Raw genomic sequence first — 72,089 nt, forward strand, 5'->3', positions numbered from 1 at the left:
ACAAGGAGTTGATTGCTTGAAACTCTTGGGATTATTTTTTATGAACTCTACCTGGCACAAAGCAGGCAAATGAATCACGGTCTATATGTTAAGATGTGTTGGAAGATGCCTGCCTCCCTGGCATCCCAATGAACTTCTCAGAGCAAAGAATCTATTTTTCAGCCTTGGAAATATCCTGAAGATAACCATGAAGGTTTTTTCCTATTTATTGAGAACTGAATTGCCAGATTAGGTACATCTAACTGAAAAATTATAGACATCAAGACCTTTTCTGATATGTATACATGCCTCTTGCCTATTGTAAGTGAGTAGTCTTCCCCAAAACAATAATACCATGGTTCTCAGCAGAGGTTGGGTGATTTTTGCCTTCCAGGGGACATTTGACAATGTCTGGAGACATTTCTGTTTGTCACAAATGGAAAGGTAGTACTGGTATCCAGAATACTGCTAAGCGTCCTACAATGGACAGATCAGCCCCCTAACAAATGATTATCTGGCCCAAAATGTCAATAGCACTATTATTGAAGAACTCTGGACTGATAAAATCACCATTTCCTCCAATGTTTGAAATACTTACTTTTGAAATTTTTTTTTTTATGTCATTTAGAAACAACCAGAGGCTCACAACGTCTGAGGGGTTGTCATGCTGTTGAATAGAGATGTGACCAGCTGTGCTTTCCTTCCATTCGGGATTGATCAAATGAAAATAGGTCTGAGATGCAAGAAGCCTAGTTTGAACTGGGGTATAACCTCCTATTAGTAAGGAAATATAATACTGTTAACTTTGGCATTGGAATTTTAAGATAGACTAGAATTACTTTCCTTGTATTGTTTCACACTGATGGTGTCCTATCTTCTCATATCCCAAGTTGGCTATGATCAGATAACTAAGTTAGATGGCAAGAGAGCCTGGCTTGGATTCCATGAACTTTTACTAACTGAAACTGCTTGTTAACCCTACCATCTTTAATGCTTTGGCTTTCCAACAAAGTGCCATTTTACATCATAACAAAATTCTAGATAAATACATTTTTTTTCTTTTTCTTTTTTTGCTTTCAAATAATTCTTGATTGGCTTCCTCCCAGCATATGACTTCAACATCTCTCTTATTGCCACACTTTGGATATCCACGGCAGTCTACAGAAGGCTGCTAAACACAAGAAGAAAGTGATATAAATATGTTTGGTGCATGGCAAATAGTTGTGAAACTTTCTGTAATTACGTTTTGATTATTATAATATTTATAGTTAGAAGCAACAGGTACAGAAGGGGGTACAATTAGATAGATTTTCTTAGAAATTTGGGCCTAAAACCATCCAAGTGGAAAGTTTCCATTGTTTTCCTGGTCTCGTTGATCAGTCCCCTTTATTCTCACAATTTGAGATCTTCCTTCACTCTTACAGAGCTTATTTTATGATGAAATCTAACTTTCCAGGGCCTAATACACTTTACTCTTAAGTATTCTGTTTTTGTAATCAGAGCCTCATCAGCGTTTTTATCAATTGCTACTTCAGAGGCTCCAAACACTTATGACCTAATAAGTCTACCCAGGAATTAAAAAGACATATACTCTTACCTTCTCATGTATAATTATTATGTTTTCTTTACATGAGTTATCTCATTAGTAAGAGCATTAAATTTAGGGGAATATGGAGGCTAATTTCACAGGCTAAAAACACCTTTCACTTTATGAAAGTGTTCAACTTCAATATGAAGACACTCTTTCTATTAGTGGATATTTAAATTGTAAAATTTTAATGGAAGAAATTTGAAAAAAATTACATCAACATTTAAGACAGACATGCCTTTGTTCAACAATGCTGTTATTAGGAATCTATGTAAATATATTGCTGAAAAAGTAGACACAATGGGCCTACAAGGTTAGGCATTATTTATAACTGGAATTAAGCTAAATGTATATCAATTAGGAACTAGTACAACAAATTTTAACACATCCATCCAATGGAATTCCAGATGAGTATCAAAAAATACGAGATTGATTTGTATGTATTGGAATTGAATCATATTGAATCACATCATATTAAATGGAAAAGAGACTGCCTAAATAATATGGTCTCATTCATGTAAAAACTGCACACGTATATACCACAGAGAAGATAAAGAATGGAAAGATATTCCTCTAAATGGGAATAGTTGTCATTTCTTGGAAGAGAAGCAGGAATTTTGTCAGATTTTTATTCTCTACTGTATTTATTTCTGTATTGGTGAAGTTTTTATAATGAGTATGAAGTCATTTTATAATAAGAAAATAATCAAAATAGCTCAATTTTGAAAAAAATTAAACATCACAGAGACACAGAAAATTACCATGCTTAGTAGTTTGCATTATTTACTTGCATTAATTTGCTCCACAACTGTTTGAGGGCACTTGCTACGCATCAGTCACTGTGCTCGTCACCAATGATATGCTACTTTTCAAATAGGACCTTTGTGTAGTTCCTACACAGTTGCTACACTGTAGTGTAGTACTACACTCATATTTGGAGTGTAGTGGGATAAACAGATATTGATAAAATAACTATATGAATAAATACTAATTATAATTTAGAGCAGGTATATGGAGGTGAGCTTCCTGGTACTATGAGAGTATATAACAGGGGAACCTGACCTGGATTATGAGCTTAGAGATGTCTCTCTCTAAAGAATGAGACTTGATCTAAATATAAAGGATAAGTAGGAATTAAATGGGTAAAAAGCGGGAAAGAGCATTTCAGGTAAGGTAAACTGCATATCAAGAGACTTTCTGGTAGGAGATACATCAGTGCATACAAGTGATTGAGAGACAACCTGTGTGGTTGGACCTCGAAGAACAAAGGGACCTTGGAGAGAGACATGGCTGGTAGGGGTCAAATACTACAGGGCCTTTAGTGCATATTAAGGATTTTGAGACTCTGATGAGCATAGTGGGGGGCCACCTGTTTCAGAACATAGAGCAGAAAATTGGTGTATGGATTACTATTTTGGAAAGATCACTCTGGCTCCAGCATAGAAAATGATGGCAGAATTGCAAGAAAGGATTCATGGAAACCAGTCAGGACCTGTTGAAGCACTCACCCTGCACCCCTACCACCTCATATAATGGTGGCACACACAGTGGCCACTTTCCTTAACACGTTGGAAGTACGTGAGTGGTAAACAGCTTTAGAGTCACTTCCAAGAGAGAGTTTTTTAAAAATCTTCCAGAAATGAATGGAGTTTGATATCTGTAGAAGGAACACTTTTAACAATACTTTGAAAATATGCAGCCATTTGAGTACATTTATAACTGAAATGTAACTTCAGAAATATATAATTGGAATTTGAGTGTGTTTCTGAAAGCTACAATTTTTCAAAAGAATGGAGTGACCAATAAAGAACCCAGAGTGAAGAGGAGGCTAAAAGCAAGATTTTTGTCAGTGTGTTTCTCATTGACCTGGGAGAGGTCTTGTTTCCTGATCATTTGCATCCTAGTCTACTTGGAAGACATATCTCTACAGAAGAGATAGATAGGTTCATTCAACCCCTTTTGTTCTGATTCCATGGTCACTAACCAGCCTTCTGATTATCATTTATCTTCCCACATAGTATCCTACAGGACAAGAACCTGCTGCTCAGCTGAAATGAGCCATTCTGGTATGATTTACAGTTGTATTTAACATTTGACATTATTAAATGGACGTAGTTGTCTCTTGCAGTTTTAATTTCAAAACGAGTCCCTCTGGCCTCAAGAGACTGATCAGTTTTGAACAGATATGGCAAAGTTGAGGATCTGGGCTTACAAAGTTGAGGGCCAGATTCTGGAGTTTGGAGAAATCAGATATTTTCCCTATAAACTCTTCTTGATTGACAAGCAATCATCCCTTGAAATTCATTCCTCTAGCAATAACATTCTAACAAACCAGTAATCACAGAAGCATAAAATCTATATGAGTGGTGTTTACAGTCCCTGAAACCCAGTCACTTGTCTTGACTGAAAGTCACAGTTGGAATTCTGCTGGTAGCTGGTTGCTACCAAATATAGAAACAATTCGTGATAATGGCTAAGAGCACAGTCTGTGGAGGTAGATCCTTCTACGGCTGAATCCAGCTCTGCCTCTTACTAGCTGTGGGACAGTGGGCAAGTCACTTAATCATTGGAGTCTGGGTGTCTTCCACTATAAACTGGGGATAATTTTGACCTCCAATACATGCCAACCAAGATTAAGTGAAATAAAATATCCAAAGTTCATAACACAGTGCTTGACAGAGCAGGTTTTCCATAAAGGATAGCTACTATTATTGCTGTTATTTTTATTTACTTTGCCCCTCAAAGCTCTGAAATCTTACCTCCAAGCATCTCTAGAGAGATTCTAGCTCCCATGCCTCCAAATATCTCTGCACATGATACTGTACTTTGCCAGCCCCAATAATATTTTACTTCTCTTTTTCATTATTTTCTTCACTCAGCCATATTTTCCATGGTGTAAAACAGAGACATTTTCCCACACTTGTACTCTTGTCACATATTTGAGTATCTAAATCTTGGAGAATATGCCTGTGACACAAAATGTGTGTTTGATATTGATGAGGACATCATTGGTAGAAAGAATTTAATGAGTATATCTTACAATTCTACTCAGATAAGCAATAAGAAAAGGCCCCAGTGCATTACCAAAATAAGTGGAAAGTAAAATCCCTACCAAACTCTGGGATGTTTTCTCTTTGATCTGCCACATGTCATCCATGCCTGCCTGGAGCTGAGCACCAGCTATCTGGCAGGCAATACTCTGCTCATGAAGAAGAACAGGTGCAGTGCCTTATCCCACAGAGAGGGCAAAGATTAATGAAATGTGTGTGTAAATTCTAGGAATGTGAGAGGCAACAGTCAACCTTTTAATAATACCTTAATTAACACTGATATAATGCATTAACTAACCCTCAGCAGCACATTTTGACTCATTTGTTAATCTTGTTCTTAACAGCAGCTGTTCAACTGTATCAAAAAGCATTGCTCCTTTATTGCACGTTAAAGAGCCCAGAGCCACATAAAGCAGCCTACGATGCAATCCAGCTACTTGGCTGAGAGGAGATGGTCAGTGAAGACAAAAAGAACATGAAATATTGCAAGCGTAAGTAAATTTTAAGTCATTACTGACATCTTGGGTCATAGCAGGCTTCCTAATAGTCCAGCACAGCAAATTTTATATGGAACTTCCCTAACAATCCGTGACATTTTACACCTTCTATATGTTTATTATTATGCTGTTTTGTAGCCTAGAACAACTTTCTCATCGTTCAGAAGCTTTGAAGAAGAAATGTAGGTCACATTTCACTAGACCCCCATATTTGTCCATTCTTGTTAGATCACCTTTGTTCCTGCTTGTTACCCATTTGCTTTTGTTCTTGCATTGGTCACACTATTTTATAAATGTTTGTTTAAATGTATCTGAAAATCCCACTAGACTTTGAGCCTTGGGGCTGAGGCTGTGTGTTATTTATTTCTGTATCTCCAGAGTCTAGCACAGTGGTTGATATCTGGTAAGCTTTCAGTAGAAGTCTGTGGTCTTAATAAATAAATGAAAAATCAATTCATAAAATGCACATAAGTTGTTAAGAGATTTTTTTTAAATCAGAATTGTTCTTTTATGTCCTTTAGATTCAACAATCTACAAAAATAATGAAAATCGTATTTCTAAGAATAATCACCTTTTATAATATCTATGATATAAAAATAGATATTACAGTAGTCCCCCTGTATCTGCAGTTTCATTTTCTGCAGTTTCAGTTACCTGCGGTCAACCATGGTCCGAAAATATTAAATGGAAAATTCCAGAAATAAACAATTCATAAGTTTTAAATTGCATGCCGTTCTGAGTTGTGTCATGAAATCTCAAGGGTCCTGCTCCATCCCACATAGGACAACTCATCCCTTCGTCCAGCGGATCCCTGCTGTATACGCCACCCGCCATCAGTCACTTAGTAGCCATCTTGGTTATCAGGTTGACTGTTGTGATATTGTGGTGCTTGTGTTGAAGGAACCCTTATTTTACTTAATAATGGCCCCAAAGCACAAGAGTAGTGATGCTGGCAATTCGGATACACCAAAGAGAAGCCGAAAACTGCTTCCTTTAAGTAAAAAGGTGAAAGTTCTCAACTAAATAAGGAAAGAAAAGAATCCTATGTTGAGGTTACCAAGATCTATGGTAACTTCTATTACAGTATATTTTTATAATTGTTCTATTTTATTATTAGTTATTGTTGTTGATCTCTTACTGTGCCTAATTTATAAATTAAACTTTATCATACGTATGTATGTATGAGAAAAAACATAGTATATATAGGGTTCGGTACTATCCATGGTTTCACGCATCCACTGGGGGTCTTGAAAGGTATTCCCCACAGATAAGGTGGGACTGATGGACTACTGAAACTGTAGCTTTGTCTACATAGTCGGGGACTAAGAAGATTTCTTGAGATTGCTTGAGATTTCATTCCACTCTGTTTACCAAGACGTTGGTACCAAGACATACCAAGACAAATCATTCTGACTGTCCAGTGGCTAAAAATTCTGCTAAATGCCATAATTATGCAACAGTTAAAAAGGATGGCTAGATGTTAGGAAGCAGAGAAATTGCTTCCTCGGCAAATTTTCCAGTACTCTATGCCTTTAAAAATTCTGCTCTTTTTCTGCATCACCCGCTCCTATCACTTGTCTGCTGGCTTAACTGCTTTCCACTTTTCAAATTCTGCTTCACTGTATCTTTGAGGAAGACTCCTATCTGTAGCATTTGTACCTACACTCATCCAAGTAAGTATTTTGTGCGTTAATTGATTGTTCAAGAATGTATTTGTCACTAATCTGTTCACTTTTGGATGACCGAGACCAAGTCTTTTCATCTTTGTATCCCTTCTTTCTGTCAGAATATCTAACACATAGTAGGTCCTCAACAATATTTGACAGATATATGTTATTTATTGTAAACAGCTGCTTTGGGTTATGGCTATGTTTAGTTTCCATGATGATTGCATTTTAGTAGAAGCATTTTCTTGTCAGTGATAATAAATTTATCTTTAAACACAACTGAGTATGTGAGGAAAGCTTCCAAAGCTTGGCTTGTGTTCTTGTGCTCCATCTTTCCTGTGTCGTTCCTAAATTAAACTCACAAGAAGTTTAGTGCTCCCAGCACTATATCACTCAGTAGCTTACTTGATTTACTGGAATAACCCAATGCAATGTTCGTGTCTTTAAAGGATGGATCACCCAAATACACAGACACTCTTAGGAAATAACCTAACAGAGGCTTTAACATCAGTTCTAGAAACTCTTTCACCGTGAGGTAGCATTTTGTAGCACAACATAGCTACATCAGGTATGTGGAGATTTAAAAAAAAAACAATTCCTTGGCCATTTACAAGTTTCTGTTGTTCATTTTCTTCATACGAACAGTTATGGTACTTGGTAAATCATAAGCCCTGTGATGTTTGGTGTTGCTTATGGAGGTTCGGTTTGCTAAGACACCATATAAATTTTATTTATTTCCTTATTCATTTGGATTGCTCCCACTAGGTGAATAGTGCTCTACATAATTATAGTTACAGTAATTTTGGGCAATTGAGTCAATGATTATTGAAACTCTCTCCCTAACTCTCTTCCTAGAATAAGAGTTCCTTGAGGATGTAGACTTTGTCTTATTCATCTTTGTATTTCCATTCTCTTAATGCATAGTACCGGACATGCATTAAATATTTATTAAACGCTTGTCATTGGGAGGTATTGTTGAATTCAGATATACTTATATGCTTTTTTACTACTATACACATGTGCACACACAAAAGATAAACACACATACACATCATTTTGGGCCTAAAGACAATTTTTAAAGCCTAATTTTTATGAATTTTCTCTCTTTGTCCTATCGTTAATTACTAACTCTTTATTTACACATTGTATATTACATTTTCCATTTTATGAATTGTGACTAGTAGACACTTCCATTCTTCAGTGGGTTCCATACATATTAAAATTAGAAACTATTTTGATATCTCAATGGCATAAAAGACATCATTAATAATTCCTCCTGCAAAGCGCAATTACACAGTGGGAAAGAGCATGGTTACTAATGTCAGACTGACAGAGATAGCAGGTTCTTCTGATGAATGGAATGGGATGTGAAAGAAAGCATTTTAGTGGTGGTTAGAATGAAGGTGCCATTTACAGAGATGGAAGGACCATAGGAAGGCCAGTATTTATAGGAAACCAATTCTTTGAGCAGGTTAGGTTTGAGATGCCCCATGGACATCCAAGTTAGAGATGTTGAGTAGGCGGTTGGATATATTTCTCTGAAATTCAGAGGAGAGGTTTCTCACTAAAGGTAAAAATAGGGGTACACCAAAAAAAGTTGGTATTCCAAACCCAAAGATGGAATTAAACATTCCATAAATATTGGAACTTATTATTACTATAGTTAGCATCATCATCGTTATCGTCATCACCATCACCGTCACTATAATTATGATCATTATGTTAACACTGTTTTCCTCTGTGAGGGCCTCAGAATCACAGCTCTCTTTGGAGATATGGTCTAGTATAGAGATTGTGGTGTTTAAAAAATTGCTTTGTCTCTTTACATAACTAAGGAAAAGCAGACACGCAAGTGGACTGGGGGTAGAGAATGCACTCATTTTATAAAATGTAGCCGGAAGAGCAAAGAAGATTTTGAGGTTGATTAAAACATTGTCAGGCCTAAAGGTCTTTTGAACCCATTTGCAAACCTGATCAAGAATAGTTGGAATAAATTAAAGCTAAGAGACAAAACAAACCCTTTCATGTCCCAGGGAGAGATGGTTTGAGTAATTAAGGGCAGGTCTGCACTTTTATTTCAGTAGCATAATATTTGCATTGCATATTAGAACTGTGTTAATCTGACAATTGGTTTCTCTGCTCACAATTCCCTTTCTTAGTCACTGATACTGAAAATGATTCAGAAACTTCATGTCATAACAATCTCTCAGCAAAATTCAGCCAATTTAGGCACCATTCAAAATAAATCCGTTCACCAGGTCAGTTTCTATTAGAAGTAGATATACTTGCAGACAATCAGTAGCCTGCAAGTTCAAATCTGTTTATGGATTAGAAATTCAAGTGACCATCTCTGAAGTGGGATTTAACTAGTCTTTTCAGCAACACTTCTTTTAGTTTTAAAAAATAATTCTATGATATATACTACTATTATTAATAGTACTACATTAACTTCCAATTATTTGTACCCACGATGCCAAGTACCCTACTAAACACTATGAGAATTTAATTTTATTTAATCCTGACAATAACCTTACAAGAAAGCCATTGCCCAGTTTTACAGATGAGGAAACTAAACATAAGAGAGTTTAGGACAGCGTTTCTCAAAGCAGATTCAGACCAGTAGGTCTGGAGTGAGGCCTGAGATTTTTTATTTCTAAAAAACTCCCAGACTTGGCCTTGGAGATTAAGGGACTTCACCAAAAATGTTCTTCTGGTCCAAAGCTGCTGCCTAAAATCTACTTATTTTTAACCTAGTTGTATTTTGTTGTAAAGAGTATTCCTTTGCTACAGCTGAACTCCTTTCCCCAAAGTCCGTGGCGACCCAGCCCTCTGAGGGGGGAGAAGCCTACTTCACATCTTCTGTACGTGAGTCTGTGAGTGAGCCCTAACGCTTGGACTCTGTACATCTCCCATAACTGCTCCTTCCTTCTGGCTGCCCAACCATATTATGGTCCAAGTTCTGCCTTTAGAACCCACCTATTCCCTTGAGCTTAATGAACACCATAAAATTGGTGCTTCTTGGCCCAGACTCTAAGGATCAAATCTGGGGCTTCACTAGGTTGCCTATGTAATTGTTCACTCTTCCTTCCCATCCTCTACTCTCGCCTTTTCAGATGAATTATCGTGCAGAAGGTGTGGAGGAGCAGAAAGCCCACTGCTCCGTCTGTGCTCTCACCTCCTAGCCCAGCCCCTGCGATGCCTTTCTCACTTGTGTTCTCACTCATGCCATTTGTTATTCTTGGAATAACCTTTTACTTTAAGTCTACCTTCTCTCCTCTTTTTCAAGGTTTTCTAAAATCTCACCTCCAGCAGCAAAGTCTTCCAGAAATGAAGCCCGTGATAATCTTCTTCCCAAGGCTGAGGAGTAACTTTCACATTTTCCATCCTACAAACTACAAACATAGACATATTCCTTAATGAAAATGTCTACATAATTAGTTTGTCTTTCCATGAAATTTTTCCTTCTACAGCTGGGTATGTTGTAGATTCATGATTTTAGAGCTAGAAGGTGACTTAGGTTTTATGTAGTAAAAGAACAGCATTCTGCAACTAGAGAATTAAGCAGAGAAAGCACAGATAAAAAAAATTACTGGATACCAATACCATTGTGAGAATTAGGCAAGATAAAGAAAGTTACGTGCCTAGCAGTTCAAGTACTTGTTAAAGGATGAAAGAAAATAGTAAAACAAAATTTTAATAGCACAGTTCATTAGTAAAATTGCTGAGAACAAAAATAGTTCAGTACTAATTCAGTACTCTTTCCACTCAACCACACTGGAATTAAAGCATTTAAAATTCTCAGACTATGACAATAATGGTATAAAAGTAAGTGGCTGGGTTTTTAGGACTCAACATAATAAGACATTTGAATCTTTCTCTGGCCTCTATGGCTAAGATGTACCTGTCTGGCGATATTGGTTAAGGAAATACGATCAGAGAGCAATCCTAGCTTTTTAAAATTCAGGGGAAGGACGGGGCAAGATGGACCTGAACGTGGGGCCCTGAAGTAGCCTAACTGAGACAACAGTAGAGATTCTTCAGCACGCACAGTGCAACTGCAGCCGTAAGTTCACCTTCTTCAGTGGCATTAGATTCGTCCTCTGAGGCTGGTCATCAACTTCCCGAGGGAGAAAGGAGGGAAAAGAGACAGGAAATAGTGTTCTGCACTGTATTCCAGACTTGGTTTTATGCAAGACAAAGTGCCCAATTCTCTGTGTGGTGCCGCCATCTTTAATTACAGGCATCTGAAATTGGGTGCCTGTAAAACAGAGCTTCTCTTCTAATCATTCTCTACCTCCTTTGTTCTCTTAAAATTATTGATTCTGTCTCCCAAACCGGGGGATTTCATATCATACTTGATGCTCACCTCTGCTATACCCCCTTCTCCCCATTTAAGTAATATATAGAGTGTCAGCTATATCTAAAGATTTTTTAGATCCATTTTACCCTGTCTATCCCAAATGCCACTGCGTTAAATCTAGTCGCTCATCATCTCTCACTTGAAAAACTGCAATTATAACTGAATGCTCTGGATGCTATTCCATTTTCCAAATGACAAAATGTTGTCATAAATTTCTCTTCCTTAACACAAGGCTGATCACAGCACCCTTTGGTCAATATTTGCTACTGGCTCTTTGTCTTTTGGACTAGTCTTCACTTCTCTGATTAGCAGGGAAGGGCCTCTACAACGGCACAGCACAAAAATCTGTCCTTGATACTGTTACCTAACCATCAGCCAACCACACTGAGCTCAGTCCCAAATGCTAGGAACCAAGATGTACAGATTATTTTTGTTTGATTGTTTTTCAGTCTTTATTATACACAAGATCTGTAGTTTTCCTTTAATCAGAAAATACTATAGCCTTGAACCGTAAAAACAATGAATCAGAGTCTTTGAATTCAATAGTTTACTTGAGTAGCTATTGGGTGGCACTCACTTTCTAAAAGGAGATATGGTGCACATTAGTAGCTTGAGGGAGGTGGAATAACAAAGCATTTAGTTTATGCTTTTAATCTCTATTAAGTGTTCTCATTGTCTTTTGTGGAATGCATACTTTTGTGGGTTAGAAAATATTTTAATTTTAATTGTCTATCCAGTAGGATTGTAACTGGGAACAGGAAATTTCTGTGTGTGCTACTTAAAAATAAAAGGAAATTTCTTAGCTTTAGTGAATTATTTGACTTTAAAAATTGCTAGATAAAAGATCACAGGAAAGAATAATTTCTTGGCCTGCTTCTATGAGAACCTCTTTGGGTGAATACATTTGCAGAGACGTATGAAAGCATTCATTAAAAGTGAATCATGGTGTACTTTCTTCAAATAATTTTCCATTCAAGTGACACTTAATTCATAGTTTATACATTCGGGGCCAGTAACTACACAATCCACATTCCATGAGGAGTACCAACAGTTTATAAGATGCTCCAGATTTCCTGAAAGTAGAGGATATTATGTCTACACAGAAGATAGAAAGAAGAGTGAAATTGAGAGATTTTCAGCATTCCTTTGATGTCTTTTAAACAAAGATACTAATGAACATTGACTCATTTTTACTCCGTGTGATCTTATGGAAGAAAAATTTTGTTTGGGTCTTGGGATCTTAGACATGCAATGAACCTAGATTTCATTCCAACATTCTTTTCATTTTTGTAGTGGAAATATTTTTATTCTTCAGATCTCAGCCTCATTAAATTTCCAAGCTACGAAGACACATAAATAGCATTCAGTGCATTTGTGCATGTGATGATCTCTGTAATTTCAAGAGGCCTTCACCAATTTATCACTCTACAGCATCCAAAGTGGAAAATTCATCTCCTGTAAATCATCTACCTGCTAATGCTGGATACCATGGAGAATAGCTATCTTCAATATGTTTTTAAATGGAGAAAACATATTTTCCTAAAAGAAATAACCTATGACTCAATTATTCTGTAAAATTATTTGTTTGGTGTGAGGTGTCATCTTACCTCCCTTAGCATACCATGGAAAGTAGATTCTTTATGGCTCTTTAGTTTTTCTCTTAAACTAGACTTTCCATCATTCAGATATTTTTCTGAGATTGAAAGTTAAGTATTTTGGCAGATGTGTTTAAGTCTTTCAGGCTACTAGAAGGGTAGGAAGAGGTTGGGGGAGCTAACCAGGAAAAGGTTCTACATGGAGGTATCCAATTGAATTACAATAATTGCATTTAATTACGACTCCTTCAAGAACATCTCAGATAAAATGAGAATTATAGATCTGAACAGATGAAGATGGACAAGAGAATGGTAAATATAATAAGTGGATATTCTCACGGCATAAAATACGGTTCCAAAATATTTAAAGAGAATTTATCCTTAGCATTTCTGAACAGATTTTCTGCGTAGTAGGTGAGAGGTTTTGTTTTCCATCACCTCTTCCAAAATCCCATTAAGAACTTTAAAAAAGGAGAATTATGGAGAGGAGGTAAGGAAGGCTATTTCCCTCTCTCTTTGAAACCTCCCACCCCGGGCCGGCACCGTGGCTTAGCGGTTGAGTGTGCCCGCTCCGCTGCTGGTGGCCCAGGTTCGGATCCCAGCGCTCACCGATACACCACTTCTCCGGCCATGCTGAGGCCGCGTCCCACATACAGCAACTAGAAGGATGTGCAGCTATGACGTACAACTATCTACTGGGGCTTTGAGGAAAAAAAAAAAAAAAAAAGGAGGAGGATTGGCAGTGGATGTTAGCTCAGAGCAGGTCTTCCTCAGCAAAAAGAGGAGGATTAGCATGGATGTTAGCTCAGGACTGATCTTCCTCAAAAAATAATAATAATAATAATAAAAATAAAAAAATAAAACAAAAAGAAACACACATTTAAAAAAAAAAAAAAAGAAAGAAACCTCCCACCCCAAACTTGACAGGAATGATGAATACCTAAACTCCTCTTACTTCCTTTTCTTCCAGTCTGCAAGGGAATTCAGTGCCTTGCTGATCTTTCCTGGAGGGAACAATGAGAAGAGTCTCCAGCCTTCTCCGTCTGGTCATTTGTACATGCTTCTGAAGGCTCACACAGAAGAGCCAGAGATGTCATGGTATATTAATTACAGTGAGGTAGGGAGAGAAATGTTTCTAGTGGTTCTCCAAATAAAGCTCAGAAATCCCAATAAGACTAAATAAAATAAACTCTTGGCTCTATGGATATCAGCAAATGACTTATACTGAAAAGGAAGTAATCTAGTGGATATACCAATATTTGAATCTTCCCCATTACTGAGTCAAGAACAATCTCCATCCTAAATATTATGTTGAAAAAAACAGTAACCATGATGATTATACTATAATGTTACACAATATATAAATATGAACTCTATTAGATTCCATGAGATTCCAGAGGTCCCTAACAGTGATGAGAGACAGGAAATCGTGAAAACTACTGCTGTTGATCTGATCAAGAAGTTGCAGCTGCATGACTTCGAAGTCCTTTGGGTTAGAGACCAAACTGTCATAACATGTCAGGCTCTCAGGATCTGGTTTCCCCCAGCAAGAGCCATTTGGTCATCAGATGCATGTTCCAATTTGCCGCCAGAACCATTCTGAATTGAAATAGGAGTTTTTGTTTTTGTTTTTTGCTTTCTGGTTTTTTTTTTTTTTTTTTCCCTCACTAAACCTTGGTTCAGTCCCTTCTTTAAAAGCCAGATAAACCTGGATTTAAATATCAGATCTGGAACTCACTTATCTGCTTACCTGGCCTTGGGAAATTTACTTGCTCTTACTGAGTTATAGTTTCCTCATCTGTCATGGTCAGATGCCAACTCCTTTCTTGGATTTGTAGGGAAGAATAAATATCATGCCTGAATAGTAACAATAACAGCAATTCTGCACCAAGTTATCTTTGCTGTATCTAGAGCAAGTCTTCTACCTGAAGATGAAAGTTGGGATGTTGTCTAACTTCTTCAATTCTAAGTCATATCTCAGGCCTCATAAATGGGCTTCTGTCTTGGTTTTTATCCTATGAACCTATTTTGTTCACCTGCCTAGGACCTGGATTTGGAGGTCTTACCTGAACTAGAAGACAGTAAACCAGCCACCCTGGTGAGCCCCTTTCCCACCTGCTGGCTTACCTCACTGCTCTAAGACTGTCGCTGGTAACTTATGAGGATTGTGCCTATTTATTGCCATATTTCCTGGGAACTGGACTTTGCCTGTAGTTTGGCCAATTTCCCCAGCACATTCCTTTCCTAGTGGGTAGGTTTAACTTCAGGGCTACTGTCTATGGCAGTAATACTGTATTCTTCTGAGAGAAATTGTACAATGCATGATTGAGTCCCAGGATATGAAAGCATAGGCCCTTGGCAAGATACTAACAGAGTAGATTAACTTCTAGCAATAAGAATATAATAGAATGATAATCATCATTGATGGAAGAATTCTTAGGTGAATTATACTTGCTGCTTCACAAATATCATCTATAAGCTTCAGAATAATCCTGAATGCTGCTTATTATTTCTATTTTACAGATAAAGAAAATTAAGTTCAAATAAATTAAGTCACTTGCCCAAGAATATGTTGTTAGTAGTGGAAAAGTCAAAATTGAATTCAACGAATCCTGACTCAAAAACCTATGCTCTGTTTACCAATGCCTTCTCTATTGTCGTGAATTAGGCCCCATTTTTAATGCTGTTGGAGCAAAATTCCAATGTACTTGATACTTTTGTTTAACATAAAGGAGATATTCTTTTCCAGATACAAATGTCAGTTTGTCCTAATATCTATTGTCATCCACGGAGACTTGCCCCTAATTCCCTAACGTACTTATCATTGGAGGTTTCTTCTTAATGTGGGGATGTACAAATTGTACAATGGTGGAAGTTTTACAGTAGGGTTTCATTTGTCTTGGTGGCCTTTGACATGATTTGGTCAGGTTTTTACCTGTTTTAAATTGATGGAAGCATCTCTCTGTAGCCATGACCTGTATCTCTTTGCACACAACATCAATCCCTTGATTTTATGTCATTCTGGAAAGGTATACTGAAAAATGAAATTAATGGGTAGAAAATTTGAGAGACTCATGATTTTGTTTATAAACCTCCTTCTTCTGAATAAAGTGGAGGAAATGAGGCAATTATCTGGAAAATTACCCTCCGGTTGGGCCTGGGGCTTAAATCATCAACACCACGTCTCTGGTTTGCATGGCTGGCCTTGGATAATAGTTTTATCTGGGCTGCTTTGTGTTTGTTTGGATAGAGGGACATATCACAGAGCACACATCTTAACACTATTATTCATCCCATTATAAATGACACTTACAAATGTGAAGGAGGCGGGGGCCCACTTATGAAGTATTCATGACACACTCCTTTTCCATCATCCCACATCCTCCCACCCTGACATTTCCCGATCCAAATTGTGTGGTAATTCTTCTCCTCATCCTATGTTTTCCACACATTCTTTCAGGTCAATACACAGATGCTTTTACTTCTCTGAGTTTGAAAAAATAAATCATACTCCCACACCCATCTATAAAAGATTATTCAAGGTCATGACAATAACAACTCTTTCTTCCTGTGCAAAAAAGAATAACTTTGCTTTCTTACAATGGATGTTATTTGGTGCTTGCCTTAAAATACTCTTGGGGTAAAAAAAAAATAAAAAGAATAGATTGGAGTTTCCCTTGCCCCTCATGAATTCAAGATGGCCTGCTAATATGACTTAACGCATAGTATATTAAAAGCAAGAACTTTCTAGGCACATTATAACATCTAGACTAGTTGGTTCTTAACCTTGGCTGCACATGAGAATCACCTGAAGCATATTGATATATTTTTTGTTACCTCTGTCCTTGCTCCGCAATGTTCTGATTAAAATAATCTAGTTGGGTCCTCAGCATCAGTATGTTTTTAAATATTTCAAATGTGCAGGCAGTGATGAGAAACAGGGGTTAAGAAGATAGACTTTGTAGTCAGACAGACTGAAGGTTGGATCTTCATTCTCTCATGAGCTATTAAATCTTGGGAATTCATTTAACTTTCCTCACCTTCAATTTCTTCATTTATAGAACGGCTTGACAATACTTACTTAACAAGTTGTTATGGGAATGGAATAATATAATGAACATAACATACTTAGGGAGTGCCTGGTACTTAGTTATTGCTCAGTGCATTTTTTTAGTGTGAGAATTAAATTTCTCAGGAATTTTAGATGTGCTGCTATGGTAATACACTAGCCAGGAGACAAGCATTTTTAGTGACTAATATTTTGCTTAAATTTCGAAATTTGAATGAATCACAAATATCAATAATAATTGCAAACATTTATTAACTACAATAGTAGGTGCCAGGCTCTGTGTTGAATCTTCTATCTAAATTATATTTTCAAGCTGCTCAAATTTTTGAGATGTGCTTTAACCCATTTTTACAAGGGAAGACACAGATTGGGAGAGAATGAAATCTTTTCCCAGATCATCTAGTATGAAGAGTTGGGACTCAAGTTCATGTCTGAATACATCGAAACTCAGACGTTTAGCCATTATTCTAGATTCCCACCAAAACAACAAACCTGTGTAAGATCAATATAAGGTCTCTTTAAACAAAGCACCTTTCTCACTCTCTCCTTGACTACACTCAGAGAATGAAAACCAGGGGAGCTTCGTAAGCAGGCAACCACGCAGTGCAATTGTATAGGGCCCCGTGCTCAGAGGAGCCCTGTGCTCAGAAGGACTCTATGCTTGGGATTTAACTCCATGTAATTGTCATCTTGAAATACTTAATAATTTTATCTTTGAATTTATGTTTTATAAGTGAAACCTAATGGGACGATGGAGGATGCAGTTCTGCTTCTCACCTCCTTTCTGGGATGGGTTCTCAGTTCCCCGTTGTTCCCTGCCTCCTGGTACCTTGAGCTCATCACAGCCTCCCCCTCCACGTTCCCATCCCACTATGGCTCCTTCCCACCTCCCAAGTTGGTGACTTGGTCACTTTGGTTGGGGTGGGGAGGCCTATATTTTACCGTCACTCTCTGCCCCTGGCAGGGGCTGGCTATGGTTGTGTGAGGGTCAAGTTTGGGTGCACATCTCGCAACATCTCTGAGGAAAGCAAAGAGGCAGTCATCCCCAGCCTTACCTGGCAATCCTGTGGCTCATTCAGCAGGTGACTTGGCAGGGACTTCTTTCCCACCCTGTTTCTAGATACCTAGTACCTCCTGATGGAGAAGTTGTAATTTCTTGGGAATCACCCATTGCTTTGGTTTGAGCTGGCAACCCCATGGGATGGAAAAGTTGACCTCTCCAACCGCAGTTGGCTCTGTGTTTTCATTTTACACTGTCCCCTCAAATTATATAGCTAGCCCTGATAAAAATTAATAACAAAATACATAACAGTCCTGCAACGGTGGTATTGAGGGCCTGGTTTGGTGTGTTTGGAAAGGACCAAGGCAGTGTGAGGCCACGATAGCCTGTGGGATCCAGGCTTGGGCAGTGTGCCCAGGGTGCAGAACCATGGGATCTAGAGTTGTAAATGTTCTCAGTATAAATCCTAAGTCTGCCATTTATTACTGTGTGATATTGGGTAAGTAACTCACCATCTCTAAGCCTCAGTTTCCTCTTCTATAAACTTAGCAAAATAATTACACTAATCTCATGAGCTTCACATAGGATTAAATAAGACAATGTGTGTGGATCAATTGTTTAGCAGTGTCTGAGACATAGTAACACTGGGTAAAGGTGATTATTACTATTTTTATTTTCTTCTTGACTCAATGTCTTTCTGGGCTGAGGCAAAGTTTGTTGCAATGAAGTATTTAACAAGGACCCTATAAAGAAGAAAAGATTACTAAGAAGCATGCCCCTTTGTATTTTTCACCCCACTTTCTAGGTCCCACCAATAAAACCCACTTTATTTCCTATTTCCTTGATCGAATTCAAGAGAATTGTAGTTTCTTATAGGGCACTCTCATCAGACATCTTGGAAAATACATTGTGTCTGAAATGAAAAGTTCAGCTTTGCTTTACCCCTTTTCTGTCCCTGAATGCCATGATTGAAGCAGAACAGGAGTAGCATTGAAGTAAGAACTGTCTGCATATCCCCTACCCTCAACACAACTCACACGAACATCCACATATTCTCCTTCCTCTCTCCTCCTCCTCTCTCTCTCCCTCTGGGGACCTCCATTCATATACTCATGCTAATGTTCCTTGAAACATTTAAAATGCACTTCCAAGTGACAGGAAGGGCTGCCATACAGAAGCATCATTTTTTTTTTTTCCATTCTCCAACACATTAATTTGTTGGATTGATTTTCTCGACCAGCAAGGAGGGGGAATATGCACTAAAAAAAGATTGATAGAATAACACAATTGTTTGTGTTTGAAAATGCAATTTTTTCTCAGAAATAAATACACAGGACAGCAAGAGGCCTAGAAAGATCAAGAAGTACATTTCTTGCCTTAATTCATCTCATCTGGGTTAAAACACAGCTTTATGAATAAAAATTACATTAACAGATACTAACCAACAAGTCATCCAGAAAAAATGTAAGTGGAAAATAAACACACAACAAAATTTAATCCCATGGATAATTGAAACTAAAACAACAATGATATTTCTATTTGCATTTATCAATTTAACAGATTTTTCCTACAACTAATTTCATTGGTGAGGGTATAGCAAGGTATATACCCTTATAAATTACTAGTGAGAATGTAAACCATAAACCTTTCTGGACTATAATTTAAAAATTATGTTTCAAGAGTCTCAAAACTGTTAGGATCTTGAGTTCCAATTATTCCACTTCTAGGAATGTTGTCTAAGAAAATGATAGGAAATATGGACAAAGATCTGTATACCAAAATGTTTGTTTGTAGCATCAATTACAGTAGTAAATAATTGACCAAAAGCTAAATGTCAAAATATAGGGGATGGATAAATTACTTATTATTTATAATCTAATAGCCCCCAACATTTATACCCCACCCCTCTCTCTCACTAGATATCGCTGTCTCTTCTAGCTTGATGGTGTTCATCTGAGGAAAATGAAGCAAATGGGAGGAAAGATCCTGTCTTGCTTGTGCAGCCATGATCTGCATTTATCCTTTGGAGTGCATTTGTGGGTGGTCATCATCATCATTGGGGAGCTTGCACCCCTCCTTCCTTTACTGGGGGTGATATCTCCACTAGAGAGGCTCCACTTGACACAGAGTCTCTTGGAGATCTCATTACCCTTCCAGGCAGTACATTTTTTTGTCAATTCTTTTAAAGATGGGTACAGGAAGGCTACCTATTATATAGCCCCCAATTGGTTCATGAGAAATACTCACACATCCCTTGCTCCAGAAATTCTAGGTTCCCACAACTTTCCCAGTGGAGTTCTTTTCCCACCATCACAGTTAGCTATCTAGTCAAAATCTCACAATTTTAGGCCTTTCCAGAAAAGGATTTGGCACCAGTTGCTGTGCTCCCACAGATACTAGGAAACAAAGATCAAGCTGTCTAAGTAGTCTTCTGGAATTCTCTCTCACTTGTCTTGAAGGGAAGTGGAAGCACCTTCTCCTTGCTCCACGAAGAAAGGAGTATGTAACCTCACTCCAAATTGCTTTTCCAAGGAATTTTTTTTTCTCCCAGACTTTTAACCTCCATTCTTTTATATATCCTTGAATGAGTGATAAGCCATGGTTTAAAAAATAGATAAGGTCTACCTCCTTTATAAATTCTACTAAGGTAGTGCAGCACATCTTTTTGAATGTCGGGGTAGTTGGCATCTCTGATCTTGCAAGCTCAGTTCAAAATGAGACTGAAATAGTATTATTTTTACGTTCTTTTAGATTATGCAGCATTAATTGAGGAGATGTACAATAGTGTGAGTGAACACAGGAGATGCATCAGCCCAGAGCTGGGATCAGGGAAGACTCCCAGAGGAAGCAGCCACGCTGAAATCTGAAGTATGAGTATGAGTCAGCAGAGTGAAGGAGATGAGTGGAGTCACCACGAGACAAGCAAAGGGGCCTGCATTAACAGAGAAGATCGTGGGGAAGCAAATGCTGCGGCATCTTTGGAAAACAGTTCAGAAAGCAGTTTCTCATAAAGTTAAATGTACGCTTGTCATACAATCTAGCAATCCCACTCCAAGGTGAAATGGTCACTTATATTCATATAAAAACCTACGTGTGAGTGCTTATAGTGGTTTTATTCATAATTACCCCAAACTGGAAACAATGCCAATGCTCTTTAATGAGCAAATGGATAGACTGTGGTACATCTATACGATGGAAGGCTACTCAGCCATAAACAGGAGCATATTACTAATACATGTTCCAACATGGATGAATCTCAAAATCATTACGCTGAGTAAAATATCCAGACTCAAAAGGCTCCTTGCTGTAGGATTCTATTTATATGTTTTTCTGGAAAAAAGAAAACTTATAAGGACAGAAAACTGATCATAGGTTACCAGGGACTGGAGGCAGGGACAGAGGTTGGCTACAAAGAGTCGTGCGGGAATTTTGGAGAGTGATGGAGATGTTCTCTATATTGGCTATGGTGTAGTCACACGATTCTGTTCATTTGTCAGAGCTCATAAGACTGTATACAAAATGAATTTTATTGTATGTAAATTATACCTCAAGTGAAAAAGGAGAGTATGGCTCCTTTGAGGAACTGAAAAATAGTTACTATAGAAATAGAGGAAAAGTAGGGAAAGGCAAATGATGAGGCAGGAAAGACATATTCGTATCAAGTCATTAAGGTCTTTGTAAATCATATTCAGGAACCAGACTTTATCCTTAAGGTGATAGTGGACTATTGAGTGGTTTAACTTGGTTACAATCATTTCAGAGAGATCACTCAGCCAGTAGAGTGAGAGCAAGAAGACTAATTGGGATGTTAGGCAGAAATGTGGTAACCCAGGTAGGAGATGGTGCTTGCCTGAACTAGGAAAGTGTGGTGGGAATTTATTCATTTTTTTAACAAATATATTTTGAGTGCCTATTATGTTACAGACACTGAGCTGGTTCCTGGAAATAAAATGGTCAGTAAAAAATAGACACATATTCGGTTCTCTCAGAGCTCACAAGCTGGTGGCAAAGAGAGCAAGTACATAATTTTCTCTGTGTTAAATTCTAAGGAAAAAGTAGTTATTGTTATGAAAGTGCGTACTAGAAGGGCCTGTGTCAGACATGGTTAATTACTCACCCAGAATCGAGTCTCCCTTTCTTATTAACAGAAACCCCCATTGTATTTGGGGCACTTACTTACTGTACTTTCGTTTTTAAAGTACAGTATTTCCCAGCTTCCCTAGCAGTTAGGGGTGGTCATGTGACACAGTTCTGGCTGGGACTATATAAGTGGAAGGGTGCTGGATATTTCTAGGAAAGTTTTGTTTACCTAATTGTAGGCTCTCCTTATTGCATTCTTTCTTCTTCCTGTCTAGCATATGTGATAACAGTTGAATTAATGACAACATCAGTGTTCATGTTGGCGTGGCAACTGTTGAATTTTTAAATTTAATATGTGATAATAATTATTGTTTGTTACTTTTATGGGACTTGTGTTTGTTCCTCCCTCTCTCCCCACCCCTCCCCCCAATAGCTCAACAGAGGTACGGATAAAAGGTCCCCCACGCAAGGCATGATTCACTCTATTAAATTTCTGTGTTCTCTGTCGCCTATCCACTACCCAGATAACAACGTTGAAGGACTTGGGTTCCTCAAGCGTAGAGCAGGGTAAATATGAGTTTTTACTTTTAGTTGTTTTTTCATGCATGACACTGCTAATCAATTGGTGCTAGTAGTCTTCAACACCATGTTGAGAAGGATTCCGCATCAGCAGGAAAGAGTTTTGTCTTAATCAGTAATGTCTGCCATGTCTACAGGGAAGATTTGCAACAATTATTTTTTATCATCATGATGGAACCATTCCCTTTGCAGAAAGGAAGATGAGGAGAGCCTTTTAGACATGGCTTATATGCTAAAGAACACAAAAACAAGATGACATGATTCTTTGGAGCATTCAGGAGCCTAACTGATGCAGTTGCCAGTCTGTGCAGAGGCCTGAGGACAGTGAACACTCAGACAGGTACGAAGTAATAGGGTGACACCTGTGCCATGGGTGGCATAGGCCCTGATTCCAGAACCTTCATTCTTATTAACCCTCACATTACTGAGCGGAAAAACCCTTCGAGCAGTTTAAAAAAATTTAAAAAGCAGCTCAGAAACCCTCTGAGCCCATTTACTACCCATGGAAGCCATCTTCTTCCTGCCCGAAGGAGGTGAGGAGAGGTGAAGTGGGGCCATGAGTGAAAGCAGCCCTCTGTGCCAAGCAGTCAGGTCGCAGACTGAAAGGAGAACAAGCCATGAGGTTAATTTTGTCTAGTTTTAGGTACAAATTACTTTATTTTAGTTTGGGGGGAAGTAAAATGAAGCAATTCAGAAAGAAGAAAGAATTCCGGAAAGAAATTCTATTCTTACCAACCCAGCAGGGATGTACATTTCAATTGCTGAGAGGAAACAATATTAGATGTAATACTAGAGGCTCATTGGAAGCGGAAACAGGAGCCCTAATTTGAAGCGGGAGCCATTCATAAAATGAGTCATAAACTCGCTCGCAAGAATTAAACCAAGTTATGAAGAATAATTCTTGTTTGCATTTTTTTTCCTTCTCAAGCAAGTAATGAACGGTAGTGTGACCCATACCCAAGGCCACATCAGTCTTTTTCTGGTTTTTAACCATGGTCATCACTAAAGCAAGGGACTGGCAGAGACGTACGTTGAGTAGCCAAGGACTGAACGACAACAGAGGGGGGATGTTGGTAGGTCCTGGCTCACAGCCATGCACTGGATTAAGAAGAGGATAGAGCAGTTAATGGTATTTCAGACTTTAGGTAAATCTGAGGCCCAGATTTCTCCCACAAAGGACATTAAGCCAGTTTAGCCAGTGACTGGTCCTTTCATATGCCAGCTTGGCTGCCTCAAGGGACCTGCATGATGAAAGCAGGTTTCACAGAAATCATGTTTTCACTGTTGGGCTTGTACATATTTCCTGTCGGACAGATGGCACCCTTTATTGAATTAATTGATCAGATTATTACCAAGGCCTGGCTGTGTTCTGTGTCCTCCCCACATTCGTGTATCTCACCTCTATCTGGGACAGAATCAGCTTTGCAGGCTGTGGATGCCAGCAAATCTTCCACAACTTGGAACCAAAAGAGCAAAATCTCCCTCTGACTCATTTCTCAAGACTCCTGACTATTACCACTTTGTACCACATTATGGGGCAAGCAAGCTGTTGTGGATCACAGAATTGCTATGCATTCCAAACTTCTTCCCCAAGAGGGAAAACACAATGTAATGTAAAGTCATGGGTCTGAATGAATTTCCATTCTCCCCATAAACTGCTGTTGTCTTCCGTTACTGCCGAACTAATGCTACTGGAAGGAGCCTATGACACCATAGTTCCTTAAAGCTGCCCTCTGCCCTTTAGGACTTTACTTTCAGAGAGAGAGTTGGACGTTTAATTCCCTGGGAAATGCAATTCCAGGGTGTCAAGGCTTTCTCAGCTGAAACGTGGGTCAGATGTCCAGTCTGTCGCTGAAATAAGAACTTCAGCTCTCTTATTGGTTTCATATTCTTGTTTCTCCTCCTCCATTCCCCATCTTCCTCTTCAAAGGCACGTTTTCTGAGTGTCTTTAGGAGAAAGTTGGGACACTCACTCTTTAGAACAGTAAAGTTGGGAAAATCATAAAAACAGTTGTCATTTATATAGTGCGGTCTCTGCATTTTTCTAAGTGATTACTTAGAATAACTCATCGATCATCATAAAAACAACCCTGAGGTCAATATTTTTTGTATCCTCATTTTACAGGTAAGAAAACAGAGGCATGGAGAGGCTAAGAAACTTGCCCAAGTTCACAAAGGTATAAAGTGATGTAGCTAGTATTCAAACAGGTAGTCTGGCTCCAGAGTATATGCTAAGTGGCTTCTGTGCAGAGATGTTCTTCTTAGTTGGCATTTTTCTCAGAGTATTAGATTAATGCTACTAAAGACTTTTGTGCTAATGAATGTAGTTAGCTAATGAAGGGAGTCAGATAGAGAGCTAACGGGAGCTGAAAGGAGGGATGTATTTCTCATATAATATATGTGTTTATCATATAGATAAATATTATTCTCTAAAGCACTTAAGCACTGTACTTTGAGTAGGTGATTGTTACTTAAGTAGCAAAGAAAAATCCGTCTCTTTTTTTTATGTTTTTTATAGACACAAGGTAGATATTTACTATTATGAAATTAAAAATAGGCTAAGTATGCAAATAATACTAAGAGAAAATGAGCAAAAGAGAGGAGAGGTTGGTGATGTTCTAGTAAGAACTTAGGACTTAAGAAAATTTAAGTTTTTTCCAGTGTTTTTCAGTTCTTTTCTCTCTCCTAAAAGCTAAATATATGAGTAATAGCTATTAAGCTAATTGGATCATGAACTTGTACATTCGTGTATTTATTGATTATTCATTCATTCCTTCATTCAGAACATATCAACTACATTTACCACTCTGGAAAAGTTTCTCCAGTCTCTCTAAGACTCCCCAGTCCTCTGTCAAATGGAGATACTAAAAGTGAATATAAGCTTGTTGTGAGATTTAACTGAGATATGGCATGTAAATCATAAGCACAGTCTGGCACATGGTATGGTTCAGTTACTCTTCCTTTAAACTAATGATTTTTACTAATGATTTAAAAAGAACAGGAAGGACAAGCAGGTAATATTAATTAAGCCCTAACTACATATAGGGTCACTGTGTTATAGAGAATGGAATCGTCAGTGTGCTATTCATCTCTGTGTATGTGATTTCTGCATATTGTCCTTCTCTTTCATTCCATCCATTCTTCCTATATTGATTTTTATGCCTTTGGAGCAGGGCAGTTTGGTCATGGGCAAGTTTGTGTAACTACCCTTCTAAATATCACTTTTTCCTCTGGCTCACTTCACATTTGGTGTTATTTTCAAAGGTCTGACTTTACTTTCAGGCCATCTCTCATGATCCAGAGCCTCATCCAGTTCAATCCAATTTAATTTAGTTCAGTTCAGTTAACAGAAAAACAAATCGTGTGGCTTCTACAATATGATACAGGGTGATTAAAGCAAGATCCTGCATCATGTTCCTTACAGCCTTTTCTTGCTTTATCTCCGGTCATGCTGTTGATAATCTCCCTTTATAATTGGAGTTTTGGCTCAGTCTTTATCATGCCGCCATCTTACGTTTAACAAGCCTGAGCAAGTCAGAAATCTGAAGACGGCTAGCTGACCCTAAAGGGGCAAGAATGACTATCTTTGAACATTCATTCATTACGTGCAAAATGCACTCACAAGGAATTCTTCAAAAGAATGGCTAATCTTCAACTACATCAAGAATTTAATAATGCTCTATGAGTCAAGGGCATTTTTCAAAGCAATAATGAATATGACAGTAGCTGGCCTTGTTCCTTATGAGCAAAGTGCATTCCAGTTCCCTCCTCTAGTGTCTGTCTACATGAGGCTAACTTCAAAGCTTCCATCAAGACCATTTTCTTCTTCCTTTCTCTAAACTCCCACCCTTTTGTTAAGGACGTTATCACTGGCTTCTATTAGGAGCCTAAACACTTCTCTTTGTTTGCATTAGAATATTAACAATCCAAATACCACAGCCATGAGGGAGAACTGAGTCTTAATAAAGTAGGTATACATTCTGCCCAGATTCCATTGTTTTCCAATGAAGTAACGTTCATTTATGTCTAATATTTCTGCACTACTCTGACCATGTAAAGTAAAGAGCAGACTTCCAAAAGACAACAGCCTCCTTAGGCCAAGACTTCATTGTGTCTCCAAATGATTTGACAATGGAAACAACAGACAGATGAGAAAGAGAAGGGAAACTGAGATGCCAGAAACAAGACTCAAGTATTTGGTAGTGTGGCCATATTTTGTTTCTTGGGTTATATTGATACATTATGGAGAATTGCTAATATTCTCCTGATCCTGATATTAGGAAACTACTTTGAATCTTGTGAATCCCTCAGGTGCTGCCTCCAATACAGAAACAGCTTCCTTTTCCAGATAAAGAGTGGTTGGTCAACTTTAAAATATTTCCAAAGAACCAATTATAGGATTTCTGTGTTTTCTTTATAATGCATTTATTTTCTATTTCATTCATTTATGCTTTTATCCATGTTATTTCCTTGCTCCAATTTCTTTGGGTTTCATTTGCAGATATTCTTTTCAGTTCTTGAGATAGTTCCCTAGTTAATTGATTTTCAGCTTTTCTTTACTAATACATGCATACAAGGCTATATATTTTCCTCTAAGCATAGCTATAGCTGACCAACAATGCAGAAAAAATAAAATAACACAGGTGAAGAGCCAGAGTAGCAGTGTCTGACCTGAGATGTCTTAACACAAGCTTTGTGGTTTAGAATATAGCTCTTAGCTGCCAGGTTTCTTTTAGAGTCTGGATAGCAGCTTCCACTCTGTACTGACATTCCTGGTTTCTCACCCTGATTGTAGCGAAAGAGGCCTCTGTTCAAGCAATACTCATACTGTGTGCCCTCTGCCACCTCTTCTTTCTAGGATTAGGAAGGAGGAGACCTTTGATGCTCCCCTGACCCAAATGCCCCCTCAGTAAGAGCTGGACTATGGTTGTGAGCTCCTAGGTGCACTTCCCCTTTGGATTCTTCAGCCACCGTTACTTCCTGCCAATTTTAAAGTAAATCCTCTTATTTTTCCAGATCACAGTCCTCTCCATGTGCCCCTTAAGAATCATATTTTGATCAGCCAATTAACCTTCCATTGCTTCAAAGAAAGAAGAGCAGAATTTGCCATGATGTACATCTAGAATATATGTTTTAGAATATATATGTTAGAAACTGATACCAATAAGAAAACTAGAAACCTGACCCTCTATGCCCTCAAATCCTATAACCATGAGGTAGAAAAATCACTACATTCTGTGGCACCACCTTAACACATTCCTTTCCTTGTGTGAAATTAAATGAAGAAAAAGCCTATGATGATGGAAAATTTTTTCTTACACAGCCTCCAGGACACCCAGATACCTAAAGGAAACTTCCTGGTTTTACTCAACAGGAATTCCACCTACCCCATTTACCCATTAACAGACCCAGATATTTGGCCAAAATCATTGATATTTGGGAAGATAGGCCCAGCCTCAACTTCTGGGCAATGAAAACGTAAGAGGAAATTTTTAAAGGCATCTCTGGGAAATATTTTCTTCCCTAAAAAGAGCATGGTTTTGTCTCTTTCTCTTTATCCCAGTCTCTCCCCTTCCCTCGCTTCAAAAGCTTTGGTCACGCTTCCTAGAGCTGGGGCAGCCACCTCCTGACTATGAAGCAATGACTTAAGGATGAAAAGCCAACCCACGAAGATGGCAGAGAAAATGTAGAAACGATCCTGGGTTCTTGATGAAATTGTTGAGCAGCTGAGTCAAAGCCACCAGCCGCCTACCTCCAGATTTCTTGTTAGGTGAGATCAATAAACCCTGAGTTGTTTAAGCCATCATTAGTAGAATATTCCATTACCTTTGGCTGAAATGCTTTCCTAATGGATAAACATAACTTGTCCTCATACTAACTGATACTTTACTTATTTCCCTAGTCCCAAAGCCTAAGAACCTACTCTCTGACTAAACTATCAAATTCTTTTGTGCACAAAGCATTAGTGGTTAATGGTGGCTTAATGAGTTATATTATCCCAGGAGGTATTTATATTTTAGCAGTTGGCTTCAAATTCTTAAGAAAAACATAGGGGCTATGAGAATAAAGAAATAGTTGAACTAGTGAGGAAGATGTTTGGGACCAAAAAGTAAACTGCTTACCCCTCAAAACACACCTTTGCTGACCCCTCAGTTTGAGGTCAGCTTAGATAAGAGAGGAGATTGTGTGATTTATGAAAGTGACTCTATTTTATGGTCAACAGGTGGAGTTGTGTGTCAAATAATGGCCTAAGACTAAAGAAAAATGGAGTGATTGGGAGATTTCCTAAGATATCTATTAATTTCCTGGAACCGTTGTTAACAAAAGACAATCTCCCTTCTTGATAGCAAGTAGAGACTGAAGAATGGCAACCTTTTATCCTGTCTACAGGAGAAAGAGGAAATTCAGAGCATCAGTTCCTAAGAATTTTGTGTAGGCATCTCAAATTCAGTGTTTTTAAAGCTGAACTCAAAATGTATTTCACTGAAATATTTTTCTTCTCATATTCTCTGGTAAGTTTCCCTGTTCCTTATGATCATTTCACCCCATCCTCATTTCATTGTGTTATCAAGCCTGGCTGATTCTCCCTCTTAAATTGTTTGGAATGCATCCCCTCCTTCAACTCTAGTTGTTGTACTTCAGGCCATTTTATTTCTCTTAAAGGCTATTTGCAGAAACCCCCACACTTTGTTGCCTCGGATCTCATCATCTTTCATGCTGTACTCAATGTTATCTCTCTAAAACTCAGACCCAGTCATGTCACTCCCATGAACCAATTCCTTCCACAGTTCCCCAGAGATCTCTTATGATCTAATGCCTATTAACTTCTCTAGTAACTCTTCCTGTCATTTTATTTATATACCATATGCCCCAGCCACATCCAATGCTTGGTAGTTATCTATCTATACCACATTCTGTTTTGCTTTGCATAATTTTAAATATGCTATTTTCCCAGGAGAATTTTTCTCCCAACCTCCAAACCCTTTTCAACTTAGAAGCAGGTAATGTGAAGTTACAAAGAATAGGAGAGGGTGACATAGGCATAGTCAGAGAGATGTCATGTCTCTAGGGAATCCCTCCCTTTACCCTCAGTTTCCTTGGAAAGTCCTATGGTATCTGGTAATTATCCCTATCAATAATGTATTATACTATATGATAATGTATATATCTCTTTCCCACTGGACAAGTGATTCTCAACCCTAAGCTATACAATCTAGGGAGTTTTAATAAACCTTAATGCTTGGTCTCCATTCCACACCGTTTGCTGTGGCTTATTGTAGAACAAATCTCAGATGTTTGAAGAGGCCGTTCTTTCACATCCAGGTTTCTTCTATATGCATAGAGTGACTGTAGTTGACAATCTGACTTGACTATTCTATATATAGTTCTCAATTCATTACAATGAATGCCTTTTCAGTGTCAGTTCTTGATGTCTATGCCTGCCTTCCCCAAGCCTGGAGTCTCTGGGAGGTTCTGCTGAAAGAAAGCTTCCATCTCTAGGATTCTTCCTACCTGCTGGGTGTTGGAGATGCAGCTTCCTCCACTCCGATTTATTTCTCAATAAGATATAAATTGCTTTCTCTCTTGCAGAAATTATTCAAATTGACTTGTGTTATTTTACCTCTCCTTCCTTTTCTTGGAACTTTTATGTATTTATTCCCTTTTGAGTATTTTAAGTGTGGTTCAATGGGATGTGGGAGGGAAGAAGGCAAGTGTATTTACAAAGTCTGCCATTTTGTCTTGAAAGAGCCACTTTAGGTACCTTATCACTTTTAACATTTTGTAGTACTGTTGTTAGCCACTATATCAGGCAAGAATATGTCAAGCTGCAAGTAATAAAAAAAAAACATTACTTAGTAGGTTAAATAGAGGCAATAGACAAACTGGTTTCCTCTTCAAGGTGTGAATTTTCATTTCTGGAGGGATGAGTTTGTTTCAAATTTGGAGTAGATTTTCCTATTCCGTAAAATAATTCAAAGACTCCATTTAATGTATTGAAGGAAAAATCAAAACAAACAAACAACAAAACAAAACAAATAATATCTTGAGTTTTCAAATAAAAACAAATAGCAACCGTGAGCCAGGTAGTAGGTTATTGGCATCTTTCCTTTTCTTCCATTTGTAGATATCTGATTGCATTTTTCATTCCTGAGCTAAGGCATTGGATAATCTTCTTTGCACAAGTCCGTTAAACTCTCTAGGCCTTTGTTCCCTCAAAAGGAAGTGTGAGACTTGAATAGTGTTGGTTACTAGCAATCCTAATTTTAATATATTTTGCATAAATTTTATTTTTGCATATTCTAAATTTTAGAATGACTTTCTCACACTTTTAATGGAAACAGAAAAGTATAAAGAAAAATATAGCACATATTCATATTCTTGCCAGCCAGAATTTAAAACATTAATTTATATTTATTTCCAGTTTTTTATGTAAATAATTTAAAAATTTTAAATTATTTAAAAAATACAAATGTAAGCCACATCTTCATTAACCATATTTCCCTAGTAATATACTTATTTTCTTTATTCCATGTGCTTTAGATATCTTCCATTCCTAAGTATGGAATATCTAAACTAATGTGTGGTTCCCAAATTAAAAGGCAAATAATTTGCATTGTTTATCCTTTCCCTCAAAAATTAATGAAATAGAATATATGCTGACCAACTGTCTGGGCTTTGGAGTCAAATAGATATTAATGTTAATATCTATTAACCTCTGTTGTCAGACTACCTCTTACAACTTGGCTAAGTGTGTGTCACTCCTCCGGGTTTAATTGCTTCATTTGTAAAAAAATATTAACCATGATTGTCTTATAACGTTATTACTTTGATTAAAAGAAATTATAAAAAGTGGTTATCCCAGTGGCTGCATAGATAAATGTGTGTGATTGAGTGTATATATGACTACACACACACACACACACACACACACAAAGTCTGTGATTCTGTGGTTGTATTCTCTTGATGTGATGAGTAACAAATAAAGGGGAAAGACTCATTAAACTGTGTGGATGGTATGATTTTATAGTCTTTAGAAATACATATCCAGATTCTAGACAATGGTTTGATTTTCTCATGGCTTATTTATATTTGTGACACCATGAAGATCTAGATTTCCCCTAGCTTCACCATTTTTTTTAACCATATAGTTAGTGTTCAATAAACGCATGTTGTATTAAATTGAATTGGTTAAAGGGTTAAAATTACCAGTATTTCAGAGCAGCTTACCTAATATTTTAAAAAGTTTAAATATGTAGCATAAATGTTTGAAAACTCCCCTCCCCGCAATGAACTATTAAGAACATAAATAATCCTTCTTTCTACCATATTTATATTTCAAACATACACACACACATATTAAATAGCAAGTACCAGCAATTACAGTGTTTATAACTAACTTTCAGTATCCATCAACTAAGAGGATGCACTAATAAGAAGTGATTACAAACTAAACTCTTTGGGATTCAATTACATGTAGACTTTCATTCCTAGAAATTTACGTGTTCATCTAGACAGAGAGATCTTCTAATTGCCACTGCAGTTGGTGTAATGGAACTTTTCTTTAGCCTAAAGAAAACTATTAATTAGAAGTACTTTATTATTCTCCTTCCTTTTCCATATATTTTGTTTGAGTGTTAGAACCTCCCACTATTGTCGCCTTCAGAAGTAATAATAGCAGTAAACATTATGAAGCCAGAACATTCATACTATAATTGACACATAGATATTATCTAGCCCAATCCTGTAATGTTTAGCCATAAGCATGAGAGCGTATGGAAAACACATTCCAAGTCATCCAGATGGAGCAAAACACATCTTCCGACCCTCAGATCACTGCCTTTTTACGGTACATATTGTCTCCCTTAATGGATGCCAGAGAAATTGATTTCCAGTTCTGCCACAGTGTAGATACTATGCTGTAAGAGATCAGACCATAGCTGCCAACTTGACTCCTGTTCATTCTCAGAGAACTTATGTAACTTGAGGAGAGATGGCTCAACCCCTAAAGCAGTCTTTCTCAACCCTGGCTGCTCACTGGCGTCGCCAGGGAGCTGTCAAACACACTGATGCCATTCCTGCGTTGCTCATTCAAAGATTCTGATGTAATTGGTCTAGGGTGGAACCTAGGCGTTATTGTTTTTCAAAGCTGTCCTGGTAACACTAATGTGCAGGTAGAGTTGAGAACCAATGCCCTGATGCCTCAACTGTAAATCAAAGGAAGCCACACAGGTAGAGGCCAGCTTTGTTTGGATATAATCAGCAAAAGAAACCGCTGGAAAAGCTAGAGGCAACAGAGCTAGGCTGTATTTTTCTATATAACCATTCAAAATACTTTGCTATTTGATTCTTATGTGGTCTCAAAAGAAACTAATCATTCTCTATGGTTAAAAGTTAACTGTATTAACTCACAGCCAACAGGAGCTTAAAAAGACGTGACAACTAAATGTAATGTGATATCTTGGGTGGGATTCTGGAGCAAAAAAGGACATTAAGTAAAAACCAAGGAAATCTGAATAAAGTAAAGATTTTAGTTAATTATAGTATATCAATATTGGTTCATTAATTTTAACAAAAGTACTATATTAATGTAAAATATTAACAATAGAGGAAATTGAATATAGGTTATTATATGGAAACTCTTTGTACTATCTTTGCAATTTGTATGTAAATCTAAAACTGTTCTAAAATTAAAAGTTTATTTTAAAAAATAAATAAATCCCTAAAAATGATATATTCAGATTCTGTAAGTACAATATATTCTATCAACATTCTTTTCAATTTAAGAGCCAGTATACCATCAGCACTTTTATTTACAATTCGTAGAGTTAATATTTCTCTCACCACAGCTCTACATTTATTATTCCAAATTTTGTTTACAGATCATCCTCATTTAAAATATATTATAAATCATTCATAATTTCTTAACATTCTTTCCAAAAAATTTGAGAAGATTTACAATAAAAGACATATAAACAATAAAATGGTAAAAATGAAAACAAAATATCAAGACTGTGTACATAAGTAATAAAAGAGAAATACAGTATTTAGAAGACAAGAGAAAGCTATTTTCCTTAGTACTAAAAGTAATAAAATTAATGCAGTCACTTAGGAGTATTGCTAATATTACTTTAAAATTTCTCTCGACTGCTAAATTATTTGTAACTCATTAATACATTAAATATTTCTTTATATATCAGTTGTCACTGTTTTCAAAGTTGTAGAGTTGAACAGATGGAAAATATTAAATAGTGTGGGTGGTTTACTTGGCTTGGAGTTGGAGATGGAATTCTATAATGTGAAAAAAAATTCTAGTGAATTCAATTTTACCTATTCTCCCAACACCCCACTCACCTGCCACTCGCTCTGCAGAGAAGGGGATGGCCCGACTCTTCGAGGATCTCATGCACACATTCGTCAGCATCATCTCTTTCACTTTCCAACTTCACAGTCCCTGACAACAGAGTTAAAAGAGAAGTATGTGGGCAGGTTTCACAATCTTCTCCTTCAAATACTGAAACCAATATCAAATTATTAACTTACGAAAAAGAACAAATAGAAGAGGGGAATCCCACCTCATTAAAAATGAAAGAGGGTGGCAGGGGGGTAGTGGAAACTGGGATGGAGCCTATATAGGAAATCAGCTTGAAAAGAGAAGTGCCCTAATGATATCAGCACTGGTCCAGTTCTTGGAACATCTTTGATGTAACACTTATCACAGGTATTCTGATTGCTCAGTGCCTTTTAGGTAAGTAGGAAGCTGACAGGAAAATAAAGTTCCTCAGGAACAAGAAAAAAATAAGGCAATGCTACGTGTAGCATTAGACAAAATGAGGCTTAAGTCTTAAGTCTGTCTCTTATCAGCTGTGTGAATTTAGGTAAATTATTTTCCTGAGCTTTGCTTTCCTAATAGGTAAAATAAGTATAATAATACAAACTTTATAGAACTTTTGTAAAAATTAAATTAGATAACATAGTGCTTAGCATTGTGTTACAATTTTGGCCTGTGATGCCTAAGCATAGATGTAGTCCGTATTCACACAGTGTTTAGTGACTCCTTTGCCTTTGCATTGGTTTTTCTGGCACAGAAACTAGAGTTCTATGGTGTATGATATAGTATCTCCTAATAGCTTTCTCTGTAACAATTATGTCCTAGTATTTTATAAAATAGTTAGTATTTTATTAATAAATTAAAATACTCTTGAAGGAAGAACCCTTTGAAATATCATTTAATAATGGTTGTGTTAGTTCAGTACAGTTTTCTTTGGAATCTGGGAATTCCACTGGTGGAGATGCAATAGGTGGTTCAGCTCTACCTGATACAAGCTGTGATTTCTGAGTATGGTAGACTGACACTCAGCATCCATTCTCTTTCTAGGTGTCTTCTTGTGTTTCCAAGTCTGGAGAAGTAAAAGCTACCTTTCTAAGTTTCTCTTGTAGTTATGGTTCTGGATGGGAATTAGATTCTACAGGTTAGATCTGCTTGCCTGAAATTTGGAAACTGGTAGTGAGACAGAGGCCATCTTTCTTCAGTTCCAACTCTCTAGAAGCTGAATCACAGAGACTTGAATCTGGAGAGGCAGTTTTAGCAGCTAGGAGTGTTGTTTCCTTCATGCGTGTTGAGACTTGATGGTGGTGGTGGCTCTGGATCCCAGCCATGGCTGTGTATATTAGAAGGCAATAATCCAGGAGCTATTCCTGAACTCCTTCCCCTCCAGCATTTCCAAGAATTTTGTAAACACCCAATTATCTGTGCGAAATATCTTGTTGCAGGAAATACCTAGAATTCTTTCTGTTTCTTGAATTGTGTTTCGATGAATAGATACTCAACCTTCAGAGGACTTGAGCCCTGAATTTCTTATTTCTTAGATGGAGTAAGAGCAGGGAAAAGGTCAACTAGATAATTTTTAGAGTCTATTCCAGCCTTAAAACTGCTACAAATCTGGTGGCCATCGTCATCCCCAAAGATGGACATCAATTTGAATTTGAGATTTATTTGCTGTGCTAGATATTTTCTATTTTCCTCACCAGATCCATTTCTCACCCTTTTTTGATGCTGTTTGTGTCCCAAGAGGCTCATCTTTATGGACTCCTTTCACAAGCTCCCTGTTGTCTGGCTTCTGGTTGGGCTCAGCCAGTAGAAGACACTGGCAAGATTGGCGACAGGAAAAGGAGTGAGACTGGGGTATCTGTTCCCTCAACCCCCTCTCTTTCAGGTGGCCCTAGGTTTAAGGTGTTTGTCTATTGAGGGCCATAGTTCCTACATGCAGGCGTCTCCTCAATCATAGCTATTTGCACCAGGTTCTGGTAACTATTGGTTCCTCTTGGCTGTTTAGACTTTGACAAAGCATATACTTCCTGTCATAGCGAGACCTAGGGTACTGCTCAGTTCCTTCTTGATTTCCGTCAACCCTGCCCACATCTTAGTACATAGTCCTTTTACTAAATTCTCCTCAATTGCCCATTTTAACATACCATTTGTGTCCTATGGAACTCTAACTAATACAAGAGAGAAAGTAAATTATGAGGCAAGCAGAATTTGTCACCCCTAAATATGCCTTTTTGGCATAAAGACTGTTTTAGACTGATTACTTTTTACTTATTTATTTTGTGAGGAAAAGTGACCCTGAGCTAACATCTGTGCCCATCTTCCTCCATTTTGTATGTGGGATGCTGCCACAGCATGGCTTGATGAGCAGTGGCACCTAGGTCCGCACTGGGGATTCGAACCTGCAAACCTTGGGCTGCCAAAGTGGATCGTAGGAACTTAACCACTGTGCCACTGGGCCGGCCTCTAGGCTGATTATTTTTCAAAAACAGCAGACACAGAAGAAACTCTGAAAACCAAGTAGAAGTTACCCTCTTGTAAGAGACATTTCCATTTACGAGGGAAATCTCCACTTGTAAGAGTGTCTCCCTCTCTGCATCAGGAAGAGAAGGATCGCTCTAAATCTCTAGAAACTCTTGTCAGTGGAGAAGGCAGAGACTTAAATTTGCAGAAAAACATTACTCTGTTTACCATGCTTTTCCTTGTTGCTGCCCATTACTGGCTCTCCTCCACCCTGTCTTCTTTTGGTATGGTAGATGGTATTTAAGCTGCAGATGATATTTAAAGTGGTGGCTTCAGCCCATTTGGGGAAGTTACTCAGTTTTCCTGGGTATCTCCCATGTATAAAGGAGGCATACATGTTATTAAACTTTTGTTTGTTTTTCTCCTGTTTAATCTGTATTTTATTACAGGAGAGTTTCAGCCAAGATCTAGAGGGTAGAGGGAAAATTCTTTTTCCTCCCCTACAATGAACATTATGAATGAAAAAGCCAAATAAAAAACACAGAAGGGAAGATAAAAAATACCAGAGGGCTCCAAACTAAGCCTTGAAAAACTCATGTTCTTCAGTCTGTCTGTATTACCCTCCTTCTATCCACATACCCACCTATCAAACTCCTGCTCACACTCACTATATGCTGTAAGGAGTTGATCTTCTTAGATTATCCCAGGGCTATGTCAAGTCCTATTCAAACATCAGGCTCCCTATTGCCTCAGAATCATCTAAATCTCTTAACTTGGTGTTCCAGGTCATCTATTTTTCCCTGAAATTATTCTTATCCTTATGTCTTAGGCCATTGCTCACTGAAGAACCTGCTGTGGTGTTTCACCCTTGAGCCTTGCTCATTCTGTTTTCCTTCCCTACAACGACCACCTTGCCTTACCTTTCAAAATTCAACCCAATTCACAAAGAAGCTCAAGTTCCATCACTTTCTTCTGTACTACTATGAGCAGTGTAATCTCTTTCTTAACTAGCTTTAGTATATTTGGAACCAGAACATAGAGTGCATTTGTATTATTGTATTGTATTGCATTATAATTTAAGTTGATTTATTTTTGTTTGTCTCTTCAATGATAATGAAAATTGTAGTTAACATTTATTGAATGTTTACCACACATTGAACATTTGTCTGAATCACATTTAAATTTCACAATAACTCTATGAAATAGTTACTAAAATCCTGGCTCCATCTCTTGCTGGATCTGTGATATGTGTTAATTAATCAATCTATACCTCATGTCAGGGAGGCGGAAATTTCCCCTTTACCCCTAGTGAGTTCTTGTGGCTGAACTAATAATAAAATTAACAGGAAAAAAACAATTTAATACATAGGTACAGGAGATCATAAAAACAAATCTCAGAGGAGTAACCAAAGCAAACAGGTTTTATGCTTTTTACACAAATAAACAATAAATTTGTGAGGACTTGACAGGACAAAGAAACAGAGGTTTCGAGTGCTTAATTAGCAAGGAACCTAAGCAGAGGAAATGGAAATCACTTAGAAGAGAACCTAGCACATTGTAAGCACTCTACAAATTTTAGATATTAATAGTAGTAGTATCATCTCATTTTACAGAGAAGAAAACTGAGGTTTAAAGACATTAATTTACCACAGATCACTTAGCCATAGCTGTAGAGCAAGAATTTGAACCTGACGGAGTGGTTAGAGTAGAGCCTGTACTCTCAGCTACTGCGCAATTCAGCTACTATATTATCTCTGCTTTGAGGGCAGAGGATTTTTTTTGCTCTTGTTCTTATTTAAGGGCCCCCCATAGTAAAATCTTTTAAGAACTAGTTATCATAGAAAAGCTGATATCTACTCAAAAACTTATATTTTCTTTTTGTCATGTCAGGGAAATGATGTTCTCTTTTCTGTTTCACTCTTTACCTTAGACATGCTAGAAAGATCAGGATAAAATTTAATGTTTAAAAGCATAGTCACACTTGCTAGGATATTGGTACAAATGATTTCCTTTCCTTCAATATAATTTAGATAATATGTTTCTATTTTATTAAGTAAATGGTATGCTTGTATTTACTGCAAAATATATTTTTGAAGTAGGTAATATAAAATTTATGGATAAGTAACTGATCTACTTTTACACCCCCATGTTGTCTAATGTATTTTGTGTAGCACACATACAACACGTATTTTGTATGATTAAATCAACCTGATATTTGTTCTTCCTGGTATAATACAAATAACATACAAATTAGCATAAATGCAATTAATTAAAATTCAACCAAATTTCATGGATTTTCAAATGGGAAAAGTCTTAGGAAGTTAAATGAACTTCCTGTGAGAATGTGGAGTTTCAATTCACATTTTATCTGGTATGTCTTTTCAAATTTTCCTGCCAAACCTATTGTATTATGCTACAATTATCCTGAGGTACTATTTTACACTTAGACTGTTATTTCAGAAGCTCTGCTTCCGATGTCTAATAAGGTTTCCACACATAACTCCCACACCCCAGAGCTGCCTTCAAAGGTCATTTCTTCATCCCGTTCTTTCCCGACATAATTGCACCTGCCAGGTGAACTGCAAAACAAGTCCCAGGCGCACGGGGTGAGTCAGTCGCTGTCATCCAAGCCGCTCTCCTGTTGGTGCTCCTTCCGAGCATTAGGGGCTGGGAGGGCTCTGGAGCCATTTGTAGCTTCTCTTTTTGATAGCCAGATTTTTCCATACGTTGGTTCTCAATTCCCAATTTCCCATAGCAGGAAGTCGACACAGACTTGACATCAAGAAGGAGAGTATGCAATGAGCTCAGACAAAGGAGAGAGAAAGAGAGAGGGAGACCCCTAACGTTGGCAAAACATCCCAGTTCGAAGAGCGAAATCTGTCATGTTCCTGAAATGGTTTGAAAGAGCTGTGGCTGACTGGCGATCTGCTGCTGCCTCTAGCTGTCAAATTCACCTTTCTTGTAGTCTCCCAGGGCTCTTTCAAGTAAAATTCGCATTTCCTTATTGCTGGTTGCAAACCTCACAGCAAAATGGAGTATTTCTCTGTCAACAAATAAACGTGCTTAGTATTTTCCCAGTTATCTCTGCAATTGGAGAAAAAAGTGAATATTTTCAAAATCTTATCCCACTATTGAAATATGATTTGATGATGTGATCTCCTTAACAAATGTCTGTTGTCCTGAAAAGGAAGAATGATGTGAAAGGCATAATCCTATAGCTAAGGACACCACCTGTTTTCAGTCAACTATTGTGTTTCTAAATATATTAAATGTTTGTAAAGCCTTGAAAAAAATGATGATAAATAAGACAGTGTTTATGGAATAGAGTCTCTTGTTTTTGTTTAAATCTTGGAAATACCTGGGAGTGAATTATTCAAATACAAAGTAATATCCAGCATAGCATAAAACACTGTAATAATTCAGATACTTTATTTTCATATCATTTAACATAGTACTTCCAATATTTTTTTAATCCCACTAAAGAAAGATTTCACGTAAAATGACCATATGAATAACTAAAGTGTGCCAGACACTATGCTAAGCTCCTCAGCCCCCCGCCCCCACCACACATACACATCATTCCCCTGAGATAAAGATTCCTGTTCTCATTTCACATGTGAAAATAGACTCAGTGGTGTTGGCTTCTCAAAATCACACAGCTAAAAAGAAATCAGTGTGTACTACACCTCAGTTAAGTCTGATTCTAAACCTTGAGCTTTTTTATCTGTACCAGAGCTGCCTAATCAAAACATTATATCATTAAAATATTCTGTATCATTATAACAATTATGATAGTAATCTCGTATAATATTACATAACATTGTAACAATTTGATGTGATAATTACAATATTAACATGATGACCCTGAGGAGGGTCATGACTAGGTGGGAATGGTCTGAGAGTGAAGTCTACTTGGTAGGAGGCCAATTCGAGGCTCTGAGAGTCTCTGAGCAAATAGCAGAGGATGACAAACGCTTCAACAGATGGCAGTAAATTCCAAGGATGAGGCAAGAAATGAAGTAGAGTAGCCCACCTGGAAAGCTGTTTCAGAACAGAAAGTAGCATGTGTTTCAGAAACTAAAGTCTGCATAGGGTATCTTTTTTAGGTACCTTCTGGAACCTGATGTTATGATGTTCTCCTTGTTTAAAGGTCCCAGATCTGGATGAACAAATCACAGGTCAGATGATCATAAGTCATGGGTCAGATGATTGCAAACCAACTTTTGAACTTCGATAGTTTGGCTAACTCACTGATAGAGTCCTTGCAGTGGAACGCCAATGACATGCCATTGGCTACTTTTTCCTGTGGTTCAGTTTGGTTTCTAAGCCCAGCCTCAACCCTCTTACAAAGAGGGTTGTCCTTTTCCCTTCTCACTCACATTTTAAAAATACAAACAAAGAAAAGCAAAGGGTAATTATTTATTTAAAACTGAATACAAATAAGGACGTACAGAGACGCCATTTGGGCAAAGATTCGTTACCTTTTTTCCCAATTCAATCTTTGCCTTAAAAGCTGGCTCCTAGTTTAATCTCCTTCATGAAGAACCATGACTGTTCTCACCTGGAAGATTTTAACAGCCGTATAACTGGTATTCCTACTCACAGTCTCTACCCCATTCAAGCCATTCTCTACTCTGCCTTAACTATGATCTTTTCTGAAATAGAAATATGACATCAATCCTATGCTTAAAAACCATCCAATGGCCATTGAACCATTACAGAATAAATTACCAGTCTTTTAGTATTGTAGACAAAGACTTTCATAACCCGGACCCTGATTTTCTCTCCAAATCCGTGGTATTTCTCTTTATATTTTAGCAACACCAAAATATATGTGTCCCTGTGAAAACATCATTTTGTTTTAACCACTATAAGGATTTGCACTTGCTATTACTTTGGTTTCTAATGCCTTCCTTCTCTTTTGTCCAACACATGAACCCCGTTAGAGTAAATTGTTCTTTTTATGCCCCATATTTATTGCATTTATTATGCCAACTATAATCATTTGCTGCCCTTCTGGACCCATTTCTTAGACCAGTGGGTTCTTTAGAGTTAACTCCATGTCTTACTTATCTCTGTTTCTCCAGAGCTATTCTTGAAACATAGAAGAAACGCAGTTGAGGTGGTTTTATTGCATTGAATTTAATCGTGTCCCCAGTACATTCTTCCCACAGATTCTAGCCCACTTTGCGGATCATCAGAGTCATTGGGACACACCAGGGGAGGTCAGGAAACTGCTTTGGGTTAGTGAATTTTTGCCTTGACCAGTGGGGAGGGAGGGTCTTTTCAGAAGGCTAATGACCTTCCTGTTAAGCTCAAACATCTCCAAACAGACCCTGTTTTCAACTTGGGCCATCTGATGTCTTGCATGGTACGTTGATTTATACAGACAGAGTTAAGGAAATATATTTCAGAGAAATTTCTTTTTTAATACTTTAACTTATGTACCTGCTATCTTTGTCAATGATGGCAAATACATGACACAAATGTCACCACTCATCTCCTGCAGAACTGATGACCATCTGAATTTATTGGATAATTTCTTCTCTGGGAGGGAAAAGCTTGTTTTATTCCTTGGGCATGTGATTTATTCCTTGGACATTGGGCTGAATAGAGTAATACACACCATGATACCTACACTGTGCAATTATGTAATGTATTTTAGATAAAAGATAAACATAATCGTCTGGATTCAAATGATAATTTAGTATATAATATTAGTTACAGTGTAACTCTTGGTGAACGTTGGGGTTTTTCCACACCCCAAAATCAGGACACATCAAAAATTAAATATGGATACCAAAGTATCACCTTTACAACTGAGAGAGGCTGCGTTTGAGTATGTGGCTTTAATCTGATGGCAAGTAGGCTTGTTAATACTCAATCCAAGAATCAGGCCCTGCTGTGGGCAGTCTCAGGTAGCACTGTACAACGTCCAGTCGGCATGTCCAATCTGCCCAGGTAGAACTCACAGCATGAAAATGTGACGAACTCACGCTCTGTGTGAACATTTCTCCCAAGAAGGGCAGTGCTGAGCTGACCAGACCAATTCATTCCTCCCAAATTTATGAATCAAATAAGTCACTTCAACTTCACAGTGGAGGCTAAAATAAAGTAGTAAAAAGAGACAAAGATTTAAAGAACATAAATTTAAAGAACATTCTTCCTCATAAGGTTGAAGTCTGGGGAAAAGGAATCTGTCAGTAGTTTCTAAGAATTGAGCATTTTAAAATGTACAAAAACCTTGCTCATCTGTAACATTACTTGAAATCCATATACCCTCATGATTAGGCAGGGCAAGTATTTTTATATGCATTGTCTAAATAAGAAAACTGAGGAATTTTTATGAACAGTCTGATGGTTGATAAGAGCAAAACAAAAACCCATTGTATCTAATTCCATTTTATCCTAATCCCAAACACTTTCTTTATGATATACAGTTTATGCCTTGGTTTTTTCCCCAAATTTATCTCCTCCCCCTTAAAAAAGAAATTCTTTTTTACTCGTGTCTATATTTCTTAAGTGCCCAAGGAAGTGCTGCATGCAGAGTAGGCATTCAATCAAGAGTCATTCAATGATGCCATCAGTTTCTCATGGAAGCAAGTATAGCGTAGAGGTTGGTCTTACATTAGCATTGTTGGTCTCTCTCAACTATGCATTTGTACTTCTTATAGCTCTTGAACAATTCCAAGCAATAGTTAGGTGCTCAAGAATTTGTATTGTCTTTTTTTAATTCATTGAATTGACTCCTAAGGTAAATACCTGTAAGCTCCTTTAGTTGCCCAAAATAATGACTTAAGATTATGAATATCTGTTGAATGGTTTACTTTTAAACACATGTCACTTCCTTTCAGTTTCACAATTAATCCAGCTAAAAAACTGGAGGGTTAGTTAAATTAACTATAGGTTTTTCTAAATTTCTGAAATTCTTTGTGCAGAGAATCATTGCTCAAAATTGCAAACATACAAGAAATGGCTTATTTTTATTATCATTGCAAGTTAATTTCAAGTCTTAGTGAACAAACAGCTTGGTTAGCAAGTAATTCAGTTTTATTTTGGAATTCAAAGACTATACAAAAATCCCAAGGATTTGTCTAATCTCAAGGTGTGGTGATATTTCTCCATCCGTTACTTATTAGTTCCTACTGGCTAAAAAGAAGACATACATTGTCCAGCCCACTTTGTCTCTCCAAATCCCGGAGCTCTGCAGTCACTGTATTCATCTTCTTCCTCATTCTCGTTGTCATGTCATCCATCTCTATTATTATTTAATCACCTCCCTGGTAGCATTATCATCACAGTCATCCTTGCCATATCACCAGTATCATCCATCAGCAGCACCTCATCATTGTCTACATTGCCACACCATTGTCATTATTAATTTTAGCACTAGAACCACACTAACATCATATCATCATTGGTGCTATCACCCGTTTCATTGTCACTACCATCAACTCCATCCCAATAACCATCTTCATAATTAGCATGAGAGAAGCATCCAACCTTTCTAAATGTGATGTTTAGATCTCACATATCAAAGATAATTGTTTCATATATTTTCTACTTCTCCCACCGTAGCTCTTTAATGACTAAAACCTTCACATTAAGCTTAACATTTTAAAATAACAAAGGGAAGACATCTAATCATTTTTTTCAAGATTTTTAGTTAGTTGGTGTGTTTACCTGACAGACTTTCTTAGAGGACCTCTAATGCTGTAGAAATATCTCCTTTGGAAAGTGACCATATGCTATGAGATCATTAAATCCATAAGGAGATACCTAATAAGCAATTCCTATGTGCCCAATCCTTTGCTAGTTGGGAAAAACTGAAGATATGAATATAAAATCAATCTGCTAGCCACAAAGAGCTGACATCAGTTCCCTAGACAAAAACAAATAGACAAAATTCTTCCACTATTTATAGAGCACAAGTTATGTTCCAGGCACTGCACAAATTGTTGTAGGGGATATGTTACTGGCAATTTAGGAGTCATATACTGTTCTGAACAGTTATGCTCATACTACCTTCCGTAAGAGGCTGTGACCTCCTGGAGGGCAGGAATCTCTGTTTGTATCTCTAAGGCACTTAGTACAGGAATTCTCTCATAGTAACAACTCATTGTGGTTTTTGTTGAATGAATATTCTTTGGATAATTATTTAACAAAACCAACAAAAGAGTTTGTACAACCCAAATTATGACCACTAAGGGTTATAACAAATTAAATAGTAGATATTTAACTTACCTATAGCTATTGGGAAGATATATAAAATTAATTTTAAATCTTGTCCATAGATATTAAGGTATGATGTCTGTTGTGAAGCACTTTAAGCTGAAGAAAAACTATTCAGGGCAAAGTGCATCGATTATCAATTAATGCATGTTTCCTTGAAATGAAAATTGAAGCACTGCCTTACCTGAACTTCCTGGAAACAGCAGCCCCAGGAGACTGTCCGGATCCGCAGCTATCAGTCCCTCTGCCACCCTCTCTTGAGCATGACCTCACCTTCCGCTTTCCTGATGAAGGTGAGGCCGCCAGGAACAAAGAGCTCTGCTCCGACTCTGGAAACTTGATTTTGGAAAACTCTTGGTAGAATCCACAGCCTCTTTCACCTCTCACTGTCCTCCACTATTCCAGAGACGATGGGACCTCTGTTCCACATTCACTTCTTTCACTTACTGTCTTCACTCATACTTAAACAAATAGAGCAACTTCATTGCAAAAAGGTTTTGAAAATCTCCACGCTGCCTCCGAGCTCTTCAAAGTCAATCTGTAGATTCAGAGGTTTCCACGTCACTGCTCTTGCTTCATTTTCCACCTTTACTTCAGTTTCTTTGTATCTTTACTCCAGTTTATGTTACTACCATTTTAGTTTGTTAGGTTGATATCCCAGGTTTGAACATGTTGTATTGGAAGAAATGGTGGCAGCACTGACATACACGGGAAGGACGTATTTTGAAATATTTACTACAGAAAACACATATTTTTTTACCTGTTTCTGCTGTGTGTTATGAATTTAAAAAACAACAAAATTTGAATAAAAGAATGAAGAATTGGATAATATGACATGATTGAAGTTAAAGGAGCTAGCTTAAACACAGAAGGTAATAAAATAGAAAAGACATATAAAAGAAATGTAAAGAAGCTAAAAATTCACTCAGAGGATTAAAATGAGCGTTAGAAAACTTAGGTCCAGAATCAACAATACAGAAAAAAATTTCTGTAAATATGAAGTCTACGAAGCTTCCACAAAATAAGGAGAGAAAATGCTAAATAAATAAATAGTAAGAAAAGTGGCATTGAGATAATAGAGAGATAGCAATGGAATAACAGAGTGCAGAACTTCGATAGATGAAAAATTTGTGTTTCAAAAGAGGAGAATATAAGATACTCACAAAAATGTTGAAAATGAGAATTAGAGTATAATAGAATGAAACTTTTCTGAGCAAAAAAAGGCTGTCTCTAAATCACAGATACCTGTTTGAGAGATGCATGTATATTAGGCAACACTGCTGTAGACTGAATGTCTGCGGCCCGTCCTCCATTCTTGTGCTGAAACCCCTCAGTGTGATGGTATCAGGACGTATCAGGCCATGAGGATGAAGCCCTTGTGAATGAGATTGGTGTCCTTATAAAAGAGATGCCAAAGAGCTCCCTTGTCCCTTGGGCCGTGCGAGGACACGGCAAGAAGTTGGCCATCTATGAACCCGGAAGACACTGAATCTGCTGGCACCTTGATTTTGGACTTCCCAGCCTCCAGAACTATGGGAAATAAAATTGTGTTGTTTATACATCGCTCGGTTTTATGTGGTATTCTGCTATAGCAACCCAAACCGACTAAGACAAACACCTAGGAATAGCCTGCAGAAGTATATTTTGAAGATTAAGAATAAAGAAATTTACTTGCAATCACTCAGGCCAGGGAATGGTTGTGAGAGTGGGGACGATTATACACTGGGGAACGAGAACAGGATTTGCCAAGAACAAAGCCTTTGTCTCCATAAATTTAAACCAAGCAGACAATGGAGCAACCCCCAGTGAGTTTTTATACCCACGTAAGCTTTATTTCATCTGGGAAGGCAATTAAAAAGACATACAAGGACTAAGAAAGATGACAAACATGTTCTTCCTTGAAAAAAGATCATCAAGACAAATTTCAGGCCAAACAGAAATAAGAACAACAACAAAAACACAATAACCACCAAAAAAAAAAAAAAAAATGGAGATTTGTGGTAAAAACTAACAAGTGTGAGTATTAAATCTAAAAATCATGAACTAAGCATAAATTGTCATTTTACATATGATCCAACATGATAACTACTTGATTTCATTTAGTCATTCATTTATTCCACAAACACTAATTAAGTGCCTACTATTCTGGTATCTGTGGCACAGCCCATAAGGAATTTATTTCGTTGTTTGGAGCTGTAGTCAACAAATCATAAAAGAAGAATGAAAAATCAAGATATGATAAGCATGTAATGGAAAAATGAATGTGACGAAGAATGATTTGAGTATACTTTAGATTGGGCTGCCAGTGAAGGCTATCTTAAAATTTGACTTTAAGCTGAGAAATAAATGTCAAAAAGCTGCTTTCTGTGTAACAATATGGAGGAAGAGTATCCAAAGTAAAAGGGAATACTTGCTGCAAAGACCCAAGACAGGAATGAATGTGATGTTTGGAGAATCAGAGGAAAGCAAGTGTGGCTAAAACATAGTGACCGAAGAGGAGAATAACTAGGGGAGCAAACATATGTCCTAGTTCCCCAAGATAGTCCCAGTTTATACCTGTTGTCTTAATGGAATTTTAACAGCACCCTTTGTTACATTCAATAGTGGCCTAGTTTGGACAAGAATGATATAGACACCCTCAAAATGGTATGAAATGAAATCTGAAAGGCATACAAGCTCATAGACAAAATTTTTGACTCCCTACTTATTCCTTCCAAGGATTAATTTCATTCAGCAATAGATCAGAGAGGAATGAAACTACAACAGGGATGCTCAAAAATTTACTTTATTTACAGTACCTACGACTAAGGTCAGTGGGAGAGCTATTGAAGCCCTAGTTACCTATAAATTACACTATTTTCCTCTTCACATATTTTTTTCTGGTGCAGAACCTCTATAAAATCTTCCACATACCTTCCTCTAAAGTGTATGAATTTGCATGCGGCTTTTCTACTTATTGCATAAACATCATCATGCAGGCGCTCCATCACCAAGGCAACGAGATGTGGAGCATGAGCAGTTCAGCCTCTGCAGATAACCCAGATTTAATTGGTCAGTCTCCACTCTGTGATGAGAGTGTAAACATGCTGCAATTCCTTCCTGTTTTTCAGCTCCTTTATAATGCGTTGCAGAAGAATATGTTTTCCCATGAATCTACTTATTTAGTTTATTTTATTTCTACTAACTCATGTTAGTGTGTTTTCCTTCTCCAATACAGTAATGTTTCTTTCTGATCAATACTGTGTGCCTAACAGAAATGCCCTCAGGCTTTGTAAATCAGGGTGCAGTGTTCGGATTTCATTCTGATCTTCATTCTGTCATAGGAAGATCATGGCAAGTTGAAAACAGAGAGATGATATGACCTGATGATTACTCTGACTGTGGTGAGAAAAATGGACTAGAGTGAATAATATAAACACAAGGAAAATTACAGGATTGTAGCAATATTCCATCTGAGAAGTGACTAAGGCTTTGAATAGGACGGGGCATTAGAGATGAATAGAAATGGGTGAATTCAAGATATTTTTTGAAGGTACAGTGAACAAGACTTGCTGATGGGTTGGTTGTGGGAAGAAAGATCACGTGAAGTAGAAATCAAAGATATATCCTTCATTTTGCCTAAGTATTTGGGTGGAAAGTGTGACCACTTATTTATACAGGGAGGACAAAAGGATGAGACAAGTGTGGCAGGAGGTACCTCAGAGTATGTTTTTGGACTCATGTTTAGGATGTCTGTAAAATAACCAGTAGAGTTAAAGGAGATACAAGCCTGACATAAAAGGACAGGTAAAAATTTTGGAGTCAGAGCATCAAGACATTATTTAAAACCCTCCAGCTAAAGGGAATTATGTATGAAGAGACTGTAACCGGAGATGAGATGGGGCCCCAGGACTGAGCCATGGAGTACTCCAACATTTAGAGGGTCTAGTAAAGTAGGATGAGCCAGCAAAACCTCCCAGGCCACAGCAAGGCATTGAGATGCACACATGACTCTAGACATGCAGATAGATAGACACACAAGCCCTTTCTCCTGACTACAGTGCTTGGTTTAAGAGAGAAGGAAGGAATAGACATGACTCTAGCAAGATTATTAAAAGTTTTTCTAAGATTTTTTCTTCCTGGAATTTTCAGAAGAGATTATCCTCTCCAGTCTGTAAAAATGTGAGGATATAAACCCAATTTCCTGCCTCCCTTTACTAAAAGGTAAACTCTTGTGGGGCAAAAACTTTATTTTGCTCGTGTGTTTCTAGCACCTAGAATGGTGCCTGGCACACAGTAGAGGCTCAATAAATATTTTGAACAAATGTAATATGCATATATTGCATTTTCCAGAATAGAGAAAATTCTCAAAAAATATTTTTTAACTAAATGACCAATACCTACACTTAAGACTATGCATCACCATCTGTATGACTAGGCTCATACCATTTCTTCTGTCCAAGATGCTCTCCCAACTACTTTTCCATCTCTGTTTGAATTTCCCTCTCCAAATCCAAGATTAAATTCATATCTGCATCCCAGAGGATATTATGATTTTAGCAATTAGTACATATTTCCTTGCTATCTTTTGCCTTCTTTCCTCATCTAAATATAATCTTTCTAAAGATAAGTATAATAGACATATTCAATGGTCTGTCACATCCACATCTCTTCTTAAAAACCTCACCTTCCCATAGCCCAGAGAAGGATCAGGCATACATATCACATGCAGGCACGCTCACAACGCAGGCCCTTGCTCTATGGAGAGAGAAACAGCAAGCCCCAAGTCCTTCAGTCTATTTTTTGTCCAGCAACCATCATATTGTCTCTCAAGAGAGAATTTAAACTGGGAGGCTGTAATGCATTCTCCTCTGACTTAACATTCCTGTGAACCCAAGTCTGGAATCACTACCATTATAAGGCAAAGTCATGTGCCACCCAATGTTATAGGAGAACAAGACTGTGGAACAGGTGCATATAGAGAAACTGAGGCTCCATAAAGAGGTGGTTATTGTTCCTAATAGTCTCCCTGTTCCCAGAAGGTTGATTTATACTTTGTTTTCTGCCCTTGGGTTATGTGGTATTCTTCTGTGTTCCCTTCAATGTATTCTCCTTGTTTGAATTAACTCAAGTGGATGTCTGCTGCTTGTAGAAATCAGCTTCAACTGAAACCATAGAAACTAAATTCTCTACTAACTTATTTCCTTTGAATCTGTATAGGTACTTTGCTCATAGTAGGGATTAAAAAATCTATGGCAGTGTGTTTATCTTTTGGCAATCTGTACTTCCTCCTCCCCAGTAGTTAGTTCAGTGTTTGTCCACAAAAGTCATTATTGCCTGTTTGTTTCTTACTGTATGCACTTCGTGCAGCAAACGGAGGTAGTCTCTATTCATATTTGAGTCACCAGATTGATAGTGTACAACTTCAACCTGTGGCTTCAGTTGTCGATGATAAAGCACGGATACTAGATTTTACAAGAGCAGATTAAAAATATTCTTTAAAATGTCAATGGAAAAAGACACTTTGAAATGGTCTCTTCATACAATATGCATCTTCAGATTCCTGCAGTTATGGTGCCACCTTTACTTACACACAAAAGGATTATTTTAAGTCAAGTTGTTTTCCCCAATGCTGTCAATATTCACTAGATTTATTTGCCCAATGAAGTATTTTTTATTTTTTTGTTCATCATCAAAACATCTCTCGTCCTTGCTGGGCTGATGGTCGAGGATCAGAAAACAATATTCCAGCTGTTCTTAAAACCAGCATTTCTTAGCAAGGTTAAGCAGTGCCTTTTCAGACTCCCCGTGCTGTGTGCGTCATCTCCTGGTGAGTCAAACCTGTTATGTTAGTGCATCGCACAGAGAAAGGCCAGCAAACTTTAAAACTTTGAAAAAGCAGCTTCTCTTCTTGGTCTCCTAAGTTGGCTTGAGATGTGTTTATCTGGACTCCACCTGCCGCTTTAGACTCAATAAGCCCTTTCTTTAAACAGCTGATGCCACTTTTTATTTGTCTACAGGCTCCTGAACTGCCATTACTTCCCTAACTGGGAAGATAGAAGGAATGAGAGTATGGAATCAAATCACATTTTTGGAAGAAACTTCCTTGGGTGTGTTCCCATCTTTAAGGGTTTGCCTTTGAGAGAAAGCTCTGAACAGCTAGACAATGACCCTTCCTCACCCTAACACCTGAGACCTGGTGCTGCCTCTCAACATTTCTGGTGCCCTAGATCCTAAACCTTGCATATGCTCTCCAATGCACTAAAAGAACGTGTGTCCTAGTGTGTTGCCCTAGCATCAGCCTAGATGATGGAAGGCAAATAAGTAGAGAGAGTATTCCAAGGCTGAATAATTTGGGAAATTCTGGGCTAAACAAAGTTGATGGTTTTCTCCCTGAAGAAATTCCCTATGTCTTTAAAATGTTAAAGTTCATACTGCATTTTCTGGAGAGAAATAATGAATGCCTGTTTCCCAGGCTTATTTGACCACCGAACTCTTTATTTGGTCTAAAATATCTCAGGAGGCCTCTCTTTGGTGCAGTTCCCAGCCTTGATCTCTTGGACTCCTGACAATGGATTGGGATGGGAATCTTGGTACCTACGTGGATCTTTGTCATTTTTCGCGTTCCACGCCCCAAGTCTCTCATGTCTCCATTCCTCTCACACTCATCCTTTATCTAGGTTTAATCATCTAGCCCCACTGACTCTCACCTACATATCATAATTTAGGTATTGCTACCTACATCCTGTCAACCTAATGCTTCTCCATTCAAAATCATTGTATCCCTTTTCTTTCTGATGCAATTCACTTTCTCTGTTAAGTGTCAATTCAAATGTTATTGCCTCTGTCTTTGACTCATAGGATGACAGACTGGAAGAGATCTCAGTAATTACTCTTGTTCAAATATCTTTTAGATGAGAAATGTTTAATAGAGGTGATATAACTTACCCTGGGTCACAAAGGAAGGGTGTGCTAGAACTGGCATCCTAACTGGACCACATAAAGGATAAGGCTTCTATGAGCTGTCAGGACTGGCTTAGCAGTTGTAAAGCAAAGGAGAAAGAGGCAGAGTTTGGAGTCACATATTAAGTTCAGCTGACCAAATACACAAAATGGAGTTGGATAAGGAAAAGCAACAATGTCCATGGTCAAATCATAGATTAAAAAAGTAGAATTCATGGCATGGGAACGTAAGTTCTAGATTATTCAGATTAAATCATTCAGTCAGTAGGAGTTGTTCATTGAAGAACCAAAGCCCAATTCCTACAAGGTATAAATCATGAGACTTATAGAGAAAGGGCTTGCCGTTCTCTGAACTCCACTTCTGACAGCCAACACTTTAGTATTGTATATACTAGACCTAGTATACCTAGGTCTCCTGACTCCAGTACAGCATTCTTCACCACACCACACTCTCTCACTAAATGGGAGTTTGCTAGAATTTCAGGGAAAACATTCACTGGTTCTCGGGGAGATAGGACAGGATATAAGATAACCTTCGTCGAGCAACAGCAGGAGCTGTGGTGTGAATTCTGTTTTGCTAGTTATAGGGATAAATCCTTCTTGAGTCATTCTGTTCTATCATCTGAACAGAATTAAAAAAAAAATCTGCTAGTTTCTTTGTTAGTATGTAGTTGAGATCTGCCTTATCACCAACAATTACAATATACCACGTTTCAAATAACCACTTTCTACTCACTCCACAACCATTTTTAATAGAGATGTTGGATTTGTAATACTGAAGACCTATTATTTCATTATGTCTTTGAAATATTAAAATTCACAGTTTTGGGCCGGCCCCGTGGCTTAGCGGTTAAGTGCGCGCTCTCCGCTACTGGCGGCCCAGGTTCGGATGCCGGGCACACACCGAGGTACCGCTTCTCCAGCCATGCTGAGGCGGCGTCCCACATACAGCAGCTAGAAGGATGTGCAACCATGACATACAACTATCTCCTGGGGCTTCGGGGGCAAAAAAAAAAGGAGGAGGATTGACAATAGATGTTAGCTCTGAGCCGGTCTTCCTCAGCAAAAAGAGGAGGATTAGCACGGATGTTAACTCAGGGCTGATCTTCCTCACACACACACACACACACACAAAAAGATAAAAAATAAAATAAAATTCACAGTTTTTGAGGTCAACATTCCTTTGGCATGCTCTGCAGGCTAGGTCACTTGTCTGGGTTCCTCATCCTTTTGTTTACTCATTTCTACTTGTGATCCCACTGGTGCTTAAAACTGAACGCTTCCAAAGCAGAACTTCTCTTTCCTCTTAAACATGCTTTTCCTCCTGATTTCTGTCTTAGTATAATGGTATCACCAATCACCTAAGCCCAACAGCTGGATTTCATCCTAGACTTAGCCTTTTTTTAAATCTCCAACTCAAATTAATTAGAATTTCAGATTGTTACTTCCTTGTCTTAAATATTTCTTGAATCTTTGCCTCCTTTCTTGAATCCATTGCCTCCTTTCTGTATCCCTGGCCATTATCGCAGCCTTCATCATTCTAGCCTAAAATATTGTAATGTGCTCTTGAGTGATCGTCTTGTGTCAAGTATTTATCCCCACTACTGCTAGGAGTAATTTATCTGAAATGCAATCTGACTATGCCATTTCCATTCGTCATATCATATAATAGCTTCCTATTACCTATGGGGCAAAAGATATGAAAGATCTCTACTACTGCCTTCTCTCAATCTTGAATCATCTCTTGCTATACCCCATATCAACTTATCTGATTATCTAGAACCACTTGCAATTCCCTAATTTTCTACACCCTTCTTCCACATTGGTTTTGTTTTTTCTCCTGACTGGAAAACATTTTCTCTTTGTTAATCATATTTAAGATGCACTTTATACTCCCCTTCCTTGTTCTGATAGATTTCCCCCAGACCATCCAGACTAGGTTATGTGCCCTTCCTCTGGACCCTATAGCATGTATCTTCTGCTCTATTAATAACTGCCCTGTAGACAGCCACTTGTGTCTCTTTTTCTGAGAGTTCATTCAGTAGGTCTCCCAAACCACCCTCAGGTTCAGTAATTTGCTAAAAGAACTCACAGAACTCAGAACAGCCATTATACTCAGAGTTATGGTTTATTACAACAAAAGGATACTGATTAAAATAAGCAATGAAAAAAGCACATGAGCAGTGCACAGAAGACTTCCAGGCATGAATTCCCAGATGTTCTTTTCCAGTGGCATCCTATAGACAGCAATGACTTCTCCTAGCAGAATATTTCCAAACAGTAAAGCTTATAGGAGCCTTGGCGTCCAGAGTTTTTGTTGCGGGTCAGCCACATGGACACAGATGACCGCCTGCATGGCTGACTTTAGTCTCTAGCCCCTCCAAAGGTGGAGCTGATACCTACAAATCACATTGTTAGTATAGACTATCTGTCATGGCCAAAGGTCTCCTTGTAAACAAAGACACTCTTATCAGGCATAATATTCCAAGAGCTTAGAGGTTAACTCCCAGGAGCCAGGGACAAAGTCCCAAACCTTTCTCTGGGCAAGGTTAATCTTTACTGCACATCTTCCCACTAAAGTATGATCCCCATAAGAGTAAAAACTGTGTCGTGTTCATCTCTGAATTCTCACGTCTATACGTGTTCAACCCAGAGTGAGAGCACAGTACACAAATGCAGAATGAATGAGTGAGTCAATTAATATAAAAAGAAATGAAACCTTATTTTAACAGCTCTTCAAATCTTTCTCCAATTTACTCACCACCACTTTCTAAGACTTAAACTGAACTTACTAAAACTAAATACGTCCCTTTACTTATATCTCAATAGCCATCCAATTTCTGTCTTTCTCTTATCTCTCAATACATAAATGAAGTGTACACTGTTAACAGATGGAGGGAAACACAACGGTCAAAGGAATAGACCAAGTTTGCTACCTTCTCCTGTGCATCACAGATGGACGAATTCTCTTAGGACAGTCGTGTGATGGAATCCTGCAAAGGAAGATTGGGAAGAGCCCTTGTGCCAGAGGTAAACAGTGAGGTCTCAGGAGAAGAACCGTGTCTGCCTCTTCCTTGTGTAGGGCATCTCCAGTAAGCAGGCTCAGGAGAGAGTTGACCATCACATACAATTGCTGTGTCTCTAAGAAGGCTTCCTTGCTTCCAAATGTTTACTCCATAGATTTCTCACTCTGGCCATATATATTACCATTAGGAATTTATTTCTCTGAATTAATATGCTCTTTCTTTTTAAATTGCCCTTCTTCTTGTTAGATATAATGCTACCCCCTTGCTCTCAGTGTTCCATATAGCTTCTCCCCTATAGCAACCCTCAGCTGATCTTTTAAAAATGCAAATCAGTTCACATCACTATTCTGCTTATACCCTAGAAAGGATTCCTATGTCATTTAGAATGAAATTAATATTCTTGCTACAGACTACAAGACCATAAATCCTACATAATCTAGCCTCTCAATCTCACCTACTCATCTTACCCTTTTATTCATTACTAGCAACTTACAACTCTCTGGCATTATTTTGTTCATTTATTTGTCTATATTCTACTTCCCGCTGACCAGAATGAAAGCCCCATGAGGTCAGAGACCTCGATTACCTCGCTCACTGATTTAGCCCCCGTGCTTAGAATAGTGCTGGATACGTGATATTTATTATCTGTCAACTGTCAGTCATTCACATGGAAGCGTCGATAGGCTTTATCAGAAGGTGAGAGAGCCGCTCACCGAATGGCAACTTCTTGGGGGATGGGGGTAGTTTACACAAGTGCTCACTGCCGTGGGTAAAGCTGAGCATGGGGGAACTGTGAGTACCAGGGGGTGCACTAGGACACCAGACTCCCAGGAGCAGGCGAGCCTGCAACGGAAAATGAGAGGAGAAAACACCGAGACAAACTCAGGCCACTTCCACTCTTCTCACCTACCTCACTTCAGTGCCCTTCCAGTCCACTGCCGGCCACCACGCCCACGATGCTTCCAGTATCCAGGAACACAAGAAAATAACATGGAAAATCATACTCTCTCTCCAATGTTAATGCCTCGTTGGCACTCAGAAATATTTAGTTTTTAAACATCTTCAGTAACTGCTTATTCCCTACAAGATATAGTAAGGCACCTGCAACCCTTAGTAATATGATTCTAAACTGTTATTTCTGGCTCGAATGTAGTCACTCTTCCCAATGATCATATGCGCCCAAGGCTTCTTTCAACTACCAAATGGTACTAATAGCAGTTGGGGGATGGAATCAAGTTTCTCCATCTCAAGGAGGGTGGAATGGATAAGAGAAGAAGGACATTTCTCTAGCTCACTGCAATAGGTAAAGGAATAGAATGGATAATCAGTAGAAATATGCTTCAAGCTCACAGTGTCCTATTTTACAAATGTGGAAACTGAGACTTGAGCTAAAACAAAAACATGAGGAAATCATAATTTTAGTTAAGGAACAAAGCTGAGTTCTGAATCTGTCTGCTAGTCCCCAAAGCTGTCCTCTTTCAGGTACAGCAGGCGCCACTTCAAGGGTGAGCCCAAATGGAAGAAAGAGAATCAGGAGGAATTTTGTGGCTGTGCTAATTAATGCTGATATTTAGCAGATCTGTTTTCAGGCCTAGAATATGCATACACAGGAATATGGCAGCTGGGATGCTAGAAAGCATCATACTATGTGTTTTACTTATTCTTTACTCGAAGAAGGGAAGAAAGAAGCCCCTGACCTGGCACACTGAGAAGGAAATAGGCTTGATTGGTTCCCTTCCTCCAGTCTGTAAGGAAGGGGTTGGGAGAGAGCCTATGGCTCTGGGTAGAGTAGCAGCTGTCTCTCTGGGGGAGATGAGCTCTAGTTCAGCCAGGCAGGCAGGCAGCCCAGAACTGATGGAGAGAATCATCCTCCTCCGAGTTGCTATCATGGGACCCTCAAGGGGTTAAGGATGGCAGATTTTTTTGGTTGATGTGTGCAGCCAGAGAACAAGCAGATTGTTGCCGACAGTTCCAGGAGCACCCCCTTTAATAGGTGAAGGGGGGACTCAGCCACAACGCACTCCCTGACGTGCAGCCGGGTCCCCAGAGACTCCAGGTTGTTTTGTGTGTAATCAACGTGATATTTCACTGCTAAATTTAGGGACCCTGCATCCTATGACAATGGCACCTCACCATGACTAATTAACAATAAAAACTGTGGATAGTGACAAGTTTAATTATTTAATCTCCAAGGTTTTGATTAAATTAAAACCCTTTACGACAGGACAAAAAATTTATAGTACACAAGTTAAGATTATAAAACAATGAGGTTGATGCCACAAATCACAAGAGGAAAAGGGTCTCATGACCCAAGCTGTCTGTGTGTATATGACATTAGTCATCTGTGTATGTGTGAAACCCTGAAGATGCCTGTGTATAGATGTAGTGGTGGACACTGTGGGAATGTGCACATAGCATGAATGATGCATATGCACATGCATTTCTACAAATGTGCAGCTCTATAGGGACATATGTGTACATGACTACATATGTGCATGTATGTGAACAACTGTGAAGATTCATATGTGTATATCCAGCACTGAAGAAATATGCAAGTCCGTGAGGACAACGTTGGAGTTGCATGTGTGTATATAACTCTGGAAATGTGGCTGTGTGTGTACAAAACCGTATTTTATGTCTTGAAAGTTGAGATGCAAAGACTATGCTGCTCCTGGGGATGTTTTTGCAAGTGTTTTGTTTACACACAAAATTTATATGGATGTGTACAAATGGTGTCTGTATATTTTATATATAATTTATATACACTATGTATAAACTCAACATACAAAAATATATAATATATACATGCACAATGAAAATAGATTATATAATACATATTTAAATGTAGATATGAATATACCACTAGGTATATAGGTGTATGCATAAAACATTTGAGATGTATTTATACGTCCAAACATATTAACTCTGTAAAATGTTATCCATATGAATTTATATTCAACATTGGAAGTATGTGATATATAAAGTACTGAACATATGTGTGGCCATGTTCATAATATTAGAGGTACATGTATAAATATTTACCACACAGGATGTCTACATACCACTACAGACACATTGTGTTTGCATGTAATATTTTTGAATTGTGTGAAATACACAAAACATAAAATTCACCAATTTAATCATTTTTAAGTGTACAGTTTAGTGGCATTAAGTACATTCACATTATTGTGCAATCATCACCACCATACGTCTCCAGAACTTTTTCATTTTGCAAAACTGAAACACTGTACCAATTAAACAATAACTCCTCATCCCCTCCTGCTCTCAGCCCCTGGAATCCGCCATTCTGCTTTCTGTCTTGATGACTACTCCACCTCATATGAGTAGAATCATGCAGTATGTGTCCTTTGTTGACTAGCTTGTTTCACTTAGCATACTATCTAAAAGGTCCATCCATGTTGCAGCATGTGTCAGAATTTCCTTCCTTTTTAAAGCTGAACAATATTCTATTGTATGTATATACCACATTTCGTTTGCCTATTCATCTGTCAATGGACACTTGGGTTTCTTCAACCTTTTGACTATTGTGAAAAATGTTGCTATGAACATAGATGTACAAATATCTATTCATGTCCCTGCTATCTATTCTTCTGGGTGTGTACCCAGAAGTGGAATTACTGGATCATACAGTAATTCTATTTCTATTTTTTTTTTTTTCTTGTGAGGAGATCAGCCCTGTGCTAACATCCGCCAATCCTCCTCTTTTTTTGCTGAGGAAGACGGCCCCGGGCTAACATCTGTGCCCATCTTCCTCCACTTTATATGGGACGCCGCCACAGCATGGCTTGCCAAGCAGTGCGTCGGTGCGCGCCCGGGATCCGAACCAGCGAACCCCGGGCAGCCGCAGTGGAGCGCGCGCACCTAACCGCTTGCGCCACCGGGCCGGCCCCTCTATTTCTAATTTTTTGAGGGACTGCTATACTGCTTTCCATCGTGGCTGCACCATTTAGTATATAATATTTTTATGTATGTGTGTGTTCACTGTATAAGGAACATATACAACTATGGATTTACATTTTTATTTAAAGAACTATAGGTATAGAAAATAACTGTAAAGATATGGCTTTATGAGTGTGTATATAACACTGAAGCCAGATTGCTGAGTGTATACGGTGAGATGTGTGTGTTTGTATGTGTATAATAGTGATGATTTATATTGTCATATTGATATTTATATCTGTTCCAATCAAATTTTGTATTAGTGACCTTTTGCTGTATAAAAATCCACCCAAAAACATAGTCGCTTAAAATAATAATAAATTATTTTGTTCATAAACCTGAAACTTTGCCAGTGCTTGGCAAGGACAGCTCTTCCCTGTTGCAAGAAGCATAACCTGGGGTGGTTTGGTTGGAGCCGGAGGATCTGCTTTCACGATGGTTCACTCACATGGCTGGTAAACTGATGCTGACTGTCATCTGAGGACCCATCACGGCTGTGGGGCATCAGCTTCAGTTCCTCTCCATGTGGGCCTCCCCATGGGCTGATTGGACTTCCTTACCACGTGATGGCTGTGTTCTGAATGCAATCCTCTCAAGAGAACCTGGTGGAAACTGTATTGCTTTTCCTGACCTAACTCTGGAAGTCATATAGTGTTATTTCTGCCAGTCAGATTCCAGGGAGGGAGCACAGATCCAAGCTCTCGATGGGCTGAGTGTCCAAGCCTCACTGCAAGAAGAGCATGTGGGAGGGGAGAGACTAGTGTGGTCACGGTCACTTTTAGAGAGGACAGTCTGCCGCAGTCACAGGTTATTATTTCCAAACAGTTTGAAAGATACATCAACTCATTCATTCATTCATGCAACAAATATTTATTGAATGTGTACTACGTGCCAGCATGCGGAATCGAAAAATAAGGAAAATACACAAAGTCCTTGCCCTTGTGGGGCTTCTATTCCAGAGCACAGAGTCAGGAGCAAAACAAGCATCTGCCGTGTCAGATGATAATAAGTGTTATGGAGAAAAATAAAGCAATGTAGTGGGGGAGAGGAATGGTGAGGATGCAGTGTTACTATTGTGTATAGGATGGTCTGGGAAATAATCTCCAATAAGGTGACTTTTGAGCAGACACCCGAAAGAGGGGGAGGGAGTAAGTCTTGAGGATACAAGCATCAGGAGAGAGTAGTTCGAAGCGGAGAAATGTGGAAAGGCCTTGAGGTCTAACCATGCTTGCTTGTTTGAGAAACAGCAAGGAACCCAGTATGTCTGGAGTGTGAGGGGGAGAATGGTAGGAAATGAAATTGTAGAGGTATGGGTGCCAGATCATGTTGAAACAGGAGGAAGATGATATTGTCCTTCCTGTTGCAAAAAAAAAAAAAAAAAAAAAAACCTCAAAGGAAACATAACACTAATAACATAATTCTTTTTAGCTACATTGTCTTTGTTTCAATCACATCCGTTCCACAAGTGCCGAATACCGCAGAACAAGCCTTCGTGTGAATGGGCATCAGCTGTCATCTGGATTGGTAGGAAGTTGGCCAACTGATGGAAATTGCCTCTAACCTTGGAGATGAAAATTCAGGTCTCAGAGGGCTGTGAGACATCCCTTCTGTCTGCATCTGTTCTCTCTGCCTGCTTCGTGCCGCATCTGTGCACATAAAACGTCAACGTATTCACTGACCTGAACGGCAGAGGTAATAATAGGTTGGCATTTAGATGTGCAGGTTTGTAATCATGAAGGGGATTCACCGAAGACTTTTAAGGTTGGTTTTATTGTCCTTCTGTTCATTTCCATACTTCTCAACTCCCTGATAAAATTAGGTGAATCCTTTGCCTTGTCGTCAACACTGGAAGTAATATACAGAGAATAGCTGCAACCAAACCAGCCAGTTACCCAGCACCCTCTGAATAAGTCACTTGAGGAGCTGCTGTAGTGGGTTGTTATCAAACCTGGTTGCAGGTTAGCAGGATCTGGGGAGCTGTGCCTACCTCAAAGCTCTGGAGTTGGGCCCAGGCATGGATTTTTTTTTTTCAGCTCCCCAGCTGGTTCTAACGTGCAGCCATGATTGAAAACCACCACTGTTGCTCTCAAGCTATGACTACTAGATGGTTCAGGAGGACTCAGATTTTATTCAGTTTTAAACAACATCATACAAAATAAATAAATATGCCTGAAGATTGAAACCTATTACAGTCCCAATTTCCAAACGGTTTCTCTAAAGGGACATTCATGGTAAGTGCTAAATTTACAAATATCACTGGAATTGTTTGAAAGATCTCTTGACCTATCCATCATTTCACCCTCTCCTTCCCAAATCCACTCCTCAGCTTCTTTGAGAGAGCAAGAAACATCATTCCTTTCTTGTGAGAATATCTTCTGAATAATCCTGGCCCCTTGCAAAAAAAAAGTTTTCATACTTTGGTATTATGATATGCAGATCTTGATTAATTTTAAAATGTTTTCCCCATCCCTTTCTTTTTCACTTCTCCTTTCTCTACTTTTCTATTTGCATGGTAGTCAACTTGTTTATTCTAGCAAATAAGATTAAAACATTGATTGATTTGGGCAGATGTCTTTAAATTACTTGGAGGGGTTTGAGTTCAAAGTATCAGTGATTAGAAAAGGAGAGCCACGGTGAGAGCATTTCCTCTACTGAGGTTTATATAGTCATCTTCTGTTACCAGCTTTCTTTTTTCTCGTCCCCAACAATAAGGCATCTCTTAAAGAGAACATCTTTAAGAACCACCTGGAACATATTGTGTGAGGCCATCCGTCAATATTCTTCATCCCACATAGCTCTACAGTAATACCCTATTGGATTTCACAATGTGCAAAACCAAAGTCAACTGCTCTGCCGTATCTCTCCAAGTATGCCTCTTGTCAATGATGTCACCTCGTGCAGAGTTCCAAAACTAAAACTTGTTGGAGTTATCATCTACTCAAGTGATTTTCAACATTTTCTAAATGAGATTTTTCTCAAACAAAATAGTATTTAACAACATAGTAAATAGATAAAAAACAAAACTTTTCTTTAGGGTGTTGGCGATCCAAGTATCACCACTTGAGCCTCCCACTTTCTCCCTGGTTACTGTCAGTATTAGTCAGGTTTCTCCAGAGAAATAGAACCAATAGGATATATATAGAGATATATACTATAAAAGGAGATTTGTTGTAGGAATTGGCTCACATAGTTATGGAGGCTGAGAAGTCCCATGATCTGCCCTCTCCAAGATGGAGAACCAGGAAAGCTGGTGGTGTAGTTCAGTCCAAGTCTGAAGGCCTGAGAATTGGGCGGCCTATAAGTCGGGGTCTGAGTCCAAAAGCTGGAGAAGCAGGAGCTCTGACGTCCAAGGGCAAGAGAAGATAGATGTTCCAGCTCAAGCAGAGAGAGTGAATTCCCCCTTCCTCCACATTTTTGTTCTAGTCAGGCCCTCAGTGGGTTGGATGATGCCTACCCACATTACTGAGGGTCATCTGCTTTACGCTACTGATTCAAATGCTAATCTCTTCAAGAGACACACTCACAAACACATCCAGAAACATATAATGTTTTACCAACTATCTGGGCATCCTTTGGCCCAGTCAAGTTGACACATAAAATTAATCACCACACTGTCCTTATGATATCTCCATGGAAGACTAAGTGATTTGCAGATTACATCTCTACATCTTCCCCACATCCAGTCAGTCACCAAAGCCTCTGATTTTACCTTAGAATGAACACCCAAACCCAGCAATTCTCCATCTCTACTAACCTCTCTCTCATCTAGACCACTGTGGTATAATTATCTCCTTCTCTCCAAGTTTTCCCCTCTGAGGCCCATTGCCAACGGTTTTCTTTGAAAAATGAAGTTGATCATGTCATATCACTCTTTAGCTTGAAAACTGTAGTTGATTTCACACTTCTAATGGGATTATGGTCAAACTCCAAGGCTTGGTGCAACAACTCTTCGTATCCATTTTCTACCTTATTCTCTAGATTCATTCACTGCTACTCTCTCCTACCACGTAATGATCTCATCAATGCTTATGACTTAAAATGCCATCAAAATGATGCAAACCCACATTCATATCTCAAGCCCAGAACTCTCTCTAAATTCCAGTATCTTACATCCAGTTGTGGGCTCAGAATCTTTACTTGGGTCTCCAGTAGATATTGAAAACCTCAATAGTCCAAAGCAAAACTCTTGATGGTCCCTATTCCAAATTGGTTTCTCCTAAAGTACTCCCAAATTAAAGAATGGTAATTCCATCCTTCCAATTGCTTAGGCTTCAACACATTGGAGTCATCATTAAGTCCTTTTTCATGATCCATCAGCAAATCTTAACATTTCTACCTAAAAAGAAGAAAAAGAAAAAGAAAAAAATAAAAGCCTAGAGTCCCACTTCTTTTTGCCCCCTTCACTGCTACACCCTGTTCTAAACCACCATTGTCTCTTGCCTAGCAAGCTCTCCTTGCCCCTCATCTCTGTTCTTCACAGGACACCCAGGTCACTAGTCAGTGCAGCAGACATCTCTGCCTAAAAACCTTCTATAACCGCCCCTCTCTTTCATAGGAAAAGAGTAAGTCCTTCCAGCTGCATCCAAGGCCCTCATTATCTGGCCCCATGGCCACCCTGGCCACACCCCTTCCTGCCCTCCTGCTCTCACACTGCTCCTGCCATCCCAACCCCTTTGCGAGTCATCCAAAGCATTAAACGTTTCAGCTCCAAGATCTTTGGACTGTTTCCTCTGGCAGGCATGTTTTTCCCCAGATATCCAAATGGCTCTCTCTCATTTCCTCCAGGTCTCTTATCATGTCACTTCACGAATATGGCCTTCACAGACCAGCCTATTCACTATATCCATCATTCCTGGCTGTACACCTTCCCTGTTTTAATTCTCTCCAGAGAGCTTTTCCCCATCTGATAGACTCTGCATTTGGGGGTTACTGTTTTCCCCCCTAGTTGGAATATAAGGTCCACAGTAGCAGAGATTTGTTTCTATTTTGTTCACTATTGTACCCTCAGTGACTAGAATGATACACAGTTAGTTGCTCAATAAATATTAGTTAAATAAATGAATGAATATATTTCCCTGAGCTGTAGCCACATAAGCTTTCATTATTATCTGAACATACTAGGCATTTTTCTAATGAGTTATTTGCACACAAGTTGTTTCTTTTGCTTGGAGAGCCAGCCGCACCAGCTGGGGCTTTAAGATCTCTGCTGTTACACACCTCGTGAAACCTCCTGCTCTCTCAGGCACTTGTGGGTTAGATTAGCTGTTGTGTTCCAACACCTTTCCGTTTATTCGCATCTGTCATAGAAGTATCTATTAGAACACTGCAACAGGGTCTCATGATTATTTATTTCCATGTCTGTCTTCTTACTATAATACAAGGTTCTCAGGGATCAGAACTGGGTCTTATTTATCTTGGAATATGCAGCATAGAGCATGGAATGTCAATACATATTTGCCAAATGCAGGAATCAAGAATTCAACAGTTCAAATCTATATATCAATCTGTGACTTTCTAGGAATGTTGTCTGGGAACAAAAAGCAAGAATAATAAGAAGTGCAAGAAAGAATAGAGGTGAAATTTCTTCCCAAGAGTGGAAAGTGTTTGTTTTGTGAATCTTATTTACATGAAGTGATAGGAAATGGAAATAAAGTGAAAACCAACTAGTGGAATTTGAAAAGGCAAGTCTGGGTCATATTTGTGTCCTTCTTTTTCTTCCCAACAAAGATGTTTTCTGGTTAGAACAAGGCAGGAGAAATGGCTCTCAGAAGATGCTCATGTGGTGCTACTAATGAGATCTGGGTCATAGGTGAAAGCAATTTTCCAAGTGTAGCACAAACTTTTCTCTTTTGTCTTGGAAACTATGACAATAATTTTTACGAGTCTTATTCAGGGACTCTAACCAAGCTCAAAATTCTTGCCCAGGCAGACAAAATTCATTTGTGATTGATCTTGGAAAGAGCCCCTTTTAATAGACTACAGGTGTGAGTGTGAACGTGCGTGTTGGGGTTTCCCTGCTGTCTCTGCCGTTCACGAGATGAATAAGGGAAGACATTTGGAGCTTAAAACTCCGAAGCTACCTCTGATAGTAGGAAACACTAAAGCCACTTCATTCGAGATGGCATTGTACCCAAATAACTGTATTACATATTAACCCAGGGTAGACTCTTAGGGATAATTTCCTGTTGATCCTGTTGTACATATTCTGAGACAAAATTTTACTTCTGGCAATGGCAGCAGCTTAACTAATTCAAAGCTATTCTACTTCTCTAAGGAATTTGGGGAAATGGGAGGTTATGTGTTAACGATAAACCCTTTGCTTTTATCAGGGGTTGATATGTGACATGAAGGATGTTTATGTAAAATCATCGGGAAAGTTTTTAAAAACTCATGTGATACGTTCCTTTCATAACTTAGTTTCATGGGTAAGACACAGTTTCATAACAGACATTAGGTAATAACATAATTTGCTTTTCATTTGACCTCAATTGCTAGGAAGCTCAGAGATAAATTTTATGTTCATTCATGGTAACTATATTAGGCAAAGTGGTTGATAGTATTTTCTTTTCCATTCTTCTTGGTGTTTTTAAGATAATTTCATGGAAGTATAATTTGTACACAACAATATTCATTATTTTTACCTATATAATACAATATTTGAGCAAATATTTGTAGACATACAACCATAATCAAGATACAGAATCTTCTGTCACTCCAAAGAGTTCTCTCACTGTACCCCTGCAGTCAATCCCTACCCCTAGACCCAACTCCCGGCTGCCATTGATCTGCTTTCTGTCCTTACCATTTTCCTTTTCTAAAATGATATATAAGTACAATTATACAATATGTAATCTTTTGTATCACCTGGCTTCTTTCACATAGCATGATCTTTGTGAGATTTTTACATATTGTTTTGTGTATTGGTTGTTAATAAGTTTTTAATGCCAAGTAGTACTCCATTGTATGGATATATCACAATTTGTTTACCCACGGACCAGTTGAAGGATAGGTAGATTGTTTTGGCAGTTATAAATAAGCTGCTATGAATATTTGAGTGCCTATCTATGTGGACAAATGTTTTTATTTCTCTTGGGTAAATACCTAGGAGTGGAATTGCTAGGTCATGTAGTAGATGTATATTTAATTGTATATGAAATAAACCATCAAATTGTTTTCCAAAGTGATTGTAACACTTTGGATTCCCATCAGCCATGTATGAAAGTTTCGGTTGCTCCCAACCTTTGTCAGCACTTGGTTTTGTCAGTTTTTTAATTTTAAAAAAAATTTTAGTCATTCTAGTGAGTGTATAGTGATCTCATTGTGTTTTCATTTGAATTTTTGTGATTAACAATGTTAAGCCTTTTTTCATAAACTTAATTATCATTTGCTCATCCTCTTTGGTTAAGTGTCTATTAGAATCTTTTGCCCATTTTTAAAATTAGATGTTTGCTTTCTTATTATTAAATTTTGAGAGTTCTTTACATATTTTAGATAGAGTACCTTTATCAAAGATTTGCTTTGCAAATATTTACTTCCACTTAACCTTTTATCTTATAACCTTCTTAACCCCACTTACTAGTTCTAGAAGCATTTTTGCAGATTTCTTACTTTATTCTATGTAGATGATCATCACCTCTGCTTTTAGATGGAGTAGATCTGCTAATGACTTTCTTAAAGGAAGAGATATAGAATTATAAATATATTTATGTTACATTTCTGTGACTATGGATTTTCTTCCCTGTCCTTGATCTCTATTAATTTAACAAATGCTATCTTGATTACAAAACACTGTCAGGGATAGGAATGTAACTAAGACCTAACCACTGCCTTAGAGTTGTTTGTAGTCAAGCAAGAAGATGAAATTTAAGGAAATATCAACAATTCAAGGTGGAATGAGATGTGTCATAGAACATATGGATAACATATTACAGCATTTCATTTTCCTATATTTGAAAGCAGTTTTCATGACTCATGGCTAGAATCAGTCTGAGAATCAAGGCAGGGTTAAATATTTCCATTATAAGCTCTGACATTTATTTTTTCTGTAGTAGATGGAAAGGTGCTGAGATTCCAGAAATATTCCTAATTGCTTACTTGTGAAAAGGAGAAACTGGGCACAGGATGGAACAAAGAATTAGGTAGGGAAAAGCAATGGAACTCATAAATTGTCTTGATATGGTTATTCCATTTTGGATGTCTCAATGAGTGTGAGATATCAAATAATTTCTTAATAAAAAAACTCTTTTAGATAGAATACAATCATGAAAATATCTGTGGGTCCTTATTTGCAAATGAGTTCATAGTACCAAATTTGGTTCAGTTCTGATTACTAAATTATAAGATATATCAAAGAGATCATGAACATGGAAACTATTACCCATCATTTAATTGTTTCTATACTTTAGGGGAGTTGTGAGTTGAGATTAATAATTCCGAGATGAAAGAGCTAATATTGCACCCTGTTGCAAAGAGGAAAGAAAACTGACAATTAGATTACCTCCAAAAAAAGTTTATAGAAAATAAGACCTGCCCTCTGGTGCCATATTATTATCATATATTATAAATAACAATACCATGTGGCCCTTAGAAATTGCTTGGGAATGTGTTTTACCAATTTAGAGCAAGTTCTGTGATGCTGAAAATCTAATGATAGATGGCTCTAAAAAAGAGACAAATTGGAAAACTCTGCAACAATTAAAATATATTTTCAAATACTTTATTGTGTGCGAAAATGATCGTAATGTAATAGTTAAGTTTACAAAATGGAAAAAAAAAACAATTATAAAGTATGATGGAAACTTTTTTGGAAAGAAAAACTATATTTAAAAGTAGATTAAAAAATACGCTAAATATTACCAATACTTATCAGTGGGATGGTAAGATAACAAATGATTATAGTTTTTTTCATTTAACTTGTCTATTTGGAAATTTTCTAAAATTTCAAAAAAATCTATAATGAAATTAGAATTTTGAAAATCCAAAATTAAAAGATTAGCAACAAATTTGATTTAGTGGATCTACCATGTTTTGAAAAAAAGAATTCCAATAAACTAGTCTTCCTAAAATTGGGGAAGATTTCAGAATTGTAAATTTTATTTGCTAGGTTATTATTCTGTGGTAAAGATTTCATTTCTGAGTTTATAAATTCTGCCTTCATATGTTTTATTTACTTTCAAAGTACCACCCTGAAATTTAGGTGTGTTGCCACTAAAAGGCACCTAAATTTCAGAAAGTGGGCTCTCTTCTCAAAACCACATAGAATTTTATGATTTCTCTTACACTTAGAATAATTATAATAAAGCTAATCATTTACTAAAACAGTTAAATGTAACCAATGGTCAATAATTTCTAAATTGAAAGATAATACTTTTAAAACTTTTCTAAATGAAGAGATATTTTTCTGTTTTCTCTACCAATGAATTACTTTTCTTTTGTCCCTGTATTCTAATGCTAATTTTATACACAGACCTTGATCAGAAAATCCATGTAAATTCACTGATTTTAAGCTCTCTTTTCAAATGATTCCAGGATATATGCAGTGTTCTGAGTATCAGACTAGCAGGTGCAATGGAAAAATGTTGATCATCTAATCCCTTCTGCCTTCCTAAAAGAATCCTAATTTTGTTCCAGGAGCAGTCCCGTTTAATTTATGCACTTAACATTTCCTTCTCCTGCTAATAGCCATAGGTTCAGGAAATGACTTGACCCAGCTGGGGTCAACCAGGACCTAGAGTTTGCTGGGAGCTTTCGGGAGAAACATTCTTAAGAAAGACACAGGAAGAGAGAGCCTTTCTTCTGCCTATCGGGAGGAGTGGATGTGAATTGCAAAGGCACCTCTCCTCCTTTTGAGGATGAAGTCAGCACACAGAGGAGAGCAGAGTCAAGGAATTCACAGGAAATAAAGCCAGAGCCACTTGAATAATTCTTTTCTAATATCAGATCTACTTCTCAACTTTCTGTTAGATTAGTCAAAACACAATGTCTACAATCCTTCCAAAATTAGAAGCTCCAATATTTTATTTCTATAATGATTTTTTTTCATTTTACACAATAGAGCCCTTTAATTCTTTCTGAACTTCAGGTCACTTGCTTAACACCATTTCTTGAGTTTATTTCTCTGAGGAAGCCCCTGTGACTCCAAAGGAGTGCTAAAGCCTCCTAGAAAAGGGATCTTTGAGCAGACTAATTAAACAGAAATGATCAATAGAGAAAAATGTAATCCTATCACTACCCTTCACTCTAGTAGCAGAGATCAAACTCCCAAGGCCCACCTACACCTGCCAGGTATAAAAGCATTTACATTGTTCTGTCTTGTTTTCAAGAAGCTGAACCCACCACATACTTTGTCTTTTGGGGAACGTTTTGCATATTTATGTGCAAGTCCTAAAGTTTCCATGACCTTGTAGCTTGCATTAAAAATTTGTGTAGTCTTTGTCCTAGCTGAAGACATATGAACACATTTTACACAGAGCCCAAATGCTGGCCAGACCTTCCTTATGCGTAAAAGACAGATCTTTCCCTTGGAACTAATTTTCCCCTAAGATATATTACAGAATATGTTACATTTTTCCTGGCCAGCAGAAAGCCACACTATATTCAGTGTCAAATGTGTGCACTGATACACTAAGAATTTTCAATAATCTTAGGTTTCTAGACTAGTAAGGAAATGGAGCCATTTTCAATATCTAAAAATCTACTTACATTGCTAGGACCAGATTAACAAAGACAAAAACAGCAACAACAACCGATATTTTAGTATTTATTATGTGCCAGGTGTTGTGCTTTTTTGCTTTGTGTGCATTTCCCCAACAAATCTTCAGAATATTCTGTCAAGTAGGTACTATTTGATGTGGCTATTTCACAGAAGACAAAACTGAAGCTTAATGAGGCTGAGAAATCTGACCGAGGTGACGCGGCTAGAATATGGAAGAGGGAACGTAAGGTATAATGTCTAAAACTATGTCTAAATCTAGACCCATTATTGATGATTTGGATAAGATATAGCCTCCAAAAAATGCGTTTATACTTCGATTTTAAAACATGATCAAACAATTAGTCCACTTTGGAACGTACAATAGAAATTGATGCTGAGAAAATGACAAATGTATTCTTATTTCATTTATAAGGATACATAACTTTTGTCTTAGTCGTAGACATTTGCTCATTTGAGTAACATTGACAGACACTTCTCCACAGCAGCAGGTATGTGTTTCCATCCTGTTTCCCAATAAACACATCCCTATGAAGAAATAGGAACAAATTGACACCTATCAAATTTCAATTTATTGATTGTATATGGCACTGATCTAAGATTTTCCAGAAGTGCATCCATAGTCTATCTGAAAGAATTCATCACTGCACATTTGGTTCTGAGCTTTCTTCAAACTTGACTTCTACAAACTTGCAGCATACAACCATTGAGCAGTGATCATGTAGAAGAGGCTCAAATACTAGAATAGTTATTGCCTTAGATTAGTATGATAAGAGCTTTTAATCCTAATATACTATTATCAAGAAATGTCTCGGCTTCCATAAATCAGCTATAATCCAATCTTTTAAAAGAGATAATTACACCTTTCAGTTAAAAAGGAAAGACTTATATTCTGTGTCACAAATGCTGCTTATTTGAATTGAAAATTATTTAACAAAATCGTTACATAAATTAATAAAATCAGTTTGAGTGTTTTCCTACATATCTAGTAGTACATCTACTTTAGGCAGATGATTAGTATCAGGCTTGATTACAGAATTAAATTTGTGTGACCTATGCAAAATCTATCTTTATCAGCCAATTTTATAGCAGGGCTTACTATGAGTTCCCAAAAAACCTGGACTATCTTTTTCACACTTTTTCAGATATTATCTAACATCTTGCCTCTGGCTCCATAATGTAATAATCAAATTGAATTATGATACAGTCAAATGAGTGTCATCTGGTATATTTGAAGAATATTTGTGGAGTTAAACCCAGGTATAACTCTCACCAATAAATGTTCTCAACTAACCATTTTCCCCCGAGTAACACAAAAATGGCAAATGTCCTCAGGCATTCTGCATCCTCAGACTCTGCACGTAACAAGAGAGTCGTGTGGTAACACCCGGCCTTGTGTCCCTCTTTCCTGATTGCTTTATTTAACATGGCACATGGACTCAGATTAGATGTATTTATAGGGATTGACCAAGAGCCCTATGATCTTAATGCTAGACAATCTAGAGAACTCCCATCCTGCTCTTAAATTTCACACTTGAGAAAAGGAGACTCCCCAGAAGTTAAGTGGTCATGCTTCATTCTTAAGGCCACACTAGACAGTGACAGAGAAAGGATTCTGACGTTATGGGTCACTAACTTATTAGGTTATTAGACTGCTTTCCAATGAAACAGCTAGATGAAGGCAAGGTTTTGAGACGAGTGCATACATTTTAATAGGGGAAGTAAAAGTCTTTATTACATAAAACTATTATCTTACAGATACTATTTTGGGAGAGGGCCATCCCATGGTAAACAAGTAGATGGAATTCCAGTGGAAATAATTACCCCAGCCACAGGTCCTCCAACCCTCCGATCCCATGCCTATGCTTCCCATGGGCTAATCTCCACCAGTGGCCAGGGAACAAGTGAGTCCACTGAAGCAGTCAGTCCATGAGGGCCAGCCTCCTGGGGCAGCCCTTCCTGGTGCATAGATCATGGCGAGGAAGTATGGGGGATCAGAGTGGAGTGTGTCCAACACACTCCCACACTAAATCCTCTGTGGTTGTGGGATGGCTTATTTTCTTACACAAGTGTATTTATGGCCTTTGATTTTCACCTTGGATTTAATACCTAATTCAGTACAACTATGTTTCTACATGCCAATTTCTTTCATATTAAAAAATAAATAAACGTAAACATATAGGTTTGCACAGAGTAAAACCTGATAGAATTCTAAGGAGAGACCATTGCAATGTAGAAAAGGAAAGCAAGAAGACTTACTAGCTCCCTTTTCTTCTCCTCCAAATCGAAAGGGTGGGAACCTACCTTAGTTCTGATGTTGTTACCGTGGATTTGGATTGGAGGTGAGCTAATGGTTAATATTTGCCACATATTCTGAACCATTGTATCAAAACTAGAACGAGTAGGATGAAAACAGCATCTGCTGCTGCTGATTTGCCCTCCCCCGGAGGCTGGGCCGCATTTGAACCTGTGACTAAGAGGCAACAGGTTTATCCCACGTGATAAATCCCCCAAGATCTCTGTTAGTCTTTAGGAAAATTCCCAGCAAAAATAACAGAGAGAACCATGAGTGAACTATATGCACATTTGTGAAATGCACGTGGTAACGGCCTCCCACCTGGATGATTAGGAACGAGTTGGAAGTCAGGGAAAGAACAAGATATGTGAGTCTTGAGCTCATACATGAATCAAGGAAAAAACCAGGAATAATAAATTCCTATTTTAAATATCACTGGAATAGAATATACTTGCTTGTGTAACCGAAGATTCTGAGAGGCCAAGATGGTAGGAAAGATAGAAGTCCAGTTGCTCCCATGCAAACCACCACAGACTTTGGCCTGAGTACACTCTCTTCCCTACAGAGTCTTAACTTGTACAAAACTGGAAAATCAGCCAGACTTGCCCTTGGCATCCTTTCTGGTGCCTCTCACCTATATTCTCTACTTTATAGCACTCCTCAACTAAG

General features: G+C 38.0%; 1 long non-coding RNA gene across 1 annotated transcript; it reads left to right on the forward strand.

Annotated features, from left to right (window-relative positions):
* The first annotated feature begins 4,968 nt into the window (after positions 1-4,968).
* On the forward strand, positions 4,969-22,451 carry LOC131408147 (uncharacterized). Its single transcript, XR_009220700.1, has 3 exons — positions 4,969-5,108; positions 20,557-20,861; positions 22,410-22,451. It is a non-coding gene; the product is annotated as an uncharacterized LOC131408147 (long non-coding RNA).
* Positions 22,452-72,089: the final 49,638 nt, after the last annotated feature.

This window comes from Diceros bicornis, chromosome 7 (assembly GCF_020826845.1).
Source record: "Diceros bicornis minor isolate mBicDic1 chromosome 7, mDicBic1.mat.cur, whole genome shotgun sequence".
Classification (NCBI taxonomy): domain Eukaryota; kingdom Metazoa; phylum Chordata; class Mammalia; order Perissodactyla; family Rhinocerotidae; genus Diceros; species Diceros bicornis.